Below are 69033 nucleotides of genomic sequence, written 5' to 3'. Positions count from 1 at the left end.
GGTATGCAGCAGGAAAGGAGCAGTAGGAATGAGCAAGGAACTGAGGTGTGGAAGTTCCTATGGGGTCTAAATATGAAAAATAAACTTAAACATTTCATATGGAAGGGACTGCAAAATATTTTGCCAGTCAATAAGGTGATTAAAAGAAGGGTTGGAAGAGGATCTGAGGTGTGTGCTTGTTGTGGGGAACAACCTGAAACTTTGGAACATATGTTTTTCTTTTGTAAGCACGCAGAGTTGATATGGAAAGCTTCACCAATTCAGTGGGATGGTTTACTGGAGTTCAGAAAGAGCTTTTGGTTATGGTGGAATGGTTTAATGGAGGCAAAAGCAAGGGATGAGGGGAAGGAACACATTTCTCTCACAGTAAACTTACTTTGGCAAATTTGGAAGTCTAGAAATAGAGTTCAATTTGAGAAAGAGGTTGGATGCCCAGGACGAGCAGGATTAAAGGCTATGCAGGAGTGGAATGAATATGAGGCAGCCCAGTATCAAGATGAGAGGGAGGTAGGGAAGGAAAGGGTTAAGTAGGAAGCTCCAATAGCATGGTTGCCTCCAGTAGAAGGGGTTGTTAAGTTGAATGTGGATGCAGCACTGAGCACAGTAAAGGGAGTAATAGGGTGGGGGTTGGTTGCGAGGCAAGAGAATGGGGAATTGCTGAAAGCTTGGGCTGGGAGGGGGGAAAGGCATACTGCCTGCTGTGTGGAGGAAGCTAATGCATTCGCTTAGCACTTGTCAAAGCTGGAGGGATGAGGTGGAGGAAAATTGAGGTCCAATCTGATTGCAAAGGAGTGGTGGAGAGTATCAGAACAGGCTGCAGAAATGATCCGAAGGTGGGAGCTATTGTAGGAGACATCCCTTAAGTTGAAGGATCAGTTTGAGACCTGTTTATTTTTCCTTTGTCAAAAGAGAAGGAAATGTGTGTGTCATCATTTTGGCAAAATTTGCCTTGCATGTGACAAATGATATTGAGTGGGAAGGGTCTTTCCCAATTTGGTTAGTTAGCCTAGCCAAGAAAGATGTACGAGCAGTTTGCTCATCCTTTGTAGTTTTGAGTATTAATGAAAGCTGTTACGTTTGAAAAAAAAAAAAATACATACAGATATAGATATAGATATAGATTATCCAACTTCTATGGTTGGCTCAATAATTAGGGAAAGAGTTTTAGGGTTTTTTTCGTTAGTAAGTTCAGGTTTGAATTTCAGGATTTGAATTTTGGATCTAATAGTTGGAGATAAAAAAAATGTGGCCAGCAATGACCAAAAAAAAAAGAAAAAAAAAAGAAGGATCCCCTCTTTCCTTTTTGGGCTCTAGTTTTTCTGGGTGCACGCTTCACTCTGGGCCACGGATCCTTCTCCCTTGTCATTGGATTATAGAGCGACGAGGCCCCGTAACCTTTTTACCCGGTACAATCCAACGGCCCAAATTCATTGAAACATTTTCTTTCACAATATCATAAAAAACGCCTCATCTCCTCCCAATTCCGTTCTGTACTCTGCTCTCTGCTCTAGTAAGGGACTGCAACTCATGGGGGCTTTAAGACTGCCCTCTCTTACATCACTTTTTGCTACCTCCGCCAGGTCACCGTCGTTATCTCGCCGGAGGCACCACCTCTGTCTTCCTCTACGGCCGCTCTCCGTGCAGAGCGGCACCCCCGAGAAGGAAATATCTCCGGAACTCGATGGCCTAAAAGCGAACCAGAATACTCGGATCGTGGACAAAGAAAAGGACCGGGTCATAACGCCACGCTCTCAGGACTTCAATGCTTGGTACTTAGACATCATTTCCAATGCGGAGCTCGCCGATTACGGCCCTGTTCGCGGCACCATGGTTATCCGCCCTTACGGTTACGCTATTTGGGAAGCTATTCAAGTAAGATTCTTATTTTGTTGTCGTTTTTATTTTTCTCCCTTTTTTGCTTTTCTCATGTGATATTATGTTAAATGCTGCAGGAATATTTGAATGTCAAGTTCAAGGAGACTGGTCATAGCAATATGTATTTTCCACAGGTGATCTTTCTTATAACCGAACAGTTACTACTATCTTACTATTTGGTTCAGTTGGGATATCATTTGCACGTGAGAAAGTTGATATTTCCGAATCTAGAAACATAGCGGACATAAAAGAATTACAGTTTGATTACCTCTTGTTATTTTATTATGCTACATGATACTTCCTGAATTAACACTGAATGAAGCTAGTGAGCTTATATCATGCCTCTGCCCCATGATTATTACGGCTATTTACGGTTATATTTCTTTCGATGTGGGCTTCGCAAGCATTGGTTTCTCTGGCTTGTATTCAAAGAATCAATAAGCAGCAATCGTGACTGTAATTGTCGGTTTCGCTGTCAGTTATACTCACCAGCGTTCTGATGATGTGGGCAGTTTATACCTTATTCATTCATAGAGAAAGAAGCTAGTCATGTTGAGGGGTTTAGTCCAGAATTGGCGCTTGTCACTATTGGAGGAGGAAAGGAGCTGGAGGAAAAGCTTGTGGTAAATACGTTATTGGTTGATTAATTTATCTTTGTGAATTCTTTTTTCCCCCCATATAGTGATTATGCGGAACCATCTAAATGTTTGCTTAAAGTTTAAAATACGACCCGAGCTTTGTCTTTGATTGTTGCACTCTGAGGTTATGGCAGGTCCGGCCAACAAGTGAAACAATTGTTAATCACATGTTCACTCAATGGATTCATAGTTATCGTGATCTTCCGCTCATGATCAACCAGGTTTCTTTTTTCTTGCATTATTTATTTGTTCCATTGCATAGTTTAGGTGTAGTTCATACTAATTCTTTGTTTTCTTCATGTGTTTTCAGTGGGCAAATGTCACAAGGTGGGAAATGCGTACTAAACCATTCATAAGAACACTTGAATTCCTCTGGCAAGAGGGCCACACTGCTCATACCACTCTAGAGGAGGCAGAGAAAGAGGTATCTTTCATATTACAGCAAAGCTTTATATAGTACTTAGGCTAAACATCTTTTTCATTAACATAGTGATGCTGTTGCTGAACTGCAGGCATTGCAGATGATTGATGTCTATACAAAATTTGCTTATGAGCAAGCTGCCATACCTGTAATTGCAGGTCGTAAATCAAGGGTGGAAACATTTGCTGGAGCTAATAGAACCTACACAATTGAGGCAATGATGGGTGATCGAAAGGCTTTGCAGGCTGGAACAAGCCACAACCTTGGACAGAATTTTTCCCAGGCCTTCGGGACTCAGGTTGGCTCTTGATCCAGTTAACAGCTTACGCATACTGTTTTTCTGCAGTTCAACTAAATATTCTCTATGTTCTGCTGTATGCTGTTGTTTATGAGATGAGATTGATGGATTGGCACATCTTGAAACTTGAAGTGCTGTATAAATGTACTTTAGCTTTGTTGATTACTTCCTGGAGCATATGGTTGCTTATTTTCTGTTTTGTAAGAAATTAGAATTCGTGGGGTTCTATGTGCTTGTTCAGTTGAACTAGTTTTGGAAGTTTAATTTATTCTCTGTGGCCAGCCCCAATCCATCCTTTCTTTCCCATGCTTCATAGTTTAGGTTGAACTACTAGTTTTAGGATGCTTGAAATGTTTGAGAAACACTGTGGAAATACACCATGGGGACCTCTGATTTTGGATAGTTAGATTCATATCAGAATTTGGAACTGATACAGTGGTCTTCAGGAAAAGAATAAGATCAATCCTGTCTCAGTCATATGGCCAATTATTGGTAGGAATGACAATAAGTTGATGATGGCTATCGCTTGGCCTGAACTAAAAACAGATACCATTCTATCAGGGTCAATGATCCCATTAAAAGCTTTATAACAGTTAAAACATAATAGTTTCTTTTGAACTACTCTTTCATAGGCCTGTTTAGAGGAGGATGATTCTGTCTTTTTTGGTTTCCTTGGTTTTAATTTCATGAGTAGAAGGTAAGTTTGAGGATGCTGATAGTAAAAAGCTCTAATGAAATTGTTGAAAGCACAGGAAAAAAATGTCTAGAATGACGAAACGATGAAGATTAAACTTATTTGGACTTAAGTGTAAGTTAAAGATCAAATCAGTACTCGTACACCTGTCAGATGGCTGCCAAACCATGTATTAATGAGCAGGAATCGTCGAGATATTTGTGTAAATAGATGTAATCCATGGAATCGTAGAAGCTATCAAACTAAAAGAAAAAAAAGTGACAATAATAACTATGGGTATACAAAAGAACCCTTTTTTTTTTGTCAGAAACAAATCAATTGAGATAGTTGTTTGTGGCTCTAATGGCGAGGAGACCAGTGCGTTATTGCTTCAAGAGAAATTCCCATTGAGGTCATGCTTTCATTAACTCAATCAAGCTGAACTATGGAAACTAATTCTAAACGTCACTTTGGCATTAAGTCCTGAAGAGACAGTTTTTTCTTCCATTTTTTTTGTTGGAGACTAATTCTACGCCGTTTATTAATTGATTCCTATTTGTTATGGCATTCTGCTATTGGTAAAGCCCCCTAAATAAAGGGATAACATTCTTGGTTTGTTATTGATGTTTTATCTGGTAGCTTACATCAATCTGTATGCTGTTTTAGACGAATGGATTCAAAATTTTGGGTCTTTCTGAGACAATGTGTCAGATATGGTATTTCCCTCTTGCATGTGGTGTGCCTTAGGGATATTGGTCCTTGCTGTCCCATTCTTTCTTGGTGCTACAGATACTAGGATGCAATTTGAGATCTTTTTCTTCTTTTTATATTTTGAAAACAGAAAGTTTCTGACCTTGTTGCTTCGTTTCTCCAGAGGATTGCTAGTATGCAAGTAAAAAAAGTTGACTGTCATCAGTTTGTACTGTGTATTGAGAAAATTTTTATTTTATCATTTTACCTTTTTCTGTGATTTTCTATAGGCTGTGCAATTGGTGTAATTGATGATGATGCTAAAATTTATTGAGCTCTTTTCATTGCTGAACACATTTGCAAAATATCCTACCATCTATAGTTGTTTTGCATCAATTTTCTGCTGTTCTATTTTTGGTATTTGAAATATGGAAGGTGCAATTCCCTAAACTATCTGTCTGCTTGTTTAGTTTACAGATGAAAATGGACAAAGGCAACATGTGTGGCAGACATCATGGGCTATTAGCACGCGATTTGTTGGAGGTATTATCATGACTCATGGGGATGACACGGGCTTAATGCTTCCACCTAAGCTGGCACCTGTACAGGTATTCAAAAAGGGCTTCTACTGGTTGTTAATTTTGTTTCTTTGATACCAATGTTTGCCTGTAATCTGCTTTACATTAGCCTTTGCTTGTTTTGCTTTTAGCATTAGCAGTTTATGTGACTTTGTACTGGTCTTGAGTGCTAACTGTTATTTATCAAATGCCTAAGTTGGCCTTGAACTTTCTTCAAATCTTTGTTGCACAAGAGCTTCTCTTTTTATTAATTTTTCGTATTCATTACATACATGGAGAGAAGAATCTTCTTCGGACAGAGATTGATTAATTGTTTCTGAGCCTATTGCACGCTTTTGGTTGTTTGACTGGCTGTATTTTGTGCCTGAAAGATAGAGTGAATGGGGGCTGGGGATGGATGCAGTGTTTTGAACTCAATGGGCTGATTAATTTGCAAAGCAGATATATTTTAATCCTTATTTGGTTTCCTAAACTCCAACATTTCTAGCATTTTACATTAGTTCTGCAACTTTGGTTTTGATTTTGGTCCAGAAATTGGACTTATCAGTGCAGTGAACCAACAGCTCTGTGCTTCAGTAGCCCTTCAATTTCCCTAGCTATGTGTGTTAAAAATTGTCTTCCTTGAGATGGAATAGCTCTTATTATTGACTGCTTTCAGGTTGTGATTGTCCCAATATGGAAGAAAGCAGATGAGAGAACTGGAGTTTTTAATGCTACATCATCAGTGAAAGACACACTGCAAGCAGCTGGAATAAAGGTTAAGGTTGATGACTCTGATCAGAGAACACCTGGATGGAAGTATAACTTTTGGGAGATGAAGGTTTGCATGCTTCTGTAAAGTTTTGTATCTTGCCTGGTATCTAGCTTGCCATTGGACTTCTCCCCCCAAAGAATGAACAAAATAAGAGAAATTCAGGAGAGGAAAATTCCAAATGCATGGCCACATAAACATTTCAAATGATTTTTTTCTTGGAATGTTAATGAGTGCGGGACTACATCTAAACAAACAAGCATAGGGCAAAAAGGAACTAACGTCTTTGGAGCTTTAAGATTTCTGATGGTTAATTCTGATATATCTCACCAAACTTGGTTACTTTTAAGACTTGTCATCTTACTTTGCTTGAGCATCTAGATGTATTGTTTAAAATTAGTTTGAAAAAAAAAAAATCAACTTGAGTGATTAGTTTCCAATTGTGATTTGCTCAACCAAAGCTTTTTGAAGACTGGCTTGAATAATTAACAAGTCAAGTGGGTATCTATTGAAGGCCCGCTCAACTAGAGCTATTCAAGTGATTGTTGGCTTTGTTTTCTGGAAGGGAATGAAGTTTCAATTTTGAAATGTCTACTGTTGCTAAAAACAATTCCATATTTGGAAGTTATGTGTGTGGATCTCAAGAAATACTATTTTACAGTTGAATGTGATACAATTGTGCTTTGAAATTACTTTGAAATTTACCTAGCTTTTCTGCAGGGAGTACCTTTAAGAATTGAGATTGGACCTCGTGATGTGTCTAGTGGGACTGTGGTCATTTCGAGAAGAGATATTCCTGGAAAACAAGGAAAAGTTTTCGGAATATCAATGGATTGTTCAATTTTGGTTGCTTATGTTAAAGGGTTGCTGGATGAGATTCAGAGTTGTCTACTGGAGAGGGCAACCTCCTTTCGAGATTGGTACGTGGCATCTACTTTATGAGCTTGTGTCACTCGTAATAACATATTCTGCTGCATGATGGTGGTACATGATGAACTGACTAAGATTCCTATATATTTGCGGTTATGGTATCTGCATGTGCTTGTGTAGCTGAATCTTGACTAAAGAGAAACCAACAATGATCTTGCCATCCTTCTTGCTTGTCAGTGTTTGGCTGAAGTCTTGTCAGCTAGCCCATTCAATTCTATTATTCGAGGTGTTACGTTGTGAAGTTAAGGGTGGTACTGCAATACACTTAATTGTGCATATCTATTTTGTGGCAATAGATGTCACCAGCAGTTGACTCTTGCACTCTTGGCAAATTCGAGTTACTTGTACCAAATACTCCTTTGTGTCCTTCGCCAGACTTCATTTGTTTTCTGTCCTCATGTCTTCCTCAGTATTCTTAGCTGACAGATATCTATATTTTTTAATAGTAATATTGTGGACGTTAGCTCTTATGATGAGCTTAAAGAAGCAATATCTCAAGGCAAATGGGCTAGGGGTCCTTGGTCAGCTAGGTAATCCTTTACTAATTCTTAAATTTTGAATTATGTGTTTAGCGTTCTGTCCTTAAATCTTTTGCAACGACTTCATCACTGGTTTGCATTTTGAATGCAACTCGAGAATGGTGTCTGAGATTGCTTTACATAATTGTTCAGGGACGAAGATGAGCTAAAGATCAAAGAAGAGACGGGGGCTACCATTAGATGCTTTCCTTTCGAACAGCCCCAGGGGACAAAATCATGCCTGATGACAGGCAGTCCGGCAGAAGAAGTGGCGATTTTCGCCAAATCTTACTAAAGAATTCGTGTTGCATTCTTCGGGAGTGCGGAGTTTGCCTTATTCCTTCATGTGGTACAGAGTTGTACTATTGTTTTGTGAATTGATGTATCCACTAATTAGTTAGTTGCCTAATGATTAATGTAGATTTACATCTATATGCCAAATGAATACTTCCCCTGCATTTGGGGAAGTAGGATTGGGTACTGTTGTGTCGACGGATTGAAGGGTCGGCGCAAATCAGCATGTCTGGTGATTGGGCCGGCTCAGTTCACGATCTGCAATGGAGGCCTGGATTTTATCATAATGGTCGCCCTTGAAGTCATCATGCTCATGCTTTTCAATGATTGTCCACCAGATCCCTCCTTTGCTTGTAAATGTTTATTATTGCGACTACCGTGAAATTTGTTCCACCAATAACCTCTGATGTGGCACCCACAATTATGTGATGCTCCATTCAGGCCAAAGTGGAGATTCTTTTTTCGCTCCCTTGTTCGCAAGTTAGTAACGATACGTCCGATAAAACTAAAATCTAAAATATAAATTCGCTGAGCTATTACATTATTAGGTATGAAATTTAATATATATGAGTGTATATCACATTAAGTGATGAATTGAATATTTTATTATTTATTTTTTAGAGTAAATTTTGTATAAAAAATTTAATATTATTTAATTCAAATGCTCTATATTTAGTTATTAAGCGCATTTGTATATATTAAGATTTAAATGCATTAAATGTAAGTATTAAATTGGATTATCTAACAGAACTGAAGTCTCCAAATCTATCTAGGACTGCACCGGCACGCTCTCCTCCTTCTTCTTGTTATATGGGCCGAAATAACTTTGTCGATGGTATTGGGACCTGAAAAGCCCAGCCCACTATAATATTTGGATTTCGATGGCAGGGAAGCAAACTGATACAAGGGGAAGCGGGAAGGCAGGAGAGGACGACAGAGTCCCTTCTCATGAGAAAAGGCCAAAAAAAAAAAAGAAAGAAGGCAGGACGGAGTTGGAACTTGGAAGTGACGAGTCATCGAAATTGGCATCTTTGACTTTTGGGTGGGTGTGGGGTCCCGTCGCCTCCAAGGGAAGGTCTGATTAGAGAGGGTTTCGTTTTATTGTTTTGGTGGTTTCTGCAGTTCTCACTCGTTGTGTGGGGTCCGTGGTGGCGTCAATCGTAATTATAGGACTCTATATTTTATTTGGGTTCCCTCCGTGGAACTAAAGCAACGCGGAAGAATGACTATTGACTAATAATGAGCCAAGAAGGAAGGAAAGGTAGAAAACCAGCACCCAAAAGCAAACGCCTTTATTCCTTTCTGCCTTCTGAGTCTTCTCTTCTCACTTGATGCCGTCAAAAGCATCCATCAGAGAGGCTTCGCTCACGCCTCTACGCTAGTTGTCATGTAATGGGTCTAAAACCCTCCTACCAAACCGAGAGAAAAAAAAAAAAGAGGAGAGGCTTTGCTTCAATATTTTAGAAATTGCCCAGAAAACAAGAGAGAGAGAGAGAGAGATACTTTCATGTTCGACTTCCAAAAAAATAAAAATAAAATCAATAGTTCAATGAATGAATCGAGTTCAAGCACAGTGTTAGATTTAGTAGGGGTGTGCAAAATCGAAAAATTTCGATTTACCGACCGAATTCATCGGAATTTTCGAAATCAGTAATTTGGAATTCGGCACTGAAATCGGAATTTTCGATTTCGAATTATGAGAATTTGGTTCAAATTCGGTAATGGAGTTTTTGAAATCGGAAATCGAAATCGAAATTTTCGATTTCAATTTCATTTTATAATATATATATTAATATATATTAATTTATTATATAATAATATATTTTATTTCAATTTCATTTTATAATATGTATATTAATATATATTTATGTATATAATAATATTTTAATAATATATTTATATATAATAATATTTTTTATAATATATGTAATATAAAAGTTATATTATATAACAATACATCTAACAAAAAAGAGAAAAAAAGGAAAAAAGTTACCGAAATCGGTGAATTCGGAATTTACCGAATTCCGAATTGAATTTGGAATCGAAATTGAAATCGAAATTGGTGAATTCGAAATCGAAATCGGTCGGTAATTCCTATACCAAAATTCCGAAAAATTCCGAATTCAAACTTCCGAATTCGAATTCGATGCACGCCCCTAAGATTTAGTATTTTTTTTTTTAAACCAAGAAATATGATTAAACTTATTCTAAATAATGTATTGTTTATTAAAAATATAATTAAATCATCTTCAAAGTCAAATTCGAGCTCATTTAGTTGAATGAGCTGAGGTTGAATTCGAATATTTATACAAATAAACTAAGCATTTCTTGTAGCTCGTTTAACATTTAACCAGAACTCAAATTTTGTTCATATAATATACGAATGGAACTTAAACCCCAAGTATTCGACTCAGTTTAAAAGCTCGACCTATCTTCTTTCTTTTCCTTTCTTAAATTCTAAAAGATTCCCATACTTCCTATACAATTTCCCTGTATATTACTTCTAGAAAATCTTTTGTTTCTTCAAAAGTTTAGCTTAACCTAAACTACATTTCTACTATGGATGATCAATTTACTTGCTTAAAATTGTTGTGCATCCACGTCCGGTCAACACACCATTTTATGTTATTTCTAACTTAGAAGAATGCTGTTGATAATTGTGTCTTTAATCTAAATTTGCTAGTATTAGGCACCAATAGATTTTCTGAATCGAGCTTCAAAAATCATTCTTCAGGGGTACACCGTTGAGTTGAATGGTAAATTGGTACGTTTACTACTACTAAATATTCTACAATTCATTGAGATGAATAAGTCTGGAAAAAAAAGACAAAGACGCAGGAAAGGTATCTGGGGTAAGTGAGTTTTTCTTTAAGACCTAGTAGAGGCTTCCCTACTAACTTTCCCGTAATCCCACATCGTTTCTCTGGGGTTGGGGGTTGGGTAGTTAAGTCCCCAAGTTTGCCTCAAGAGTTGTCGACTTTTAAGGTTAAATTTGGGATTAGATTTACCTAACTAATTTCAAAAGTCTGGGAAAAAAAAATTGAGATGAATACGTTGGCATTTTATTTTATTTTTTGGGCGCAATGGAAATTGAAATGACGGAACCAAAATTTACACGATTTATCGGCTTCAATCGATGGCCACACATGCCCAATCTATAGTACAGCAGTTCCTATCCCTCCCTTTACTTCGTGCATCTGTTTTGATCTTTATATTCTTCTTCTTTTGCTTAAATTGTTATTGACTTCTCAACGATTATCCATTTCCCTTCCGATGCTACATGTTGGCCTTTTCCCTACTATAAGCTTTAGCAATTAGTAAGTATTTAACATTTCTTTGGCGGAAAATTCATAACCATTGGACAATTTTTTTGGATAGACCTTCTTCTCTTTTTTTTTTTTTTTTTTTTGAAATACTATGAAATATCCTCTAAATACTTTCTTTTAAACTACCGTATTATATTTCTAAATTATTTTAAAATCTTGTTTTCACCACATTCCAAAACATTTACTATAGTATATCACTATTTTGAAAACATCTTCTAAAAACTGCAATTGAAGTAGCCAAATCATTATGGTTTTCTTGTATTAACTACGACGAAGTCGATCGCATGATATTGTTCGTCATGAAGGCCACGCCAAAAAATAAAAAATAAAAAATGAAGGCCATGCAAAAAAATTCAAAAAGAATTAAAAATCCTTTGATTAACTATATTTATTGCACGTAACAACAATTAATCTCTTTGAAATCCATGAAAAATTTATGAGACGAAGGAATTATAGTTACGCAGCTTTAGCAGACTTGAAACAAGAGCTCAGTGACCACCACCAAAGTTGGTGGGGTGGGAGGTCAGGGGATCAAATCCTGCCTCCCACCATTGGCTACAAAATGTGGCAAGCCACTTCAAGTGGCTTACTAGTTTGGATCGGTAGGTCGTTCAGTCTCCTCCAGTTTTCCCCGACCTCTTCAGGTCCTCTTATCCCGTAGTGTAGAATAATTGTAGGTCTATCATGTTGATAAAAAAAAAAAAAACTTTAGCGGACTTGATAGGACAACAATCAATATATTTTGTTTAGTTATTATTAAGGGTTTTCTTATACTCTAATTCATCTAATATACATATTTCTCGCTCAAACTAGTTTCAAACATCATATCATTTTGAATATTATTAAATGTAATCCCTGGTTTTCGAGGATGCTTTGTATGTGTATTTTGTTTCCCCTATCCCGGTCCGTTTGCTTAGCATAATTTGCTTGTAAAAAAAAAAAAAAGATTAGCATAATTTGAATACAAATTTTTTTAAATATTATTTAATTTGTATCATAAACACAAATTTAATTATTTTTAAAATAATTTTTTCTCATATATAATTTTTTCAAATTATTATTATTTTTTAAATAATCTCCCATCCAAAAACAGGATAGATCCATTATCAAAGGCAAAAAAGAAGAAAACAAAATTAGTTACGGATCAACTGACGGTCGTTGGATCAACGTAGAACTCACCAAAAAGTTTTGAAAAAGAGAAAAACCTAATCAACATCGGATCTATGGGCAAAGAACGCCGCTACTCGGGGGTGTTGACCGCGAGTAAATGTCAGTCCCAATGGGGGATTAGGGCATCGAAGGGCATAATCGAAAAATAAATCAAATTTAGAGGGGCAGTTTGGGGACACGATCGACCATAAATACGTGGTTGATCGCACACTTCAGAGCTCATCATCTACAACACACAGAGAAACGGGTAAATACACACAGAAGACCTCATCGGGAAGAACAGGCTGGGAAAAGCCTTGCGGGAGCGGAAAGAAAACAAAGCATCTACCGGGCGTTGAAAAAGAAAAAAAGGAAGAACAAGAAAGAGAAAGTGACATACGGAAGCCGGAATCCTACTGCTCTCTTCTTCTCTACCGCCAAGATCTGGCCGTTACCACCCTTCCTTCATCGTCGGCGAGGAATTGGACAGTCGGAAAGATCTCGTATTTGGAGTTCTATCTTTGTACAAAGTCTCGGCGGCGATTTTTATTTTCTGTTCTTTGGTTTTTTGTGGAAAGAAGCGCGACGAGAGGAGTTTGTTGATGATTGATACAATTATTATTTAATCTCTGCCTTTTGGTACATCGGTGCATCGGCTGAGGACTAGGCGATTTTGCGGCGATTTATGTGAAGAAGAAGATTAAAGAAGAAGCAGGTATTGAATACCCTAGCTATTGATTGATTTTACACTCGTTTTTGTTTTTGTGCTCGATGTTTTGCTGTATTACTTCGTCAGAGAAGAAATTGGTTTTACATGGACGTGGATTGCGGCGACAACTGCTAGATCTGTTGTTTCTGGAGAGAAATGTGTGTAGGGTTTACCTAGCTGCTCCGAGATTGAAGATCGGGACAAGAACAGCAACCTGACAAAAGAACCAAGGCCTGTTTACCTTTATAGATGCGCATTCTATCTGCCTAAGGACCCGCAACTCTATGGAAACACGCAATTTGATTCGATTGGGACCTTAGTGTTGCACCGCAGTCTGCAACGATTTGTTTGTTGGCGTCGCTGGGGCTTTGTATCAACTTGTTTTATTGTGATTTTGAGATTTTTAACCAGGAAAAATGCTGCGGAGGTAGTTAGGTTTTTTTTTTCAAAGATCCCCTTTGATTTTTGGGCTAATAATTTGGCTTTTGGTGGATTCTTTTGCTAGAGATATACGCAAGCACCTGTAGAAGTTCTGGTAGAACTAAGTTCCCTGCGTGAAAATAGAGTTGAGTCTAAGGTTGGTCAGGACAAATGATGATGCTGAATTGATAACTGCCAGATTTTAGTTTGACCTGCCCGATCGGATCTTTCTATCTTCTTCTAATAGAAGAAGAATGGCATTTTTGGGGGGTTTTTAATCTATTTAGGTTGGATGTTTGGTGGATCTAAAATATGTGCACATGCTGATATACAGACAGATCCAATGCATTGTTTGCTGTAAGGGCAATCAGGCTTATGCTGTCCAAGTCTATCGAGTCCAGGCATATTCTCGAAGTCAGTTCTGTTTGAAGGAATGTAGACTTGAATAAATGCAGAGAAACTACAATTAGATAGAGTTGGTGAGATTAAGGCCTTGTCATGTCGTGGTGTTGACTTGCTGCTCTTGTCCCTATGGTTTTGTAGTTCTTTTGATCACTCTAAGATTGATAAATTGCTGCTTTTAATTTGGGATCTTTATCAAGTTAGTTCTATTTATCAAGTTGTTAGCAGTTTTGTTGGGTTTCCTTGCAAGCAGTGGATTGCTGCCTTGGGGATTGGAATGATGATGAAAGTGCTTTTTTCTCCCCTGGCATTACATGAGATAACGGATAAGTGTTCTTCTTAAGTTGGCAAGAAGCAGCGTGTTCTTCCAAAGCTGGCAAGAAGCAGCGGTTTTCTGATTTCTATCAAACTGAAATATGTGTTTTTAATGATTGTCGATGTTATTGAATAAAATCTTCTCGTATTTATGTGCCTCGAATTAAACAAACTGTGACTCCAAAGATTAGCACAAGTTGCCTTGAAAATATTAAATTAATTTTATGGAATTTTGTTGCAAGTCTCCTACTTATTGTGACTGCTGCTCCCATTGGTGGTTCCTTGTTGAGGCGCATGAGCTTTCTGGTCTTTCAGCAATTATTCATATATTTTGTATTGGTGGCTTTCTATACTTGCAGTGTTCTATTTTTTGAATTCTGATGTATTTGTTTAAACTCAACAGGAGTCCAATATATTGATATTTTAGAAGTTGGGTTCTGCTGGAGAAGTTTGATATCTGGATGAGACCAATGTTGGATGGTAACTGATGGTGAGTTTTCAGTTCCACCATGCCATTATATCTTGTCCATTTTGAGCTTTTACTGGGAGCTCTTCCCATTGCCTTGGGAAAGTTTGTTGGACATAATGTGATGCATCGTGCTGTTACAAAGGCATATATGATGTAACTTTGGTCGAGGTGTTGGATCAATTACTTGACCTAAATGGAACTGGGAACCTTTAAGCTGTTAAGAGGTTGGAGGTGCAATGTGAAATGTTGGCTTTTTATTGCCTAATACTAATTTTTATTATGTTAAAAGATTTTTTTTTTTAAAGATTTAAACTTAGTTTGACGTTGAATTCTTGGCCTATAGATAAGTTGACAGAACCACTAATTGTAATTGTGCGTTTTGATTCTTACTTGGTTCTCTCAGCAAATGAAATGTTCTCTTGTCAAATGCAGACACGCATTTGTACTTGCCCAGGAAGTTTAGCCTCTTCATTGGAATCTAGTATAAAAAGAAACCAGCTAGCAGGGGCTTCCTGCAAGTCTTGTGGTGGTAGATTCTTAGTTGATGGAATAGGACCCTTGTCTAGAAGCATGCTTGGAACTGTGGGTCTGGAAGTTACAAATTCAATCAATTGTGAGTTGAGTTGGAAAACTGTGAAGGGGAAGCGCTCTAGAAAGTCTGTGGCACGAAACAATGGGCGTGTAGCCTTGGGCAATAAGAGTCCTAAAAGGGTTGGAGATTTTTCTGGATCTGACTCTGACAAAGTATGTAATTTTCTATCCTAATATTGTCTGTTCAAAGATAGAGCATGTGATCTCATGTTTTATTTCATAATGACATGTTTTTTTATGCAGTTTGGTGAACCTGGTACTGGGCAATGCTTTCCTGACAAAGCAGAGTACGTGCCGATTAAGAAAAGGAGATACTATCTACGATCTCCATCTCCATCATTGCGGACCTCTTTATACAGTGGTCAGTCAGTATCACCTCAATTGCGCACTCCATCTTCACATTCAGATGACCTTGAACATCTTTCAGACCACAATGGTTCGTCAGGCTCTTATACAAACAGGCGAGGGTTTGTTGCAGCTCGAGTTGGTAATGGGGTTAATGAAGGAGTTGTGAGTGATAAAGTTTCTGAGGAGACAAGTGGAGAGCTTTATAATTCAGATAACTTCTCTGGTATTGCTCTTCTTGCAGCTGCTGCCTGCATTAACAACATAGATGACGATCCTTATGAAGGTAAGGGGGATGCAGTTGATATTTCCTCACTTCCACAGAGATCTGATGCTTCTACTTCCTCTTTGCCAGTGAGAGAATGTATCCCTTGTTCAGAGTCGGGGAAACAAATGGACAAAGATGCTTCACTATTGGATAATAAGGAGGGATGCTCATTAGTTGTGGAAAGTTCTCATGGTGCTCCTTCTAGTTCAGAGGAAACTGAAGAAGGCAAATCTGCTAGTTCGAAGATTGATAGACGGCATTGGGACCTCAATACTTTGATGGATGCATGGGAGCAACCTAACGAGGATACTTCCGCTCAGTACAAGTGTGATGATACTTGTATTGATGGTATGCCCATGGAGAAACTTGACAAAGAAGGTTCTGTAATTCAAAGGGACTGTATAAGTAATGGAAGTGGCTCTGAAAGTTGTCTGCCTCTGGACCACATTGAAAGTGCTACTCAGTCTTCTACTGCAAAAATGAAGGAAAATGGGTCAGAAGAATTTTGTCAAACTAGTCATAGTAGCCTCAGTGGACATTCAATGGAACCCGTAAAGTATTCTCTTGCTGATGAAAAGGTTTCTAGTCATGTTCTCGGTAGCAACGGATCTTTTACTAATTGTCCACTGTCTGAATCATGTCATTCATCAGAAGTTTCTGGTGGAAACTTAGACATAAAATCTCGTCCTGTGTCTACTATGATTCCAGGTGCTGACAGCTGTAGAGATGCATCTTCATTAGCGACTACTTCTGAACAAAATGTAGTTTTACCTGATGCTTCGGATTTGGAAAAGTTTGGGGGTGAGAATGATGGTCAACTGAGAGATCCGGAAGACTCTGAAAAGAAAACTGAATTGCCTGATAACAGGATTGCCCTCGGGCTGGAAAAGTGTATAGGCACCTGTAAAACTTTGGATGCTGAAAATTTGGAAAGTATTTCCGGGGAGAACACACATCCATCATCCAAGTGTGAAGGTTTATCTATCTCAGACATCTCTGTTGGAGGTCATTCCACTGTAATTTCTGATGCCAAGGGTCAAGATGGGAAAATTCTGGCCGCTAATGATTTGGGAACTGATGCTGCACGGTGCCTGGGTTTCAAGCAGCTCCCTTCCAAGGATGATGATCCTCATGTTCGTGATGAAGAAGGTGAGGGGAGATCCATTTTGCAAGACTCGGGTAAAGGTTTTGTTCTCGATGATTGCCACAATTCAGATGTTTCACAGGATGATCCTGGTTGCATAAATGGTAGAGATAAAATTGATGAGCTTCAAGTTGGTTATGATTCTCCTTATGAGGATGGAGAATTGAGGGGGTCTGTATTGTACTCATGGGAGGAAAATGAACTTGAGGATGGGGAGAATGAATGTCTTGACTATGAATCTGATGGTAGAGTTGGTGAGGGTTCTGATATTGGTGATAGTCCCAGCTCAAAAGTAGTTGAAGCTGGTTCTGAAGGTTCTCAAGGCAAAGAAAAGAAAGGTTTATTGGGTGTACAGTCTCAAGAAACTGATTCCAGGAGGAGTACTTCAGTGAAAAGTTCTTCAAGGGGAGAATCAAAGGAGATTAGAGAGAAGATTGAGACTGCAGGCAAAAAAGTGTCCAATCAAGGATCTGGAACTACAGAAGAACTTTCTACAGATGTGATTGTGGAAAGAAATTATGGTAGTAGACGGGGTCGCACTTCTGATCACATGGATGGGCTTGACGTCAAAGGATCATATGCAGGAGTTGGGTCAAAGACAACCAGGGGGAAGTTGCAATCACGTATTGAAGGGCCTTCAACATTGGATGCAGTGGAGAGGGACAATGTTTATACACTGCAGGGCAGGTATGGTTCTGCATCACATTTCTTTTTCCATTTTTTTTTTCTGGCTGAGTGGTGTTTTGGAAAATTTTTGGTATACTTTTCTGTGTGGGTTGGTGATTGAGTTGCTTGGTCATATTCCTTTCACTTAATTTTCCTGCTTTATTGTGTATTGATTGTCTGACTGTTCTCATGCCTTAGATCCCGGAACAGTGGAAGTTCATATTCACGAGAAAACAGGGATGGCTGTCCTGATAGATATGTGACAAGGTACAGACCTGCTGTTCAGGAACGTGAACGAAATGGAGGGAATAATCAGTTGGTCTACTGGGACTCAAGAAGCCGTTATCCGTCTAGTTATCGTGGTCCTGAAGGTCAGGTACCAAACAGGCAGAGGAGTTCTATGAATGATCCTGTTGATAAGTTTGGTGGAGTGAATTCCCATGATCACAAGCAATCTATGAATTATTCTTCACGAACTGAGAGGGATAGCAGTCCTGATAGATTTGCAACGAGGTACAGATCAGCTGTTCACGAGCGTGAAAGAATTGGAGGGGATGGTCATTGGTTTTACTGGGAGTCCAGAAACCGTTATCCATCTAGTTATCGTGGACCTGAGGGTCAAGGGCAGCCCAGGCCAAGAAGTGTGATTGCTGACTCTGTTGACAAATTTGGTGGATTAGATCCCCACGATCACAAGCAGTCTGTGAACTATTCTTCAAAAAGCATGCAGAGGCCGCTTGGTTGGAGGAGATCACCAGTTGACAGGGATGAATACCCTGGTAGCCAGAGGAGAATGGCAGCATTCAGCAGCAACAGAAACAGGGGAGGTTCCAGAAATTTCACTGACGGTGTTGGTAGAGGCCCACGGGGGGAATATCACCAGCCCATGGATGATGATGCTGCATCTTCAGTTCGCATGCCACATTATTTATCCTGGAAAGAGCGGGGCTTTTTTGCCCCATCCACTAAAGGTGCTCATGCATCTGTACCCCGCAGGGATTCACGATCAAGATCCAGAACACGCTCTCCCCGTGCATGGCACCCACAGAGGGAGCGTAACCTGGGTGCAAGACGTCATAGTAGATCACCAGATTTCAGGTCTGAAGCTAGAATGGATAGAATGAGGGCTCCATTTCAGAAGCCCAATTTTGCAGCTGATTATGGGGAGAGTTTCATGTCCCCGCCTAGAGGCCGCTTTTCACCGCAGCGTAATTTTAGGGGTCTTGATGATCGGAATTTTGTAGATAGCCATTTGAGGCATCGTAGATCACCATTGAATGTGTTTAGACAGAGCCAAAGATTGGAATCTATTGGTTTATCTGGACGCTTGAAGTCAGATGATTCATTTAGACCCATGATGCGGCCTGGACGATTTCCTCATACGGCTGGTCTTGGTAGGGGATGTAAGTTGGAGGAGAATGATGATGATAAGAGACACGATGACAGATCTGGGATGATGCATTGAGGGTACAACTCTGACTCTATTGGCATTTTGAGGAGTTAAGTTAACATGTGCTACAACAGATAATTTGGACGCTGGAAACTCTAATAATGAGCATAATGTCCGAAGTACTGACCGAAGGTAATGTACCTAGGCGTGTTAAAGGGGGATGTCGTTAAGTTATAACAATGCTCAGGTTTATGTTTACGGCCTGTCTCCAGGCTGGTATATTTGCCATCACCGGGAAGAGAATGAACATGGCGTGTCGCGAACTGCCTTGTTCCTCTTTGGGTGAAGGCTGCTAGTTAGAAATTCAATTCCTTTGAATGCGTTTTTTTTCCTTTTCCCCCCTTCTTTTTTCCCCTCTTTCTAGGAGGAAATTTGAAAAATCTGATTTCGCTGATGGGTTGAAGTGTTCGGCTCTCCTTGTTTGATTAATGCGCTAGGGCCTTGGTATTTTTTGCTTGTCATGGCCCACCAACTCTCTCTCGCTCGAGATTGTAATGGGAGGTAGGATATGAATGTTTGATTTTTTTTATTTATTTTTTTTATATTAAGCCTGTGGAAGTTTCTAAGGGCGGCTGCCTTTAGCGGTACAATAATGCATACCTTAGTGTAAAATATAAAAGTGCAATCTGCAGTGAAGCTGCCAAAAAAGTGCAAGTCGACTCTCCCTGCGGTAAGACTTGGCATCTGATTTTAATGCGCAACTTACAAGAGCAGAAGCTTTTTGTCATCACATTTGAAACTACAGAGTAACATAGGGATGCGCTTAGGTACCATAGAAAACAATTAATATAAAGGCCGCAGAGAAAACAAGTGTTTCAAAAACAAGTGTTTCAAGTAGAATTCCAAACGCAAGTCCTAAAAATGTTGCAATCGATATTCCCTCTGGAACAGCCAAAGAGTCCCATGCTTTGTTTGGCCTTGGCCATGAAAAAACAAGTTACAAGTGTTTAAGAACTAGAATTCCAAACCCAATTCCTAAAAATGTTGCAATGGATACTCCAAATATTCCTGCTAGAATCCCAGGAACAACCAAAGAGTCCCATGCTTTGGCCTTGGCCATGCCACATGCTGTTGTAGGACCTCCAATATTAGCATTTGATGCCAGAAGCAACAGCTTTAGATCGACGCAAAATAGTTTTCCTAGTCCGAGTATCACTATAAGATGGATGGTTACTTGAACAAATGCAAACATAAAAATGCTTGGAGCAGTAGTGATGACATTCCATATGCTCCCTCCAGCGCCCACAACAGCAAAAAATACCTGTTCACAGTTTAACCCCAATTGGGAAAAAATTAAAATTAAAAGAAAGAAAAAGGAGTCTTTGATTAAACAACTAGGCAGAAGCAGTGGACTAATTATCCACAACATGGAACTAAATAAATCTGACCCTACTCACAAAATGAAGCAATTCATTGAGCTTATGACTTGGATGGGGCTTTTGAGTTTTCACATTTGATGGCCTTAAACTGAGCCCTCGATAAAGTACATTGGAAGTTGGAACAAGTGACCGAGGAAGAACGTATCTCAATAAAAAGTAATGACTTTGCAATAATATGTCGTTCAAAGGCAAGATGACAAAAACACTTGTAGGACTGCTTGTTTCCCCTTCTTTCAATATTGTGGAGCTCAAGAACACTTGTTGCTCATATTAGAAGTTACATCTCCTTCCAGAGAACCAAAAGCATTTCTCAATGGAGTATTGACATTCATAGGTTGGTTTATGTTACAAGCAATAATCCAAAGAGGTATGCAAGAAAAAGGAGACTACTTAGAGCACCTTTATGTTTACCTGCATTAAGACCACAGCAATAGCATCAGCAGTAGGTGCGATGGGGCGAAAATAACCAGGGAAAGAAGTTGCTAAAATCACAACAATTGTGGTGATTACAGGAAGATCACAATTTTGAATTCCAAAAAATCTGGTAAGAGAAGTGGAAGCCTTGCATATAGCGAAGGAAACAGCCAGTGATGTACCCATCTGCAGCACTGGTAATTTGCTGGCAGAATCGGACGGCAAATCTGTAGTAACATCTGCCACAAATGTAGCAGTGACAAAAAGAATCATTCTAGCATTGATGTTAGGGACATCATATTGGGTTAGAGAAAATATGAAATGAATAGAAAATGACGAGGTTCCACTTCATATGATGATGATAAATCCAGAGGAATGTAGCAACAGTCAGCATACAGAAGTTTTTTTTTGTAAAAAGAACTACTCATTCACTTTAAGATCAAACTATACGTAAGTATAAGGTCTTCCAGTCTCAAGCCTCATCACATAAATCACCATGTAATACAATCTGTTTTGATAAAGAATGTTATGAATCAAGACAAAAGGAAAGTTTAAAAAAATAAAAAATAAAAAAATCACAGTAGAGCAAATTGATTGACAGTTAAACAAATACAATTACTATTACTAGCAATACAGAGCCCAAGACTACTTACTATTACTAAAAAATGAAGTCTCTGAAGGTATTTTGGAGGCCAACCCAAACAATACAATAAAGTATACTGCACAAATTACATTATCAGCAGCAACACCAGCAGCTACAATTGAGGAAGAAGTGCCAAGTGCCTCTGAGATTGCAACATAGTTGATGGCTACAGGAATGACAATAAGACATTATTGTTGAAGATGAAGAAAGAAATGCATAGGAAATTGATTAAGAACACAGAGATCCAAGATGTAAACACAGAGGCGCTTCCTTTGACTGCATTACATACTTCACGCCAATCATTAATTCCTTTTCTTTCTTTATTCTTTTTCTTGTTTTAGTTGATGACTGAATTGATTGTATGTTACCATAGGAACAGCCAGAAGTTGAGATTCTGGCATTGCACACAAATAATTTTAGACAACCTGTACTCTTCAATTACCATTGCAGAAAAGGAATGTGGATTTTTCAGAAAAGATGCCTCCCATTCATTTAAACATTAGGAATGTTAATCTTAAAAAGCGTTAGACCTGGAACCAGTAGTATTAAAACTCTCCTTGACCATCCGCAAATGCTCCTACTACAATACTAAACGTGATGATCCATTTTGTGCACATATACATGCCCTTTTGATGCTTTGCTAACAGTACATCTCAATTTACAAGAAAATCCTACTTGTTTCAAAGCATAGCTTAAGATACTATTTGAGCAAAGTAAGTAACACTGAACAGTTTCATATTTCATAAATTGCATTTCACAGCTGCAGATATATTTGGCTTCAAATTCTTTTGGCAGGGAAAATTGCGCACTACTTGAGAGTTGAGACTTAAGTCACCAAAAGGTTAGTCATCTTTGGTAGATTAGCGTTAACCATTTCTCCGCCGCAATTGACATGTAACAAATCAAGTCGATAGTCATGTTCAAAACCACAGAGAAATCAGTGCAGTTTCAAGACAACTTGCCTCCACCAATATAACTGCCCATAAGAGCAGCAGCTATTTTCCAGTTATCTGGACCAAGGGAGCGCATGGGCACCAACAGGAATGCCACTAAAGTCCCAGCAATTGTTGCCACTGCCACATCCAAAAAGGAAATGGAAAAAGAAAAGAAAGATGCTCTGCTTTTAAGATAATGAATTCATATTATATGCTGTATATCTATTGCATGATCCAAACAACAGGCAGAAGTGCGCAAGAGAAAGAGACCTGATCCGAGCAAGAAAACGAGAAGCAGAGTCCCAGTTGAGCGAATTAGTTGTTGCATATCTGCTCTGAATAGAAGCAATGGCACTGTCAATGGGAGCAGAAATTTGATGACAACCGAATAAGCGGGGGCTTCATAAGGAATAATTCCCGCATTGCTGGCTGCCAGCCCAATCAAGATGCTGACCAATGCTGCGCTCACCGTGCTACCAACCTTGGTCTTCTCCGACCTTCATTCCCACAGCAAGCAACATCTCAACTGTCCTTAAGCACATTTAATAATACTACCATTTGCCTATGTGGGGAGTTAAAAAAAAAAAAAAAAAAAGAGGACTCTCGCAAAAGATTGCTTAAAAACAAAAAGTAGTCCCATGAAAGAGAGAAAAATCGATGCAATGTTCTTACCAGAGACCAAGAGCGCCGGTTGCAAGAAGAGCAGTCCAGATGCCCCAATTGTCGTGGGGAGATATTAAGGGGGAATTCGACAGAGATTTAACCGTCGCATGGTTCCAGCTGCGCGTAGTAAGAATACCATTGTTCCTTACGAACCCGTATGAATAAGATGATGCTGGCTTGGAGTTCAACTGGGATTTCCTTCCAACCGAGAATGTTGACAAAAAGGGTGGTCTCTGAACTGTTGATGGCACCGATGATGATGATGATGAGAGAGTGGGGACTCGTAACAGCTGCATTGCCGCCAAAGACGCCATTTCTTTCGAAGTTTAGACAGTCTTGTCGCCTCCTTCATTGGCAGCAGCAGGAGGAGGTTTATGGGATTCTTGTTGGAGATGGATGCCGGCTGATAATGGATGGAAAATGGAGACACGTGGCAAATTGTTACTTGAGGAAGAGCACCATCCTCCAATTAGCACGCGTCGAGTGAAGCCTTCCAAGTTGGGCCGACAGACTTTCAAGCCCAAGATGGATTTCCTATAGCGTTCTTCTGTGGCCCCACCCCATCTATGAGAAGTCTGTCGCTGTGCATTTCTGACATCGGAAAAAAAAAATTATTTTTGGAAAAAAAAAAGGGCGCGCTAATTCTGCATGAGCACCTTGATAATGGTAGCGTAGCTCCCATTCCTCCCTAGACACCCAAATAATAATTTTGCGACAATACTACTGAGTACTAGGAGTAATAATACATGGATGGAAACCACTGATCTTTGGCTCAATGGCCACAAAAACTCTTTGAATTGTAAGTCGAGATTCGAAATCCACCTGCAATGAAAAAAATTCAAAGGAGGTGCCAATACATCCTTTTGATTTATTCAGATGTTTATACTTACTAGTTCAAAGAGGCTCCATTTTCTTTAGATTAGGATAGATTTTTATACCTACTAACCTAAAGAGGCTTCCCACCTGTAATGAAAAAAATCCAAAGGAGGTGCTTCAAGAATGACCCTGCTGCTTCAAAAATCAAAATGGAGAATCCCAGATTCAATGCAGGAAGAACACCCTCTCTGGCACTAGCAGCCACCACCTCTGCAACTTTAGTTATGACAAAACATAATGAATATTCACACCATCTATAACAGCATGGAATGGAATTACTTAATTTCTTGCGACTAATTCGCTTTAAACAGTTTGTAAAGATTACAGGCACCTTTTTTTTTCTGTATATTTCAAGGTTTGTGTTTGAAGTTAAAAGAGTTTATTGAAGGACGCAGGAAAATCAAGCAAATCTTAATTTATACTCATGGCGTAAGTACTACCACATATCTCTTGAAAATGAATGATGGGGTTGTAGGAAAAGTTGCAGAGTAGATATGACGCATTTTTGGCATGTTTATACTTGGATGTTATTAGAGCTTAATATAAGGGTGGAAGACCCAATGCAATCCAAAATGCTACTGCTACTACATTAGAAGAAACTCCCCAGATAATGCAGTCCAGGCGTAACCTGTTATTATTGATTCTTCTTCAGATGATGCATCTAAAAGTTCGGTTGTGCTCATGTCTAGTTGCAATGATCAATCAAGCAGCCTTCTGTCTCGTTATAACCAGGACGATCATACGTTGAACAGAAGGGTGCAAAAGGTAAAATAAAATGGAACCCCAAAAGCAAAAAAAAAAGTTCAAATTACAAGCCAGACTGATCCGCCAGTCAGGTAACTACATAAATCTGAGCACAGTCACCCCAAAAGCAATACCAACGAAAGTGGCAATGGCAATGCCAAAAATGCCAGCAAGAATACCGGGAACAACCAAAGAGCTCCATCCTTTGGCAGTGGCCATTCCACAAGCGGTTGTGGGGCCACCTACGTTCGCATTAGATGCCAAAAGCAGCAACTTGAGGTCAAAGCGGAAGAGCTTTCCCAGACCAAGAATCACAGCAAGATGAACAGCTATCTGAACTAGGGCAAACAACAAAATACTTGGTGCTGTATTGATCACATTCCATATGCTACCACTTGCTCCCACCACTGTGAAAAATACCTGTTATCTCCAACAAGAAAACGAACGTAAACAAGTCATTCTACCCACAGTAAGCTCACAGATATAGTAATTTCTACTCAAAAAACTTCAGCGGTTTGAGTTAACCAGGGAATTGAAACACAAGCTGAAGCTGCAAAGCAGAAAATTAATATAGCGACCACAACGTTTTTCAATGGTGGCTTGTGCCTAAGGATGGCCAAGTGTCATTAGCATTTTCTCTTATGGAGTTTCAACCTATCACAAAACATCTTCCTACATGTCTAAGGAGCTTATCCCCGACCCTAGTCATTCGAAATTTTAGCACAACTGGTCCTTTTTTGGCATAATATACATCTTGTCTATTCTCATCCCAGGTATCCAAAAAACTACAGGTTGAACGCTACCAAAAACTGCTTAGTTGATCTAGCTTCTCTACTGTGACCAGTAAGAGTCTTAACAGTCTTAATAGAAGTTTGGGCAATGCAACAACGCTACGTGAACTATGTTGCAAGCTCAAGAGAGCATGAACGATGAATTAATAGTATCAAAAACCAAAGATACTCTTATATGGCAGAGGCCCAAAAAAAGTGTCATTAATAAAATTTATGTTTAAGGAACTTGATCCAAGTACAAATTTAGGTTCAGTACAAGAAGAACATAGGAAGCAGCGATTATAATCTGTAACAGAAGGACCCACGTGCATATGAAAAAAAAAAATCACCTGCATGAGAATCAGTGCCATAGCCTCGCCAGATGGTGCTAGATGAGCAAATAACCTTGGAAATACAGTTGCCAGAATTACAACTATTGCAGTAATGGCTGGAAGGCTACCTCCTGAGATTCCAAAATACTTTGCAAAAGAACTGCCAGCTTTGCAAATGGCAAAGGATACAGCTAGGGCTGTAGCAGTTGGCAGTACAGGCAGTTTATTTCCAGATTCTGATATATCATATCCAGCATCAGCATCTATAAAAGTTCAGTGTGGTCAGATGCAGCGCAGTTGCAATAGCCTTACTTAACATGGTTGATGCCTTTATGTCGCACAGACTCACAAAATTTTCTACTGATAAATAAATAGAGGTAAAATTGAAGAACAAATGACTGGCTTGACCTTTTGTCAAACAAAAAAAAAAAATAACAATAATAATAAAAAGTTGAAAACTCCGATGTACAAGATTTCTTTTCAAAGAATCTCGATCAGCAATCACAATTTAATTAGAATGAAAAAACTAAAATTAACCATATGATGACTCGAGAAATTGGACCGAACCAGTAGTTGCTGTTGAAGCCTCAGGAGGTATTCCAGATGCCAATGCAAACAATGTTGTAAAATATATGGCACAAATAACATTATCTGCAGCTAGTCCAGCAGCTAAGACAGAAGGCGTGACTTCTAAGGCTTCAGAAATCGCCACATAGTTGACAGCTAAATAAAAGGGAAAAAAAAAAAAGCTCTATCAATATGGTTATAAGAAGAGCAAACCAATTCATCTTGCAAACACAGCTGAATGGGAACATAAACAATCCACAGCGTCAATTAAAAGAGGAAGCACCACTGAGACTCTTATTGACCTGAAATCTTACACCATTCAAATTAAAATTTCTCATTCAATGCAAATGAAGCCAGAAAAGCTTCATACAGTAGAAGAAAGCTAGTTCACCATCTTTTTTAGCATTAGAAAATCCATAAAATACTTCACAATTGAGTGAAAATAAAAGAAGATCCCTTTTGCATTCCAATATCCTGATTTGACGTCAAACTTAGCACCAAATGGAAAATAACCCATTGCATAATTAAGATAGTATGGAGTGACAGAAATTTGTCTAGAGGAAAGCTAGTATAAAGGAAGCAAGCATTTGTTGGCACCCTCTTTCTTAGCATAAGAAAAGCAAATAAAATACTTAACAATTGAGTGAAAATAAAAGAAGATCCCTTTTGCATTCCAATAGCCTGATTTGACGTCAAACCTAGCATCAAACTGAAAATAACCCATTGCATGATTAAGGGAATGTGGAGTGACAGAAATATGTCTAGTAAAAATCTAATGTGGTCATCAGAATGACTATGCAGTGAAGTTTCAAAGAAAGGTAAAAACATGACGCGGTCAATGTCGTCTTAGGTTACCTCCACCAATATGTCTTCCCATTAGTGCAGCAGCTATCTTCCAACCATCTTGACCCAATGATCGCATTGGCACCAAAAGGAATGCCACAGCAGTTCCAAGAGTCGTTGCAACTGCGATACAACCACATAAGAAAGCAAAAACTATTGAGGGTCTTGAAAATTTAAAAGATGCCACATAAGCTCAGGTTTTAACATGGTAAGTGGTGACCACAAATTTTTTAGAAAGGGTAAAAAGTATCAAAAATTTTATCCCAAGTTGCTCTGAGATGGATTGCCCCTACTGCAAAGACTTAGAAAATTCTAAGGCCAACCAAAGACTCTATTCAATTTTTTCATAAATTCTTTACAGTCCAGTGCTGTTTATAAGTATCTATTAGGATGAACTTGAACTGAATGCACAGCATGTTGCAGTACTACATGGTTATCTAAGTAGATACGTAAAGTTGAGAGCATGATGATTACATTTCAGTTCTGTATCACTTATCAACCCTCCAGCAAACTTGGATTTAAATCTACCATTTTTTTTTTTTTGGGATAAACACATTCTAAAAAATTTTCAACTCACATAGTGCCAACACAAGATTGAAGCTTTAAGGGAATTCCGGGATCGTTTTCTACCTGATCCAAGCAAGAAAGCCAGAAGCAGTGTCCCAGTGGACTGTATTACCCGACGCAAATCCGCTCTGAACAACAGCAAGGGAACTGCCATTGGCAGCAAGATTTGCAAAACGATTTTATATGCGGGCGCATCGCAAGGTATGATTCCCAAATTGCTGGCGGCTAAACCAACTAATATACTCACCAGCGCACCACTCAATGTACTTCCAATCTTGGTCCTCTCTGACCTTGACTCAGTATTACAAATAATGATCATTCCCTCAACTGAGACCAAAAATAACGGTAATTTTTTGATGGGAAAATGCGGATAGATTATTATGACTTACCAGATACCGAAAGCGCCGGTGGCCAAAAGAGCAGTCCAAGTGCCCCAGTGATCTTGTGGAGAAATGATGGGATAACTCAACTGCGGTCTGATAGAATTAGGTGCTACATGACGATTCAATCCGGGTGAATAGAGGGGGAAGAACAAGGATTTCTGATGATTTCCCGGGAAGCGTGAGTGGGACTTGGGTAGCTGAGGTGCTGGGTTAGCAATTCCTGAGTAGGCAGAGGAAATGGTGGAAATGTTTTGGCGGGAACCGAGACATGACCACCGTTGAAGAACCGGAGTTGACAGCAGCAACCCCTGTTGCGACGCCATTTACGGCAGATCCCAGTATCTTGGCAGCCTCAACCAAGATTCTTGGGTTCAGCCCTTTTTTTTTTTTCCGAAAGGGCAGTGGGGGCTTGGTAAGAAATCCACAGGTGGTTTTGTTAAAGAAGCAGAAATACGAAGGAATCTCCCCTAGTGAAGGGATTCGCCGCAATGCCACTGGCCCAGTGGTCATTCCAAGCCTAAGAGGTGCACAAAAATTGTCACAATATGTGACGGTCTTCATTGACCAATTTCGATGGAGTTTATACTCACATTGAGTCCCCTCTTCCTCTCCCTAGAATAGACTAATTTAGGTTCTAAGAATTCTATCGTATCGACAAAAAAAGAAGAAGAAGGGATTCGCCGCAATCGTAAGAGCAATAAACAGTGATATATAGTACATAGTACTTTAATTGCAGACACGTCTTACTATTTGTTACCATATAATTAATGGTCAAAATGAGGTGAATTTAAAATTTTTTTAGTAAATGGGATTTTTTTGGTAGAATTTAGTAAATGAGATTGATGTGTGACACACGAATAAAAAGAAAATAAGTTACTGATTGTGAGACACACGAGTAAAAATTTTTGTTGTAATTTTTGCATCCAGTTATTAATATGTCTATATTGTGTTAGATGCTAATTTCTACGCTACTCAGTCATGTATTTGGGACAACTACATCTGTGTTGACATCTACTACTATTCTACCATGACTTAAGATTTAAAAGAGTTCACTCGTCAATAGTCAACAAGTTCACAGGATGCACATGTGTTCCGGTCCACCGTAAAACTGTGTTGGCATCTACTACTATTCTACCATGACTTAAGATTTAAAAGAGTTCACTCGTCAATAGTCAATAAGTCACAGGATGCACATGTGTTCCGGGCCACCGTAAAATAGTCAACGCTAGGCAATGTTTTGAAAATCGGATCGGACCGATCGGTTGAACCGCAACCGGCCATGACACCGGTCGGTTCTATGCCATTGTTGATTTTGTCAGAAAATCGGTCAAAATCCGGTTGAACCGTAAAAACCGCCGAACCGGATTGAACCGGTTTTTCGATTTTCAACTTTCCCCCTTTTTTTTTAAGTTTTGCAAAATGCACTATCAAGATTCGAACTCAAAACCTTTGTAATAGAAGACCAATGTATCAACCGTTGCACCATCACATCTTATTAGTTTTTTTAATAACTTATTTATATAAAACAAACACTCATATTTCTTTTTTCTATTTTTCTTACAAAATCTCATTCTCTCATGGCTCTTTCTTTTTAATTTCAACTCTCTCTCTCTCTCTCTCTTTCTCTCTATCCTCTTTTCTTTTATCACTCTCTTTTTAATCAAACTCTTTATTTTTAATTTATTGATGTTTTCTTCCATCTTTTAATTTTGTTTTTGTCCATTAAATTGAAAAAAGTTAAAAAAGAATTATTTTTCTTTAACCCAAATTATTTAATGCCACAACCACTCACTTTTATCTCATTTTTTGTTTCTTATCAAGTTTACATTTCTATTTTCGATTTTCTTGACTTCCTTCGAATTCCAAACTTCCTTTTTTAAATTGCAATCTCGAAATCCCAAAACGTAAATTAAAATTTAAGTTCACAATGTCTAAATTCTCATAGACGTGAATTTTGTATAATTTCAAAATATTGTGATATTTTTGGGTTGGATTTAGATATAATTGAAATTGAGATGAAATTTATTGTTTTAACTTATAATTTAAAATTTTTATTTTTAAAAATCCAATTTATTAAAAAATAGTAAACTTTTCATCATATAAAGTATTAAATTAGTCCATTACATGTCTTATTTTGTGCATATATATATTTATATAACTTATTTTTTTAAAAATTCATTGAACCGGGGTTGAACCCGTCCGACCAGTTGAACCTCGACCCTTTCACTTTACCGATTCAATTAACGGTCCGATTTTTAAAACATTGATCCCCAGTTGGACACTTGGGAGTCGGAGCTTTCCATGAGCATAGAACCAGACTTCCAAATTCCAACCACAAAGTTGTCAGGCAAGAGCTCCTGAGCGAGGTACGGTCAGTAGCAGAGTTGGGGAAGAAGAGAGAATTGAGAGAAAATGAAAGAGGACGAGAGAGAATAACTGAGAAGAGAGAGAAAATATTTCTGGTATTATGCTTCAATGAATCTGTAACAGAAAGGGAATGGAATCTTATACAATTCTATTGTCTTCCCTAACTAACTAATCGCAACTTCTAACTAACTGAATTAGTCTAACTACGTCGTTTAAGCCATTATGCCATTGAGTCACCAAAATGCACAACAATCATCATTAAACGACATCCCTTATTCCTTGGGGCCTGACATTCCTTCCCTGATAAGGACTAAGCTTGTCCTCAAGCTGAAAAATCAGAAAACTGCTTATCAATGATCGTTTTGTCCTCCCAAGATGCTTCAGTTTCTGGCAAATGATTCCATTTGACCAAGTACTGAATGACGGGTTGAGAGTTACGTAGAACAACCCTCCTCTTCACTACCTTCTTCGGCTGTAAAATGCACTGGTCAGAAGCATCAAACTCAGGAAGGGTAGATTCAGTGCCTTGGCCTACCCCAATCCTCCTCTTCATTAGAGAAATGTGAAAAACTGGATAAACCCTGGCCCTCTCAAGAAGCTGTAGCTTGTAAGCTGCTGCGCCAATTCTTTCAATAATCTGGAAGGGTCTATAGTACTTAGGAGACAATTTTAAACTCTTTCTGATGGCCACTGTTTGCTGCCCATAAGGTTGCAGTTTCAGGAAGACCCAATCGCCTATTTGGAATGACCTCTCTGTCCTATTTTGATCAGCAAAGTGTTTCATTCGATTCTGAGCCTTGGCCAGATTTTCCTTGATGTTTGCTAGAACCTGGAGTCTCTCCTGTATCATATCAGCGGCTGCAGGAATGACACTATCATGGAAGGGTCCTAAAGACAGATGCAATGGTTTACACCCATATAGGGCTTCAAAAGGTGTCAGTTGCAGATTTGTGTGAAAATTAGTATTATACCACAGCTCAGCTGCAGACAACCAAATACTCAAATGGGATGGATGTTCACTACACATGCACCTTAAGTAGCTTTCAAGGCACTAGTTGACCCTCTCACTTTGACCATTTGTTTGAGAGTGATAAGATGAACTATAATGCAACCCAACTCCCATGGCACGAAACAGCTCCTGCCAGAATTTGCTAATGAAGACTTTGTCCCTGTCAGAGGTAAGGGACTCAGGTAGACCATGCAACTTATACACCTGATCAAGAAACAACTGAGCTACCTGGTGTGCGGAATAAGGTGAGACAGCTTCATGAAGTGACTATACTTAGTAAAGCGATCCACCACTACTAGAATGGTATCATACCCATTAGATAGAGGCAGCTGCTCGATAAAGTCCATAGTCAGATGTGTCCATGCCTGTTGAGGAACTGGAAGTGGTTGCAGAAGTCCTGGATAAGGGACATTTTCATGCTTGTTCCTCTAACAAGTATTACAAGCTTGAACAAATTGTATAACATCCCCTTTTATGCTTGACCAGTAGAATAGAGATTGTACCCGTTGTAGACATGCTCTCTAACCAGAATGGCCCCCCACAGCTAAATCATGTAGAGCCTTGATCAAACTGTGCCTAATTCCATTAGCTACTCCTACATACAGTTTTCTCTTGAATTTGAGCAATCCCTTCTCCAGCTGATACCCTGAGCAAGCATTAGGGTCTAGCAGCAATTTAGACATGATATCCAGAGCCACAATATCACCATCATAACTCTCAACTAGCTCCTTCATCCACACTGGTTGCACAGCTGAGAGGACACAAAGGTGTTTCCCTTCTTCTGGCTCCCCATTTTCTTCATCCCTCCTTCTCCTGGACAAGGCATCAGCTACCCCATTTTCAGTCCCTTTTTTATACTGGATCTCATAGTCCATGCCAAGTAACTTGGTAAGCCACTTGTGCTGTAAATGGTGGGTAAGTTTTTGCTCTAACAGATACTTAAGAGCCCGATGATCAGTCTTGACGATAAAGTGGTGCCCAACAAGGTAATACTTCAATTTAGTCACTGCTAACACTAAGGCCATCAGCTCTTTCTCAAAAATAGACATCCTTAAGTTCTGAGGAGAGAAGGCTTTGTTAAGAAAAGCTAGAGGGTGTCCCTGCTACATTAACACTGCCCCAATACCCACACCACATGCATTAGTTTCTATCACAAAGAGAAGCTCAAAATTTGGCATTTTAAGAACTGGTGCAGTAGTCATAGCCCTTTTGAGATCTTCAAATGCTATCTGAGCATTATGACTCCACACAAAGCCATCATTCTTCAACAACTGAGTTAATGGTTTGCAGATGATCCCATATCCCTTAATAAACCTTCTATAGTATCCAGTCAACCCCAAAAATCTCCTCAAGTCCCTAACTGTGCCAGGGGTAGGCCATGACTGGATACATTCCACCTTGCTCATGTCCATACTCACTCCCGTCTCAGAAAATAATATATCCTAGATACTCCACTGAAGTCTGAGCAAACGAGCATTTGGACTTTTTGCAGTAAAGCTGATTGTTAGCTAAGATACCCAACACAATCTTCAAGTGTTGTGCATGTGCTTCTAGTGTAGGGCTGTAAACCAGAATGTCATCAAAGAAAATCAATACGAACTTCCTCATGTAAGGTTGAAATATTCTGTTCATCAAAGATTGGAAGGTAGCTGGTGCATTAGTGAGGCCAAATGGCATTACAAAAAACTTAAAATGGCCATGATGTGTCTGGAAAGCAGTCTTATATATGTCTGCTGTCTTGACTCTCAACTAATGATATCCAGCTCTGAGGTCTAGTTTAGACATGTACTTTATCCCATGTAGTTCATTCAACAGCTTATCAATGTTTGGGATAGGGAACCTGTCCTTGACAGTAAACTTATTTAGCTTCATATAATCCACACATACCCTCCAAGTATTGTCCTTTTTCTTAACCAATAGCACAGGAGAAGCAAAAGGACTATAACTGTACTTAACAATCCCATTTGTAAGCATTTCAGCAACCTGTTTTTCAATCTCAGATTTGTGTGCGTGGGGGTACCTGTAAGGTTTGAGTTTGAATGGCTCTGCTCCTGGTTTCAAGGTAATCTGATGATCTAGTTCCCTCTCAGGGGACAGTCCTTGAGGAGTTGCAAACACCTGAGGGTACTGCTGCAAAACTGAAGCCACTTGTTCTGGAATATCCTTCTCTTGATCACCCTGGAAGTCCACTTGCAGAAAGGCACAGCTCCTTTGCTTCTCTTGTATAAATGTTCTAAGATCCTTACCCCTTACTAGTTCCATCACAGGCTGGTTAATGAAGCCTTGGAGATGTAATAAGTCACCCCTACTGCTAAGAGCAATACTGAGTGCATGGAAATCAAAAGTGATGGGACTGAATTGACACATCCAGTCAACTCCTAAGATGATATCCCAGTTCCCTAACTCCATTATCTTCAGATCGAATTGAAACTGATAGTTTGTATTAACCATCTAACACCTGGACAGATTGTTCCACTAGTGATGTCAGTGCCATCTACCAAGGTTACAGTAAAAGGTTTGACTGTCTGATAAGGAAGTTGAAGAGATTTAGCCAATCGATAGTGTATGAAGCTGTCAGAACTTCCAGTATCTACAAGGATCTTGACAGATATTCCCCCTAAGTTGCCTAGTAGCATAATAGATTTCCTCTGTATTGCTACTGCTAGAGCATTCAGTGATACCTCAGCCATTTCACCTACCCTCCCAGTAAGCTCATCTTGTTCTCATTCTGCATCTTCGAATTCAGCTTCATCCTCTTCCTCCATATCTATACAGTTCAATCCCTCAGATTTACACCGGTGACCTATTTCAAATTTATCCCCACATCTATAACATAAGTTGTGCTTACGCCTATACTGCATTTCTTCAGCTGAGATCTTACTCACTTCTTTGGATCTAGTGTCACCCTTCCTGATATTAGGATCAATAGCTGGCAACTTATAGGAGCTGGAATTGTTTTGGCTATTACTGTGGTTTCTATGCATTCCATACTTAGGTTCAATCGTAGTCCTTCCTGAGGTTTTAGGCTGCTTGGACAAGGTTTCCAGTGAGCACTCCTGCGGTTCAGCAACCTTAAAAGCCTTGGATAGAGTTTGTGGCTTGAACATTTTGACCATTGGTTTAATCTCATCATTTAACCCACTAATGAAACTGGATATAAAGTATCCTTCGTCCAGTCTAGGATTTCTGATCAACATGAGCGTCATCAATTCCTCAAACTTCTCTTCATACTCCTCTACTGTCCCTTTTTGTTGTAATTTGTTGAATTCCTTAACCACATCATGTGACCACTTCCCCGCAAACCTTTCACATAATAGTTCACAAAATTCTGACCAAGTCAACCTAGGTTTTTCCAGTCTCACTCCCTGGAACCAATTGTCAGCTCTTCCCTCTAAGAACATTTCTACCATATCTACCCCTTTGGTTCTCAGGTATTCGATAATTCAGAAAGTATTTATGACATTTCCTTAACCATTCCCTAGGATTACCAGATGCGAACATAGGCATTTCAAGTCTTGGCAGGTTGGGGGTAAAAGTCTTACCTCTAACCTCAGGTTGAGCTCCATGCTCTTTTGCGGAAGTCATGAGCTTAAAATGTGGTGGAGGAATCGGTAGGAGTGGTTCCGATGAGCCTGCTTCTGTTTCCGGCATGCCTTTTTCTTTCATCATCACTTTTAGTAGCGCATTGAGTTTCATCTCCATCTTACTGAACTTCTGGTCCAAGTTGCCTACCATAACCTCTACCCTCGCGTTATTCTGCCCCAGCTCCTCCTGGAACTTCTGCTGCAAGCTGTTCTGGCAAGAGGTCTGAGCTGCGGCCATGGTCTCCATTACTTCCTGAAGTCGAGTTTCTTGTTTCTTGAGTTGCTCTTCCAGAGAACGATACCTGGTGTTTTCAGCCATGGGTGGTGCCTCAAGCAGCCAAGGATCGACTGCTCTGATACCAATTGTCAGGCAAGAGCTCCTGAGTGAGGCACGGTCAGTAGCAGAGTTGGGGAAGAATTTGGGAAAGAAGAGAAAATTGAGAGAAAGGGGAAGAGGACGAGAGAGAATAACCGAGAAGAGAGAGAAAATATTTCTGGTATGCTTCAATGAATCTGTAACAGAAAGGGAATGGAATCTTATACAATTCTATTGTCTTTCCTAACTAACTAATCGCAACTCCTAACTAACTGAATTAGTCTAACTACGTCGTTTAAACCATTATGCCATTGAGTCACCAAAACGCACAGCAATCATCATTAAACGACATCCCTTATTCCTTGGAGCCTGACACTTGGGAGTCGGAGCTTTCCATGAGCATAGAACCAGACTTCCAAATTCCAACCACAAAGCTGCAAAGAATTTTTAAGTTTCCTTTGGCTTTGGGTAGAAATATTGAGACAGTGCTTCACAAATGACAAAGGAATGTAAAAAGTGTCAGCAACCGGATGACAATTGTCAGTTGTTAGTTGTTACTTGGCATAGTCTCTGAATTGCGTAAAACAAAGGGGATTCCAATACTGAGTTACATTCCTGTCAGTACTAAAAGTTAATACATACAAACCATATAATGTTGACTATATTGTCTACCTTTCCGAAGAACTTAACCCACAAAACGAAATTTCTACCTGTCTCCAGAAAACTATATTGTCATCATCTCCTACAATTGTTGACTCCAAAAGGAACCCAAAGAGCTTAAACATTAATTAGCCAGAATTATCAGATTTCTCTGTCCATTATCTTTTAACAGATGAAGGATTCTCCATCTACTCCATGCAAGATATGCTATCGGCTTGTTTCTGTTTCTTTGGGTTCCCGCCCTCCTCTTCCATGGCCTTCAATTTGTTCTTTATTGCAGCTATTTTTGCACTTCGATTCACTTGTCCTGAACTGCTACCAGCAAGGCTTGATTTGCTTGAGTCCCCAATTGCATTAGGTGAATTACTTGCTGCATCCATCAAGTATTTCTCACTAGCAAGGCGAACAACCAAAGGCCGACCACAAACCAACTTCCCGTGCATCTTCTCTTTGGCCAATTTAGCTTCCTGCATGCTCACTTTAAAAGCAAAAATTAGGAATTGTACTGAGAGAGAACATACTGACCGTGCTGAACTGAGAAACAGAAATAGAGTATTTCTATTAAAAACACACGAGAATGATCAATCTTACCTCTTTCGTGTTGAACTGAACGAAAGCATATCCACGTGGCTCTCCACGTTTAGGGCCTCTTGTGTGCCACAGAAAGTCTTCAGATACTATCTTTCCAAATGGAGAGAACATCTTAATAAGAGCTGCCCTGAAAAACAAGAGGTTGTAAGCAAAATTCTATCCTGAGTATGGAAATCTAAGAAAGGAGATAGGTGCAAAAATATTTCATTACTCAGTTATCCTTAAGTCGAGATTGCCAATGTAAAGTCTGCTTTCACACTTGTCATCAAAACTATGCCCAAGGTCCTGCAATTCACAAGCATAGCAATTCTGTAAGGAGCAAAATGCTGCATGAACCAATAAGCCAATCTTCAGCATTGATTAGTCATATACCCCGAAGAGTTCCCAAATCAATAGCAGAAATTGAATCAGTACTTCTCAATTTTATAGCAGACAGAAGCAATTTAAAGTTCGTCAAGTTTAGATGATAAATGCATCAAAGTAACAACCAGCAGAGAATGTTAAACAAAATAGCAGAAATCAAGATCAAAACAGACCACTTTAGAAAATAGCACATTAGAAACTTAGATACCCAGACTACTAAAACATTTATGTATGCCTGAAAAAGAAAAAGTATAGATAGCCGAGTCCTCAAAGGAACCATTTTTAGGAAGCTCCAACTTTGATCCTTTAATGGATTGTTCATGTAAAAAACGACTAACAAAAAATTTTCCCAAGTTAAATGGATGTATGAAGGAATCCTGATTCAGCAGTTGCACCGAGAATCCACAACCCAGATAAAACTACACCCTTTTTATGTAGTTGAAAGAGGAACTAAGGGCCCTTAGATATACACATAGTCAGCCACATGACAATGGAAGTACCATGAAACTGCTGGCGGGAAACTGACGGCAAAATTGATGATTCAGTCCAGTTACTCCTGTGTATTGCAGTCAACAGTAGCCTGCATACACCAGATAAATGAAGTTACAATCAACACATAAACTAGAAGAGTTGCTCCTTGTAGAAGCAAGGTATGTTGTCAAAGCAGTCTGCTTATTTTCTCCACCAGACAACGATGCAGAAAAAATGATAAAGAAGCAGAAAACAAGCACATGCTCCCAGCAAGTTGCCAAAGAAAAGTGTGTAGTCTCTCTACACAGAAAAATTATAAAGAATTTTTAAAAAAAAACATGCACCAATTATCACATGTTTGCAAGACAAAAACGTGTCCACTACATAACAGAGGAAAAAGGAAGGTTAATCACAGGTGAAGTCAAGAAACTTATAAACTGCTCTATGCACCGGAAGACACCAGATCAAGATTCCAGTAAAATCAGTACATACCGTACCTTTCATGTTTCTGTGTCATTTAATCTAGTAACTCAGAAGCCAACGTCAAAATAGCATCTCCTGTTTTCACTAGTAATGGGTCCGAAAGCCCCAACTTCTCACGACACCTACATTGCTCATAAATCAAGGATCTACGATTCACAAAATCTGCCACTCTTTGAACCCACTTGTGTAAGAATGGAAATCTTTCCTTTCTTCACTCTAGGATATAATATTGGTAGACCCCATAGAATTCATCCATCAAAAGAATTTGGGATTTTTACAAGTAAGTGAGCAACTATAACACAATCAAATATAACGTTCAACAATAATTTTAAATCACGGCCAAAAACGAAAATTAAAAGAAGAGGCAAAACAAGAATTTTCAATAAGAAGGCACGTTAGACACGGAGTCCGAATTCGAAACCCTAAAGATAGAAGTAATTCGGGACAATAAACATGAACCCAGAGAGAGTTTTAAGACAAAGAAATTCACCTGGATAAATTTAATACTAGTTCGAGGTTCTAGGTTAGAACCGGAGGGGATAAAGATCTAGCTACGCTTCTGCTGGTTCCCAAACAGTAGGAGAGGAGAGCGGCTGCAAGACCTCCCGCCGGAAACAAATAAATAACTGTACAAGGCAAAGACAACATATAAATATATATATATATATATATATATATTTCTTTATTTTTTCCCCCTTTCCTATTTGTTGGGTCATTCAACTGACTTGGATTTTGGGTCGACGAGGACATGTTGGATTGTACACAGCTACGCATGTGCGAAGCAATCCACTGACAGAAGCTCTTACCCAACAATTTTTTACTCGGGTGTGAGCCCACTATATGCTTCCCGACTTGTAAAATGAAAGCCTAGGCCATTAGTTCGGTATTGCAGCACTGAACGGGCCTAACTTGAGAGCGCATTCAATGTTCTGTATTACACTACAGCATTGAACTGGCCAGCCCATTAAAAGTAACTGCTCGTCTCGTAAAATGCAACCCAGCCCATATTATTTCACTCTGTTTGGCTATTCTCCTTGTGCAAGGACCCACATACATCAAAAGTACACCGACTGGGGATGAAAATTCTACCACCACGTAATCGTTACAACTAATACTCGTCCACGGCTTTGATTAAAAGAAAATTAATATTAACTTTTCCATTCCAAAGAATCATCAGGTTGTCAATCTAAAAGTTTAGCACGATTCCACAAAGAAATAAAATTTATTGGACGTATACTTGGAGAAGGTAAGTAGATACAATGAATTTGAATGCCTGCCGCCGCCGCGGCGTACAATTGATTTTGACACGATCATCCAATATACATACTATTCAATTCGTTCCATTTTGATAGATTTATTTTTCTTTTTCATCCATCTCATATTACAGTTCACTTATCAATTGAAAAATATAGCTAAATTGTGACTTTTCTATAATGCTATTATTTAATGTAAATTGTTAAACCTATCAGAATGAGACGGATGGAGTACTAGTTTAATCATAACATCTTTTGCTAACTTAGCACAAGATTTAACTCCTGCCAAAGTACCAACTGTAACACTCAAAACTTCGATCAAAAACTGCAATTCTTCCCCACCCCCACCAAAAAAAAAATTTTTTTTTACCGATCTTTTTGCTTTGGTTCTTGTCGGACGGAGAGGCTAAGCAAGATTATCGACCTTTTACTAACTTCCAGTGCCCTTTTACCGAACAAGAAGAAGAGTTTTGAGTAGAGTTAAGTGGTCAAATGAACCTATGGGAGGAGTCCGTCGCCTAAAAATGAAACCATAGGCATACATACGAGTACGACGCGAGTGTACAGTGCATTGTTGGATTAAGCATGTTTCCTCACAAAACGAGATCAATATGTTACTACTAAGTTGATTGCTGGTTTGCTGGCAAGCACTAATGCCACTTTGGATTCATTTAACTTTCTGGTGGTGGAGACTGGAGAGGACCATTGTGATACATGCGCATACCAGCACGAACCCAAAAGGTCCCACAACTGCTACTTGCCTTTTTATTTATTACCATTATTGCCGACTATATTCGGTGTTTCATTGAGTCGCCAAGAAATTTCTTTAATAATAATGATGATGATGGTGATACATAAGAGTGTCGGGTTTACGGCAATGATCCTCTGTACGTTCCATGTTCACAGGAGGACTGAGTAGCGTTGCATCGTTGAGGACTGGATGGAGAAGAACCATCATAATTTGGCAGAGTCTGGGATTTTATTATTGGACCAAACCGCTTCAATATAACTTGAAACGTCATCTCTGAACTAAAACTTGCGTACATCTCACTTGCGTAACTCGATAATCTCTAAAGAGTTCCCTAGTGTCAACAATGGCAGGAGGGGATTCAGTTGTGTTGTAACCCCCGGTTCAACTCTCACCAACTTTCCAATTGCGCTAGAGAATACCACCCTGGCCTGGACTTGGAGTTGGAGTTGGCCTAATGACTAGGAGGAGCAATTTTTCTTTAGAGACCTCATGTATAGTACTAATCTCTCAGTTCAACTTGCTCCGAGTTTCCAAATGCATACTCGAGTAGCAAGAAGCATAAGATTTCTACTCCATTACTGTTGGTGGTACTGTTGTTGGTACCGGTAAGGCGAACATTTTACCAGTACCACCAACATAAACAGCTAGATGGATAGCAACTGATTGACTAAAATGCAGAAGAAACGCGATAAGATGACTAGAAAAGTTTGGCGCATCTTTATTCCAAGTCTATTTGTTACTGAGAATTAAGCGTGTAGTCGCAGTATTAATGATTGGCTGTGTGTGCTGTGATTGTGTTGGCTGGTTGGTTGTTCCTTGAATCAAATGCCAATCCATGGGGACATTAAGGTCCCACTTAATGCGTTCATCCTGATTCCCAACCCATACCAAAGACCAGAAATTGGAGCCCCGTTGCCGTTGCCATCCAAGTAAATAGAAAATTTTAAGTGGTAGGAGCAGTAATTAACAACAAAACTGCAGCTGCAGCAGTGGCAATTACTAGTAGCAGTAACTTCCTTATAGTAAAATTTTTCGACGGCCATCTTCAATGCCCGTCTCTTCGATCGTCACATGCAGTGCAGTAGTGCTAAATTTTGGTGCTGCTTCTGCTAGCTTACAAGTCAAAGCTAGCTGCTGTTGCCCATCTTTTTTGCTTCCTTTGTCTTTCTTTATTAAAGCTTCTCAGAAAATCAGAAACCTTTCTTGTGTGTTAGCGTACTCTCCATATATGATATATCCCTATCCCATAAGGAAACAAAAATTAAGCTTGGAACTTGCGAGCTCCTCCAGAACCCACCAAGGTTTCAACTTTCTTTTCCCATAGTCCGATTCTTGAGCATCACCCTCCACCCCTCTGTAAAAGTATAAAACCCAGGAATTGGATTTCTTCTAGAGTTTCACATCTTGTGTCTCTTTCCTGGAGAACACATAATTCTTGTTCAGCAATGTGCTTCCCTTTCTGCGTTTAATTCTCCCGTAAATTCTTGAATTCCACTTCAGGTACTCCAACTGTTACCATCCATGGCAAGGAGAGTCCTTGTCCTGCTTTCTTTTGCTCTCTGTGTCATCCGACTTTCCGCGGCTTTTACGCCTCCAGACAACTACTTGATTGACTGTGGTTCAAGCACAAACACCACAATTGATAACAGAGTCTTCATTGGCGATTTATCGATGCCCGGATCAGCTCTACTTTCTGAAGGTAAATCCATTTCCCTGACAAATCCAACCCATCCCTCGAACTCATCTCCTCTCTACAGTACAGCTAGAGCCTTCACCACTGCTTCAAGCTATAAGTTCAACATCAACAAAATTGGGACCCACTTGGTACGTCTCCATTTCTCCCCATTCACTTCTCAGAAGTATGATCTTAGAGTCTCGAATTTCAGCGTTTCTGCTAATGGTGTTTCATTGTTGAGCAATTTTGCTACTGGGTTCTCTGTGCTTAAGGAATTCATTTTGATGGTAGATAAAGTTGAGCTGGAAATTTCCTTTGTCCCAACCCACGACTCGAATTTAGCATTTGTTAGTGCCATTGAAGTGTTTTCTGCCCCTAAAAATTTCTTTGTTGATGGCCCGACTAAGTTTATTGTCCCTAATGGAGTTGAAGAGTTTACTCAGAATATTTCCTCACAAGTCCTAGAAACTGTCCATAGGATTAACGTTGGGGGCCAAGAGCTGACACCTTTCAATGATACACTCTGGAGAACCTGGCTCCCGGATGAGGATTTTCTCGTCTTGAAATCTGCTGCTAAAATTGCTTCTACTACTCATTTACCAAATTACCAAGAGGGGGGCGCAACCCGAGAGATTGCTCCTGACAATGTATACATGACAGCCCAGGAGATGAATCTCGATAATGTGACCTCAATTTTTGAATTTAACATAACATGGAACTTTCCTGTGGGACGTGAGGATGCCCTACAATTTGTTCGCTTGCATTTTTGTGACTTCGTCAGCCTTTCGCTCAACCAATTGTATTTCAACGTATATGCCAACGAACTCATTGCATACAAAGATCTAGACTTGTCTTCACTTACATTCCATGTCCTTGCTTCGCCATACTACCTTGATTTTGTTGTGGATTCCGGGAGGTCAGGTGTCATTCAGATTAGTGTTGGTCCGTCTGATTTGAGTACTTCTTTGAAGAAAAATGCTATCTTAAATGGAGTAGAAATTATGAGTATAAAGAATTTTATGGCTTCGCATACTGGAACCAAGACTAAAAGCCGGTGGATTTTGTTGGGTTCAGTCATCGGAGGCTTTGTTGTGCTGTGCTTCCTGGTACTAGCTGGTTTAGTTGTGTACAGGCAACAAAAGAGAGAAGCAAAGTCAAAACGTGTGGGGAGTACAGGTACTGATTGGACTCCCTTACGTGTTTATGGAGGCAGCTCCCTTGGTGTATTATCTGAAAGGACTGCCCTTGCTTCTCCTTGTCCAAATGGATATCTTGGCTTGAAGATTCCCTTCGCTGATATACAACTGGCAACCAATAATTTTGACAAGACTCTAATAATTGGGTCTGGTGGATTTGGCCTGGTTTATAAAGGAATTCTCGGAGACAACAAAAAGGTTGCAGTGAAGCGAGGAGTACCCGGTTCCAGGCAAGGACTTCCCGAGTTCCAGACCGAAATCACGGTTCTGTCCAAAATTCGCCATCTCCATCTTGTTTCTCTTGTGGGCTATTGCGAAGAACAGTCCGAGATGATCCTTGTTTATGAGTACGTGGAGAAGGGGACACTGAAGAGCCATTTGTATGGTCCACGGTTTACACCTTTATCTTGGAGGCAGAGGCTTGAAATATGCATTGGAGCAGCAAGAGGCATCCACTATCTTCATACAGGTTCGGCACAAGGGATCATTCATCGTGACATCAAATCAACAAACATTCTGCTTGATGAGAGTTATGTTGCTAAGGTTGCAGATTTTGGACTGTCAAGGTCTGGCCCATGTCTGGATGAGACCCATGTAAGCACAGGTGTAAAAGGAAGTTTTGGCTACCTTGATCCAGAGTATTTTCGCAGGCAGCAGCTTACAGACAAGTCAGATGTTTACTCATTCGGGGTCGTGCTATTTGAGGTTCTCTGTGCTAGGCCTGCCGTGGATCCATTGTTATCCCGGGAGCAAGTAAATTTAGGTGAATGGGCACTGGAATGGCAGAAGAAGGGGCTGCTTGAGCAGATTATAGATCCTCGTCTCAGAGGTCAGATAAGACCGGCCTCTTTGAAAAAATTTGGGGAGACAGCGGAGAAATGCTTGGCAGACTACGGGGTAGATAGGCCTACCATGGGGGATGTGTTGTGGAATTTGGAACAAGTGTTGCAGCTTCAAGAAAATGAAACTGTAGAGTCTCTTGAGACCGTAGATGTTGCTGCGGTGGAGCACCCGGCACCTGGTCAAGTTCCCTCCGGCGGCACTTGGATTGAGAGGGATGGTTGTGATGGTGCTTCAAACATATCAACCAGCAGAGTCTTTTCCCAGCTGATGACTAATGAAGGTAGATAGATAGCTTTTGCAATGTAGTCTTTGTAGGGTATACCAAGTATATATACGTATACATATATATATATGTATATATATATATATATGGAGGGATCTCTTAGCATAAAGATGGAGAACTGTCTCTTCAGAAAGTTCATTTTGCAGTCTTTTTTTGGCTGGCATACATACTGATTGTCCTATCTGACAGTAGTTTATTAGTTTTACTGCAATTGTTTTACTCAAGAGCGTATCCTGTTGTAGCCACAGGGCCTTTGGTCCGGTGGTGGTGCGGAAGATCAAGGGTTCAATCTTATCTCTCATAAAAAATTGTCACATTATATGATGGCTTTAATTGGCCATTTTCGACGAAGTTTCTACTCATATCGAGTTTTTCTTCTCCTTCTCCCTGGACTAAACTATATTAAATTATAGAAATTTTATCGTTACGATAAAAAAAAAAAAAAGAGCATATGCAGTTGTATGGTTGCACTATCGCTTTTAATTTTATGATTAGACGTCCGTGCAAAACTTAACTTCTCATCTATTCTGGGGCCTGTTTGGAAGGTGAGTTTTTTGGGTGTTAGTATAAAACTTTACTGTAGATCACTGTAAAAGTTGTAGAAAAACTTTTGTAAAAATTTGGGTGTTTGTAAGATGAAATTTTTTTTCCTTTTCATTTTCTTTCTTTCTTTTTCTTTTTTCTTTTTTTTTCTTTCTTTCTTTTTTCTTTTCCTTCCTTCCTTTCTTCCCCTTCTCCCTCCCCCTCCCCTCCCCTCCCTCTCCCCCTTTGCGATCTGGTCGCGCGACCAGATCCGTCAAAGGGGGAGGGGGAGGGTGGCGGGGGAGGCAGAGGGAAAGAGGGGATGGGGGAGGGAGACAGAAAAAAAAAAAAGGAAAAGAGCATCAGAGACCAGTTTGGGCAAAGGGAAACGGGGAGGGGGAGGGTGGCGGAGGAGGCAGAGTCGAAGAGAGGAGGGGGGAGGGGGAGAAAAAAAAAGAAAAAAAAGAGGACCGCCGGAACTGGTAGCCGGAATAGTGACCGGCCCCGGAAGTGGTGGTAGAAATGGTCGCCGGTGCCGGAGGACGTGGTGGGTTGGGTGGGGGAGGAAAAAGAAGAAAAATTGAAGGGAAAATTTTTTGTATATTTTTGAAGTGTGTAGGTTAAAAACTTTGATAAGTTTTTTGGGTTCCTGTAGCAAAAATTGTTAAAAAACTAGTTTTATACAAACTTGGTAAAAAACCAAGCTTCCAAACAGGGCCCTGGTTTACTCGTGTGTATTATTACATATTTGTTGTCTTAAAATAAACGTGGCTTTCTCTCGTTCTCAGAATTTGAATTTTGGCCTTGCTAGTCAATTTTAGATGAGTAAGCCGTTTGGACGGTTGTCGGGCGGGCCTTACCCAAAAATATGTGTGTGTGTACACGATCGATTAAAGCCCGGAAAAGTCCAACGAATAAATGGCTGAGGATCATTTATCTAATTACTCCACCTAAGAACTTTGCCCGTTAATTGGGTCAAATATGATTGACAATTAATTAATCCTTCCTGATCCTGAAGGCGTGTCTGTGGGGGTGTGAATCGAAATCGAAATCGGTAATTCGAAACTTTGAAATCGAAATTTTTCGAAATTTTGGTATTAGAATTTTCGATTGATTTCGATTTCGAATTCACCAATTTCGAATTCGAATTCGTTCCGAATTCAATTCGGAATTCTGTAAATTATTTCACCGAATTCATTAATATAAAAATTATTATTATAATATAAATGTTATATTATATATATTATATATATATATGAAAAACAGATTTGAAATCGAAATAGTAATTCCGAAATCCGATTTCGATTTCGATTTCGAATTGTGAATTCGAAATCGGAATTTCTGATTTGAAAAATCACATTATCGAATTTGACACGAATTCAACCAATTCGAAATCGGATATTTTGATTTCTATTCCGAATTATCGAATTTGAAATTCCAATTGAATTCGATCAGTAAATCGAAATTTTTCGATTTTGCACACCCTACGTGTCTGTATAGTGATGATCCTCCGCTTTTGTCTTTTTGACGATTCTGTGGACCGTTTCTTTGGTCAAGATTTTGAGTTCAAATCTGAGTTTTTAACTTCATATGAAATTAGTTTTTGTTTTTCCATTTCTAGGTTATTGGTATCATGAATTAGTTATAATTTTATAAGGGAAAAGATTCTTGCAGAATAATTTTTTTTTTAGGCAAATTTTTCTCAATCATCATTTAAGTTTGTGTCAAATTGTTACTTGAGGGAAGGTGAACATGAATAATTTTAAAAGATAGCAATGCCTGCACCAGCTTTGGTGTGTGATTCTAAAACTCACTCTTCACAAATCATTAATTAATTTCAATTGTTGAATGAAAATGAAGGCCGAATACCATCATTAGTTTCTTTATAACAAAGTCAAATTAGATTTTCCTATAATTTTTATTTATAAGGAATTTTTACATCTTCGAAATTTTTTTAATTGAAAAAAGTCGCCACCATTATGGTAACCGCCAAACACAAACGGGTGGTATACGTAGTTTGCAGGCAGGAATCGGGCCTCGACTGCAACGCGAAGAGAATTAATCACATTTGGACCCTTCTGACTATCATCAATCAAAATGACAACCCTTATCGTCACTAAAATAACCCAAATATACTTTAATAGAATTATCATTAACAAATCCATATCCAAAACACGAGTTAACAACTTGAGAAGAATGGAAAATTACTAACAAAAAGAAACACACACTGACACTACTCTTTCAGATTCCACTGATGGATCCGTGTCACTACTCACCTTCTTTAATTGCATCATTATTGTCATCTTTGATATGTTAAAATAGAGAAATGTATTCCCTTTATACAACAATTCTAGTATTCTTTATTGTCCAACATATTAAAATTGAAGATTAATTAAGTCAAGTGTTACTTAACTATTTTTCCTTTTTTCTTTTGATTGGTGAATTGAATACACAAAAAATTTCATTTAATGTATGTGAGATAAAAAATAATTTAAAAAATGTATTAAGATAATTTTTTTAAATGAAAACTCGCAATCCAAACAGACTCTTAATTTTATTATTTTTTAATAAAACATGTTACATGTGACTTGTGATGGGTGAAGGATTATTGAGTTTTTATAAAACTCACAATCTATTTTTTTTTTCTGCTTGTAATTTACATGTTAACATATGGAAGTACATTTGTCAGTATATTTTGATGCAATGTGATGGGTGAATTGAGTTTTAAGTGAGTTCTAGTTAGGGTCTGTTTGATAACATAAAAAAGTGCTGAATCTGAACTTTTTCAGACATTGAGATGTTTTGAGTGTTTGATAAATGAAAATCCATTTGCTGAACTTGTTAAGTAGTGCTGAACTTGTGTGTATTTTTTTCAGCACAAGAATCCTAACTGAATGTTTAATTCTGATAAGAATCAATAGAATTACTTCAACTACCTTATCTCATCTACCAAATCTATCATTGTTTATTAATTATGTTCAAAATTCTTGTATAATTAAACAACTTAATATTCTCTATCTAATGATTTTCTATTTCTCATTTCTCCGTTTTGAATGACTTTCACTTCTTCTCCATACTCCTCATATAATATAATTCATCTTTTATATTAATTTGATTTAAAAATAAAATATTGTCATTTTCATACATAAGATTTTTAGTTAATTAAATCATAGGTTCTATTTCTTTTTTGGATAAAAAGATTTAAGGGCAAAATTGTCAAATTCAACGTATTAAGCATTCAATTATAAATATTTATCAAACAGTATAAATAGGTTTAGCATTAAAATTCAGACATTCATATATTTCTTTTCAGTTCCTTAAACTTCAGCAAATTAATTGTTTTAGTATTCAAATTTCAGAATTCAAACTTCAGAATTCAGATTCAATTTTATCAAACGGAACCTTAATTAGATTAAAATAATAAGAGCGGATGAATAGCCGCCCTTTTCGTATATTATACATTCCTTTAAACTTATCTAGCTTTCCATATATTATATACTTTTTCTAAACTTACTAGGATGTTGGGGAATGATTATATTAAGTGGTAACAAGGAAAGAATAAATAAAAGATTTTGGTTTTAAAATTTCTTACTCACAAAAAAAAAAAATTTTATTAGGATGTACATTATAAACTCCGAAAGACTGGTCGAACATAAAAGTTTACCCTTGATGCGGTCTAATTGTATAATTTATCTAAATTCAAGAGTCTTGAACTTAACGTGCCCTTCATCCACAACCGAATAAAAATCTACTGACTATCGTTTAAAAATTTGATCGTGATCATCACTATTTACAGGAAAAAAACCTACTGGGTACTATACACGAAGCAAGCCCAGTGCAGAAATTTTTAGCATGTCGAGACAAAACGCACAAATTCAGGATAACTATAAACACTGTCAAAGCCGAGCAGCAGCAGCAGGAGGAGGAGGAGGACGAGAAGCAAAACATAAAAAAACGAAACAAGGGAAAAACCAGCCCGCCTGCCTACCAGAGGCAAAGAGAGAGGTAGCGTGAAAAAGGAAACGAGGAAGGAAGCTCTTTCAAAGTTCAAATTTCAATTTTCAGGCCATTGCTGGTGTCAATAATCATTGCTGTCTTTTCTCGATTGTCAAATTTAATCATCACCCTGTCTTTTTGGTTTCAGTATAGTAATAAATTGATTCTTAAGCCGAGAGAGAGAGAGAGAGAGAGGAGGGGGGCGCGGAGTTAGGGTTTTATAATAGGTAGACAAATTGAAGATTGCCTCGCAAGAAGAAGATGACGGAGGTGATCCTCCACATATATGACGTGACGAATAGCGGATCAGATAAGACTAATAACACCATTGTTCAGATCAACAAGATCTTCAAAGACGGCATCGGTCTCGGTGGTATTTTCCACAGCGCCGTCCAGGTAACATTACTCCACTGATTTATTCTTCTAATTGGATTAAATATCCATTAGACATTCTTATACACTAGATCATTTGCCTGCTCTTTACTTGTTTTGTTGAACTAGGTATATACTTTGTTTCAGCTTGAATGTAGATCTAGGGTTTTAGTGACGGTTCTGAAATTCGGTTTGTCTTTCGGAATACGTGATTCTTCTTTTTCATCATTTCCTCTTCTTCTTCTTCTCGTTTTCTGGTGTTGTTACTCCCAGACTATTATACTACTTAACTACTGTTGACTTTCTGGGAAGGAGATTAAAGGAAGTTTGTAAATTATCAAACAAGTTTTAGACAAGAAGTGGAATTAACACACACAAATACAGACATGTAAAGGGAAACTATAAACTTGCTATTCTTTGCCAACCAAATGAGAGAAGATTGTTTGATTTTTCTCTGATTTCTAAACAGAAGGTTGAAAGCAACAGGCGTCCTTGAACGCTTAAAATGTCCCGTGTGAACGTTTAAAACACTCAACTTTCAAGACCTCTTTGGATTCTAAGTCTTGCACTTGAATCAAGCGAGTCAACATAGTTTTACCTGACAGCCGACGAAGACTAAAAAAGCTTCTAAAAGACAAGATATTAAGTAACCCTTGTAGAAGCCGAAAGTCTTTCGAGTGCATACTCATTTTAGACAGAGTAAATTGTTAGCACTGTAGACTTGACTGATAACCGCTTGCCTGTATAACGCTATCAAGTAGGATGTTTGATCTTGTCTGACTTTGTTCCTCATCTTATGAAGTTTAAATATTTCTACCTCATTGTTCACAGGACGCACAAATATGTAAAGTTTAGGAGTAGAACCATCATCTTTCATTTTGTTATTTGATCAACTTTCCATCTGGAATTTAACTTATGGAATCTGCAATTTTTTTTCTGATTGTGATTCCTAGTTTTTTATCGGAAAAATATGACATTAGCTGTTATGGCTTACTTGCAACAGGATCGTTGTTTAGATATTTGATAACCTTCGGAAATGCATGACAGATTTTCTGCTGCACAATCAAGTATTCTGCATAACTTTGATGAAGAGTTTTATTCGATTACGTGCTTTATTTTGTTGTGTAATCTTTGCTTGAAAGTCTTAGTTCTATGAGACAATACTGGATATGAACTACTAATCCAAGTGCACTCTATGCTATGTGTTCTGCTCTCTGGCATTTTATTATCCTTTTTTCTCTAGATAATCTTATGCACTTCTACTTTAATGTCCTCTGCCTCATTCTAGAATAATAATGTGACTTAATCTATTTATTTCTGTATCAGTTATCAATTTTCTAGATGGTCCATTTGAATTTTTTTTGTGCCTCTGTAATGAATAGTGTAATTGAGAGTTATTATGTGATGGTACAGATTTATGGAGATGAAGAGTGGTCATTTGGTTTCTGTGAACAAGGCACTGGAGTTTTTAGTTGTCCTGCTGCAAAAAATCCAATGTATACATACCGTGAACCAATTATCCTTGGGACTACTAACTCTTCAATCTTCAAGGTTAATCAGATCCTGAGGGAACTTAGTAGAGAGTGGCCAGGACACTCGTACGATTTGTTATCAAAGAATTGCAATCATTTCTGTGATGAATTATGCGAAAGGCTTGGGGTGCCAAAGCTGCCCGGTAAATTGCTTCATTCTTGCTTGCTGCTTTTGCGCACTTGAGAATGTTCTTATATGTTGAGTTCATCCACTAATTGCCTTATCCTCCTTTATTCCATCAAATATGTCGGTAGTGTTCTGTTCCCGTGCACGTACTCCAGTTGATAAATAAAACATATGCTAGATGAGGCATGAAATTCTTTTTTTTAGTCCATTTGGGTTTAATGAACTCATACGTAATGAATTTCTGATTGGATCACTTGGAAGGGTAGTCTTTTAAGAAGGCAGCATTTTTATTCTTGGGATTTGCTAGTTTGGCTGAGCTTGGGATTTGAAATTCTTGTCTTTGAATCATCCTCATATACCATTGTTTGTTATTGGAGTGAGGATTGATGACGTTATTGGAATCATTTTAGAACTGTTACTGAAGTTGCATGAAACTTATGAATGTTTGGATCCTTAGTTCTATGATTCAATGACCTTTTCTCTATATTTTTAACATTCTGTACTGGGAGATTCAATTTGACTTACATTAGATGTTTTGTAATCATCAGACAGAAATTGTACAGTTTCAAGAACCAAGCGAGTACTCATTCTAGTCTGTTAAACATGGTGGTAATCGACATGTCTTGGCCAAGCAGCCTGCTTTATGGCATTGACGTTATATACCACCTTACATGTATACAAGATTATAATATACCTGTGATTTTGGATCAGGCTTCCTATGTATGGGATAAGAAATTCATCTACTCACGCGCATGCAAGCATTCCCTTTTTATTGTGAACCAACAGTTTCTTGCTTTGCCTGTGCATTTATTTGTGAAAACAAAAAAAAAAAAGGAAAAAGTTTCTTGTTTCTGGCAATCAGCTGTTTGGACAACATACTTACACACTTCTCATGCAGGGTGGGTGAACAGATTTGCCCATGCTGGTGATGCAGCTGTGGAAATAGCAGGAACAACAGCATTAAAGGTGAGAATTGCTTTCTTTTAGGAGTCCTTCGTGAGATAGCTTTCTACAACTAACCTAGGGTTCCAACGGAGGAATGGAGCAGTGACCTTCCAATATCATCAGATCTGTATACTTTGATGATTGCATTCACGAGTTTCAGGGACCAAGTCTTCCCACTCATGTTTTCCTGGACCATATTTTTGCCTTTTGCCACTTCTTTGGGTTTTATTTATTTATTTTAAGGTTGAATTGTTGCTAACCTACTTGTTCTTGTGTTTGTCATTTATTTTTTGATTTTGATGGCTTTTGCAGTTTAGACAAGCGAAAACTGAGATAGTAACAGCTAGCAAAGTGGCATATCGATTTCTTTTGGGTGTTGCTTCCAATAGTCCGGACTCTGCTGCAAATTCTGCCAGAGGAACTCCATCCAGATTCCAAGGTACTTGGTTCAAGAATCTTGTTTCTCCTGGGGCAAAACCATCAAGTAGTTCTGATGTCGAAAATCTGGACGAGGACACAACTCCGCTGCAGCGGCAACAAGATGCAGAAGCACCTCTTAGGCTGAACTCTCGGCATGATTTATAGGAGTCACTCTCCCCAACATTGTTGTGTGTATTAAAGCTCATGTGAAACAATCTAGCGAATTACTTGTTCCTTTATTCTATGATTACAGTTGCTTCAAAATTTGTGAATTTGTTTACACCAACTTGACTGAAAGTCACATTAAGAAGCTAGTACGCCAACAACCAAATTTCTCTTCGATGTGAGCAAGACTGAGATGTATGAAACATTTTACTGGTTGGTTAGAGCTCCAATTAAGCTTCGGTATTAACTGTTCTGAAGAGATTCAATCAAGTTATACGAAGCGAATCTGGATAGAAGTTCCGATTCCAGCGAGTAGCTGTTTGCATTAAAATAGTTCGTCCTTTCTTGGGAAATGTTTCATTATCAGCAAGTTAGGCAAATGTGTATTTCGTGTTTGCATTACATTAGCAATGGTCAAGTACTGAGTCATAGCCGGGCCGGAAGTCAATTTGCATTGTGAAGACCATCTTGGTGAAAGTGTCTCGAAATTTTGGCGACTGGGTTTTTTGTGCCTCATCATAAGATGTACCCGTGAGATACAGCAAGGCACCTCACCTGCCCGTAGCATTATGTCAGCGATAACCTGTGACTTGTGTGTCACATTTAGTGCAGGAAAGGCTTTTGGTGATGCTATTAGGACATGTATTATATGAACATCGTGCCAACGATAATCCACAATTTTTTTATTACACATATTAATTTGTGTAAAAATATTCGTGGTCATAAATCCATACTGTCTCATCTTTTGAATCGACTGGCGGATGGGTGGTGAATTTTACTTGTAATTGGCAGGCTTATAAGTGTGGCTACCGACATCACTCAAAGTTAGACCAAACTATCTAGGTAGTCCCTAAACTATTTCTATTATTAATTTTGGCCTCTCATTTATTTTAAATCTCAAATTAACCCTTCCATAATAAAAAAAATGCCAAATTTTGATCCTTCAATTTATTGAGAGATCAATTTAAAACTTTAAATAAATAAAGGGTCAGTTTAAGGACTCCTTGAATAATTTACCCCTCATAGTTATGTGTATAGCCACTCTTTCCATCAAGAGATGGGTGGAGTTGCCTTGGATTAGGTATGCAGCTAAATTATTTTATGACCATTGATGACAAATGCTAAAAGAATTTGAAATTGAATAGAGGCAGAGAGATTGAAAGAACTTGACATTGAATAGAAAGAGAATGAAGCACACTAAGAACAAAGTATTATTTGAAATATAGAATAATTTTAGAAACCTCCCCTAAACTTTTAAATATCGTCTAACTCTCCTAATTCTAACTTTTGTGTAACATTTCAACTTGTGTCATAGAAAGTAAAATTAAAAAACTAGTTTCAAGAGAGAGAAGATTTTCATGCTACAAGTGTCTCTCTATAGTCCTACTTGTTTAATTATAACAATTTTGTATAGAAATAAAAGGCTGGGAAAGAAAGACAAGATGCAAATAATATTCTCTAAAACATATTAGTGTCAAAATATTAACTTATTCAATAAGAATACTGCTTATTGCTTTATCAAGATGCAAAAGCATTTTTTTTTCAAGGTTTGTAAGTACATATTTACCGCCAAAAGAAAAGGAAAAAAATTTACAATTTTTACTTCTAATATTATGCACAAAATCACTAATTTAGAGACGCAAAACGGTTTTAAAGCGTTTTTGACTTTTGTATTAACTACTACATCTATTCTTTTTAATGTATAAAAAAGAAAACTTTCGAAAGCTCTAAATGATAGCTCACAATACCATTAGGAGATATATAAATTCGGGATAATTTCATAAACCTCCCTTGAGGTTTCTAACAATTTCACTTGGCTCCTCTAAGGTTTAAGAAATTACACTTATATCCCTTGACATAGTAAAATACCTATAATGCCCTCCATTTAGTAGACAATTTTAAATTTAAGGTAATAAATTTACAAAACCTAAACAAATCTATTTTTCTGTCTCTTGTCTATTTTTCAATTAATATAACCTTTTTTTATTATCTTCTCAATTTTGTAAATATTAGCAAATTGAAATTATAAAATCTGCAAAAGGAGTAGATTATGTGTCAAACTAGAAGAAAATGAAGAGACTCGCAGTGATAGAGAAATAAATAATGAAATTGATGATTGAGATAGGAAGAAGAACTAAAGATATGGAATTTATCATGTTTTGTTTGTTGTCAAAATTTTTTTTTATAAATGTCAATAATTACATAAGTATTTCTTTCATTGGATTAGAAATTTTTTATTATAAATTTATTGTGGAGGTAGAATTTATTCTCTACTTTTGAGATATTAATATTTTTAAGACCATAGGAGAGTTGTAATTGTGGTTCTAGGTCAGATTAGATTATATTGAAAAGGTATTTGAGTATTGATATTTAATTTGGAGGTATAAAATTGGTTGTCAATGGGGTTTTATGTGCTTTTTTTTTTATCATAGCAAGTATTGATAATGTATATGTAATTTGGGATCTTTTGGACGGCTACTTGACTTTAGAACTTATACTTGGATGGTTGTTAAGAATTAGACTTGTTGATTTATGCAAAGTGTGGAAGAAAATGATTGAATATACTATTATATTTTTCTTTCTTAGTTTTGTACAAAGGGCAATTTAGGAGTTTTGAAAGAAAATTTAACTTGTTGGACCTATATTGTTACTGAATAATAAAAGTAGAGGAGGTATATGTAATTTTTAAAACTTGAGGGGAGCTCTTTGTAATTATTAGAAACCTCAGGGGAGGTTTGTGAAATTATCCCTATAAATTCCATACTCTTACATAAATCACAATTAGAAGATCATGCCTTTAAAGGTGCCTAAAATTGGGGCCAAATCTTATGAAAGCAATTTTATTTTCTTTTTGTTTTTGGACTTTAAAAACAATGATCAAATTTAAGTTTTGTCGAAGTACATTGCTAATAATCGACACTTAAATTGGCACCAAATGTTGATGACCCATGTTTGTTGATAAGGATATCTAATTTCTTTTTATTATTTTGATTGCAAAAATAGAGGAAGGGCCAATATATATATATTTTTTTGTTTGTCAAGGTATGTTCATAGTAACCATAAGAAATGAGGATAGCAAAGTCAATAAGCCACTAGTACGCCATCAATCATTGGGTCTCATATGGCTAATAGGGACCTCGTAGGGGGTTTTTGAAATTATTCATTGAATAATTACAATAACACTTTTTTATGGTGTGTTGCGTGTTAAATAAAAAGATGGTTAAAAAAAATAAAAAGCTATTAAAAAATATGTTCAAAATGTAATTATTTCAAATATTCATATATACATGCATTTTTTTTTTTTTTCTAAGTGAGAGATTTCAAATTTGAAACCTCTGATTTATACTCCCACTCCCCCAACCACCAAACCCTCCCCTAGGCTTTATTTGGTTAATCACTCTTTGATCTCAATAACAAGCATTTGTTATTTGCCCTAAATGAGTGGCCCGATGAACCGGTGATGTCTTCCATACTTGAATGGATGCTCAATACTCTGTGACATCATCATGACACATTTTGTGTTACATTTATTACCGCCATATTACACATGCTCTAGTCTTCCTAAAGTGAGCAAACAGCTCAATGGCTTGAACCATGCCAGGTTGGGACCAAAAGAATTCCGCAATTATAAACGCTTTTCAATCAATAAATTCCGAAAGGGGAAAAAAATGAGGATTTTCTTTTGCAGCAACTTCCCCTCAGGTCTCGTCATTCTCGTTAACAAGGGGAGCAGCAGACCAACAGAGGAAGAAAAGAGTTCCGGCAAAGAGGAAGATTGTATAGATCCAATTGGCTGTCAGCGAAATATAATATAGCACCGGAAAATCCACAACTGCATCACGAGACGAGAACAATAATATTAGGCAAGCAGAAAAGGAAATCAAAACATCCCGTTTTGCAGATTTTTTTTCTTTTCCCTGTAAAGGCTAGCTATCAGTTTTCCATGCCCACAGCTAATTCAACTGGAAAAATACTGAGCTACAAACTATGCAAAATGATAAAAATTCCAATTTTGTCGCTTGCCAAGTTAACAAAGTACAAACCAGGATCTCCACCATACTAGGTGACGCCAAAGCCAGAATCACTTTCCAGAACTCACATAGTATTTTGTGTTACTAGTAAGGATTCCATGGAACTCACAGATGAACTCCAGCCCAACTTTATCAAAGGTACAAGCAGATGAATCCTAACCCACGGTAACAACCATTCTTGGCCAGTGATTATCTTCAAATCATTAACAGAAAGAAATTCCTACTTCTATGCTAAAAAAGTAAGCATGCATGGAAAGCATAAGCCATTGCAAGTAAACAATAAAAACCAATTGCAAGGAGCTTTGCTCCAGATGCAGCGAATTAAAATTATTCCATAATTCATCTTGGCAATCACTTCAAGGAAATTCCAACAAATCACAATACCTGCGCTAATAATAAGAACCTCGAGGATTGACAAATCTCAGAAAACACAAGCATCACATCCGATAAATAAGATGGCTGGGTACACTTTAAATATATACAGGTCATTATTCAAAACCACAAAATCAAGTACAACACGCCAATGACTGGATCACTCTACTGAAGACCTTTTATCTTCAACCTCTTAACATTCTGTTGTAGACATACTTGTCCACCTGTGCATCTTCTGCGATTTTAAGTGATGAAACAGCTTGTGCAGCAACAAGACCTGCAGAGATTCCAGCAGTATCCCAACCTCCCTCCACCAGGTATTGTGGATAGAGCTCCCTTCCCATAGGTTCAGATGAAACCATCCATCCCGTGTTCCCCCAGTCACTCCACCCGTATCCATATCTCTGGGTATCAGAAACCCACTCCATATTCTTAAAGGAATAGTTTGATAGGTCTTCATGAGGGACCACAGCTTCCCTACCACCCATAAGGATATCAAAATTGTCACAGCAATCCCACCGGTTCAGCTCTTCATCCTTCTTCATTATAACTTTACATGAGTCATCCGAGTCTTCACCAAGCAGGACATGCAGAGCAACTGCTTCAGCAATTGCAGCGCCTTCTTCATCAAGCCTCTGCTGTTCTTCTTTCTTTTTCTGTTTCTTCTTTTCCAATTCAGAACGAATGGCTGCAGAAGTAGCCAGAGCCTTCTCCAGTCGTCTTTTTTTCTTTTCAGCCTGCTTGATACGATCCAGCTCATCCTTAACTTGCTTCTTCTTCACTTTTCTGACACCAGATGGCAATTTAGCACCTTCCATCTTATCCAAAGAAAACTAAAAACTGTAATTACTGAGCCTACTCGATATTATCTTCTCACTTTGTTTCTCCGTCAAGAAAACTCCCTACAATGTATAAATCATCTCTATAACTACTACCGGTCTATGCCTTCTGTTCTGTATCCTATAAAACTTGAAATCCAAACCAAAGTGATTCCAACCACTAGTATACCTTCACAGTTCTGATAGTCACTACTATACCTACACATACTCAGGTCTGAAAGAATACCTCATTTTGCGCACAGCACAATCCCAAACGGAAACAATAGGAGATAGCATAAGAGAAAATTGGTAAGAACTTGCAGACCTATCCCTTGCCATTCTTCCCAATTTCCCACAGCCTTTGCACTTACCCATCCTGTAAGCAAGGAAGAAATAAAGTGTGCAATCGAACAAACCCACTGCTCCTGTTTGAAGCTAACAAGTTACATGGCCTTCCCTCCTGCAGCATAATTAACAGAGTCAATATACAAGTTGCTTAGCCCTCAATTTCACATTAAGTAGGATGGAAAAAGAACATTAAAACTCCAAGCGCTCACCCCAACCAACTATAGTACATAAAATGTGTGGCCCCTGACTATTCACTTAAAATAGCCAAGGATGATTAATCAAGTTTCACAACAGGCTTTTCTATAAGCCTTGGAGGGGGTCAGATCTACCAATACAATCAATAACAACAAAATCTACAGATCACAAATCAACTAAAGGAATAGCACGTATGAAGATTTGTAAGTCCTAAACCTTTGAGGCCGGAGATAAAACTTGTAACCAGACTGATAACATCAAGAACTTTGGATAAAAATCCATAACCTTTTTACTGCATTTAACGGGTTTTAGGCACAGAAATATAAATATTAAAACACAAAGTCAATCACTCTCCAACTCCATCTCAGTCCGAGCAACGATAAGAACAAGATTTTATTTCATTACCACAAATCTCCAATCAAAATATATCCAGTCCCAAACTTACCCTCCATGAGAAACAATTTATCAGTTCAAGACGGTGCCAACGGATTAACCAATATAAACAGAGTTTTATTTCGATTATGTTGATCGATTAAAAATAATATGCGCAAAAACAGAATCTCACAGCAACTGCAGATCCCAAATTGTTTCAATCCCAATCATTATTTCATAGTAAAACCCCAGATCGGTTGATAATAAATCTACAGAACTGTAGGTAAATCAATTCTACCACATCCTCCCCAAATCCAACAAACACACAGAGTGGAGAAAATAACACACGAAAGAGGAATTAGTCGATTGAGCGAACAAAACCCGCCAATTATACAAACTGAATCACGCTTATGCATTTATAAGCATCAGATCGAAAAAACCCACAAAGGAAAATACCAAAGGAAAAAAAATGCAAACCTGATATTGACGAGGAAAGATGAGAAGGCCCCAGAAGCAATTATCTTAGGCAATCAAGTCGAAATTGCTATTGAAGGAAGTGAAAGTTTCAGGGGTTCACCATTTTTCTTGGGTTGGTTGATTGGATCCGTGGGAACAATTTACTCCTAAAAACTTCTCTATTTCTAAATTCCTATAGCAGTAGTAGAGAGGAGGAGGAGGAGGACTAGACCCCCAGGAGGGATGATTTAATAAAAAGAAAGAAAGATAAAGAAACAGATTGAGAGTACTAAAAACTGATCACATGAGATGAGAATGCCGGTTGGAGGAGGAGACGGGGAAGAGTAGGAGAAGGAAGGGTAGAATCGTCTCAAAGATAATTGGTGGGGACACGTGGCAAAAGGATGAGGGGTGGATCTAGAATTTCCGACCTTTCTTGTGAGGACTCCTCATTACTTCGCTGGTCTATCCATGACACTTGGAACTCCGAAGATGGATAGATGGATAGAATTGAGAAGAAAGAGTGGGGTTGTCTGGGGGCCCATCAGAAGAGACTCACAGCCGTCGGATGATGTTGAAATTTGTTTGACGGTCAAGATGAGAAATCGAATGCGGGGTTGGTTGTGATTTGGATCCATATCTACGTCAGCGACTCGGCATTAACCGCGTCATCCATGGACTTAGGTGATGAGGAGAAATCCCGTTAGGCAACGGAAAATAACTGGGCCAACTCGTCCATCATAAGAACTGTTGGGCTGAAGACTCACCACCCAAAGCTATTTGAACACCCGCATGAAAGGGTAAGACAGGCATCGAGCCCATTTAGATGAGCTTCAATTCAAGGGCTAACCATTAAATCAAGGGTTAGTTATATCTACCTCCCTTGTGGTTTGGCTAAATTACCAGTAGACCTCTCAATGTTTGAAAAATAAATAACAGTTATCCCCTTTAACTAACCACCAGTTTTTGGGCTTGTGACCACCACCAATGCCTTAAGGCTTGGTGGGGTGGGAGGCAAGGTTTGCGTAGTGCACCCGTCTGATCCGATTGTGGTGGTTCAGTCCCCTTCGAATTACCCCAAGACCTCTTCAACCGTACTGAAGTTAAGGATGATTGATGTGAAATTTAAAAATAGTTGATCGAAGAAAGATAATCAAGAAAGACAAAACAAGAGAGAGAGACCAGGAAATAAAAAAAGCTTCACAATAAAAAAAATAGAAGGAAAAAGAAATGGCCTTGAATGGTAGTCCCCAAGCTCCAACAACATGCAAGGTTATTTCAAGTAAAAGCCCTAGCTTCCAACCAATTTATTGTTTTTTTTTTTTTGGCAATTCAAGATCAATCTTATGTAACTCTTCCTAACAGTGCCTCCAATCACAGGCATTTTTTCCTTCAAAAAAAAAAAATCACAGGCATTTTGTCGATACGAAGTATAAGCCATAAAAATAATTGCATATATATATATATATATATATATATATATAGCAATCATGATGTCAAGATCGAGTCTGGGTCTTCAAATCTGGGGCGTCTAAAAAGATGAATTTCTCTGTATTGCATTTGCCAATTGAAAAAAAATCCAATGGAATTATTTGTCAAAATTCATTTGTTTGCGTCATCAACATATTTTTTAATTATTTTTTTATTTCATATACATTACACTAAAAAAAATACTATAATTTTTTCATCATCGAATGAGATATAAGATTTGAACTTTTGACCTTCCACCTATCAAATTTTAAGGAGTTGGTGGTGGCCTCAGTAGCAAATGATTCAAACCTTAACGAACCAACTGCTACCTTTTTAGAGGGAACAAAATAAATGCAGTAAATTTCAGTTTCCGATCGCAGCCCTTCTGGCCTTTGTGCAGTTTCCCACCATGTAACATGTTCTTCTTCTTCTTCTTCTACCTCTATTCATTTCTGGCCCTTAAAACTCACTCTCTCTCTCTCTCTCTCTCTCTCTCTCTCAGAAGCAACCGTCAAAACCAAAATGGTATCTCTACAGCCGCCGCTAACAAACTCCAACACTCTATTCTACTCCACTCTGACCCCTCCCAACCCATTTCATTATTTTCCCAACCTCTACCCTAAAACCCTAAATCCCCCTCCCCCGCCACTAAAGCCACCCTACTCCCTCCCAAAAATCCAATCCATCCTCCAATATAACCGCAAGCCCCAGCTCGCCGGCGACACCCCACGAGTCGTCGTCATCACCTCTGGTAAAGGAGGAGTCGGCAAGACCACCACTACCGCCAATGTCGGCCTTTCACTAGCCCGCCTCGGCTTCTCTGTTGTGGCCATTGACGCCGACGTCGGCCTCCGCAACCTCGACCTCCTCCTCGGCCTCGAAAACCGCGTTAATTACACCGTCGTCGAGGTCCTCAACGGCGATTGCCGCCTCGACCAAGCCTTGGTGAGAGACAAGCGCTGGTCCAACTTTGAACTCCTCTGCATTTCCAAACCCAGATCCAAATTGCCCCTTGGCTTCGGCGGCAAAGCCCTCACTTGGCTGGTCGAAGCCTTGAAGGATCGCGAGGAAGGCGTCCCGGATTTTATCCTCATCGACTGCCCAGCTGGCATTGATGCCGGGTTCATTACGGCCATTACCCCTGCGAACGAGGCAGTTTTAGTGACCACCCCCGATATTACTAGCCTTCGGGATGCCGATAGGGTGACTGGGCTGCTGGAATGCGACGGAATAAGGGATATTAAGATGATTGTGAACCGGGTTCGAACGGATATGATCAAGGGGGAGGATATGATGTCGGTATTGGATGTGCAGGAGATGCTGGGATTGGCATTATTAGGGGTGATTCCGGAGGACTCGGAGGTGATTAGAAGCACTAATAGAGGGTACCCGTTGGTGCTGAACAAGCCGCCCACGTTGGCTGGGCTGGCTTTTGAGCAGGCGGCGTGGAGGTTGGTCGAGCAGGATAGCATGAAAGCTGTTATGGTGGAGGAGGAGCCCAAGAAACGCGGTTGGTTCTCATTTTTCGGAGGCTAGAAACTGCAAAAACTTTTGCCATTTGTGAGTAGAAATGAGTTAGGGGTGGTTCTTTTGGGAAGACAACACGAGGTTGATTTTTGTACTTTGTTAGCAGATTTTGACAGGGAGATGAATTTTCTCATAATGTGTATAGTTCTTTTAGGGAAAGCTTCTGCAGTTGTTTTCACGACGAAAATTGGAATTTGGGTGATCAGTCCAAATGCATTTGTATTGCAATAACCTCCAGAAATGCTTACAAGTTTTTTGTGCATCAGGCCATAAATCAGGCTGGAATTCAAGACTTGTAGATCATGAAAGGAAAAAAAAAAAAAAGGAAGTAATCTTGAGTCGATTAACGAGGTTGCTTATTTCTTACTGTTATCAAGCCTGTCGTGGACATTTTTAAGCCGGTCCTCATCATGATGGCGGTCGAGATGTTTCTGCAAGCACTGTCAGAGTGTTAAACCATAAATTCGTGTACTTTGCAATCAAAACTAGAGAACCTCTGAAATTGAGCCCAATCACAAATTTACCTTAGAAGTACTAATTACACACAAGCGTCAAGTAATAGCGTGAATTATTGTACATCTACATAAGTTATCCTAGCACTTGTGGCTATAAACATGTAAATGCCTGTTTTTGGCCCCTTCTATCTGGTTCACAGCCTGGGCAAAGAATGCAGATGTTTTTTGGACCCTTCTATCTTTTTTGCGGCCAATGTGCACTTAACTTGGGCAAACAAGGCAGATAAACCTGTAGTCTCGATGAGCTGGAAAACTGGAAACCATAAAGTTCCATGGCTTTCCTTTATCCTTAAATTAATTTCTGCTTGAAAAGCTTTTCTTTTCAACTGCAGAATCGTTCCCAGTGATTTTGCACTTGGTTCTGTTGATGCTATCATCCGGCCTCTCCACCTAGGAAACTGACTTCCTTGCGAACTCATCCGCTTGCCATAGGTGACATATTGCGCTGCCGTATCTTGCAATTGCAGTTGCCAAGAACGACTTTTTTTGGCCCACTGCAGTAACATCTCCTATCCATATAAACAACTTCCTCAATAATGGCAGATTGACAGAAGTTGAAATTTTCTCTGATTTTGTCCCTAAAACTATAACTCCTCACACAAATTTTGCAGACCTGCTCCTAATGTCAGGATAACTACATCACGATCAGGATCAGCGTTTATTGCGACCAGCAACCTCCTGACCACATCTGTCTGGCAAAGAACCATAGAGATGTAAAAGATATCAAGCGGAAACTTGAGAAGAAGACAAAGCATATATGTACATCCCTTAGTGAGCCTAAAATTTAGAGTTTGTAAATACTGATGATAATATTTGGCACTTGACTGTCAATAGATAGAGGGTCAATTTAGAGAGAGAACCCTAGCAGAAGCTTTTATTAGATATTAAAGTTTTTGGCAACAATGCTTACATGACAATATGGCCTTACAAGGTTCCACCAATTTTTCCCTGGTTTCCTGTACTGGTTTGTGGAAGGTATTGTCATGAAAGAATAAATTTCATCTCACCAGGGAAAGGATGAATTCAGCTGATAAACCAACAATTGATGCTGCCAGATCTCTACCAGTAACATTCCAAAGATTGGACCTTGGTTTCTCAGGCTGCATATATCTTGGTATCATAGGTAAAGGAATTAATGGCCTTCAAAGTTGGGAGCTTGAAAAGATAATTTGCACCGTCAAATTCATACCTTGACATATGTAAAATAATATCACCAAACTCGAACCAAGCAACTAAATGTACGGAAACAAATTTGGCCGCAATAGAAGAGTATGAACACCCCACCATAACAAGTCTAGTAACCTTCCAACACACACCATGACATTGATATCAATCACTCAGCGTAGTTTTGCAGTGATTTTTCCTTTGAGAATACAGATACCGATTGTTGGCCATCTAAAGATCTCATGTTGCCATTGGACATGATTAAATATGCATGCACTTAATATATGAAGATATATATTCTTTACTTGATGCGTTTAAATGTTTTGACTCACCGCAAATGAATTAAGAACATTGTGAACTCCTGGTACTTTGTAGGCTGATGTCTGCAACAGGACGCCCTCTATAACACTGCAACAGGACGCCCTCTGCAACAGGTCAGATTATAGTTTCTTAAGCCCTTGGAAAAGCCATCTCGCTGTAGAATTGGGTCAAATCATTTAGCAATCAAATTTGAACTTGAGAAAGTAAGATACTATCTGGAAGTGCACATTCCTAAGACAATGGCTTGTATACTCATGGCCCATATATTGCTTGTCATGTGGTAAGTTATCAATTCATTTGCTTCCATTGTGCAAGTGCAAGTATACATCACATAAATCCATGTGATTACAGTTTTACATGAAGAAAATAAAGTAAACATACTTCACAATTCAACAAAGATTCCTGAAACTCAAATCAGATGTGTTTTAACTTGAGTTACATTCCTACTTTGTAAGCAAGACGTAAATCACATAAATCCATGCGATTACCAGTTTTACATGAAGAAAATAAAGTAAATGTGCTTTACAATTCAACAAAGATTCCTGAAACTCAAAATCAGACGTGTTTTAACTTGAGTTACATTCCTACTGCATCAGACGAAGTCTTGTAAGCAAGACATTAACCTACCAGTTTATAATCACTTCCCCCATGTGCATTTGAACATACAGATGATGCATGCCACTCATTTAACTTTGAAATACCATAAGTTGTAGTACTGTAGCTCTCGCTGAATAGCTCTAAATTACGGCAAAGTTTGACTTCATCTGAAGCATTCAGTATTCTGGCTCCCTGTTTGTCGCTAAGCAAGGAATATGCACCTGCACTGTTATTATTGGAGTTCATTGCAAATCCTTGTCAAATTTGTAACAAAAGTGATCATGTGAGCATAAAAATAGCAAATCTGTCACCTCATAGAAATTTGTCTTGACCAAGAAAGGAACACAACATAGCAGGATTTAAACATAGGATTTAGCATGTTTCAGCATGTTTCTACCAAATTATGATTTTTGCATAGGATTTAAACAGCTCTTGAAGTATATAATATAGAAATTAGAACTTCAAGACATAGCAGGATCTTCACCAAGAAAAGAAATTTGTGAGAAGAAAAGTTGCATATTTGCATAACATTACTGATCAAGCAAAGGCCATTGCAGATGGGATCATATTTGATGCATTAAGAAAAATTAAAAGACAGCAAAATTTACCTATCTCCACATAAAATGAGATGCCCGCCGCTCCTTATTTACTTAGGAATCTCCTAAAAATTGTCCTGACCAACTTCTGATCGAAAACAATAAGTACTTTTATCAGATCAAAGATGAGCAAGAAAATCCAATAGTATGCATTTGTGCAAGAATTAAACCTCATCAGGGAATATATCAACATGCTTCCAGTCAACATTTGTTACTACAGCGATATGACGAGCTAATCCCAGGAAGCAACCATTATATTCATCAGCCTGTACAATGATCAGCACTGAGATTCAGTAGCTCAGCAATAAGGGGAGTATAAAAGAAGAAAAGCCCTAAAAGCCATAAGAAATTCCCTAAATGAGATCAACATAGATAAGATGATATCTTTTTGGTTTCTTTCCAAAAACCACAGTGTTATTACACCTAAAAAAAGTGAGAAAGTTTCTTCAAACAAAAGACATGACTTCACTATTGCAACTTTTTCAGTAATTACCAGACATATCCTTTGTTGATCTAGTTTAGTAAAATGTGCAGTACCTCTAAGACGAAATTCAGACCGCTCCCATGAATCACATTCTCTCCAGCGAACTGTAAAATGTAATATCAATTTTTCTAAGATCAGGAATTTAATTAGATTGATATAAATTATGCTACCACTTTGTTAGTAATTCCCTGCAAACATTAGCATGAGCCAAAATAGAGAAAAATGAATGGAGATTGCTTATGAAGTAGGAAGCTTATGAATAGTAAAGCAAAGCTCACAATAATTCAAATGATATAAATTTATACAAGAAAGTAATACCCGTGGCACCTGGGCACCAATGACAGCGGTAAGATCATCTCCCATCGCTTTTAAAACGTAAGCAATCATGCTTGTTGTTGTACTGGGAGCAAACATAGAGTAAACTCTAGTAGCAGCCTATCTTGTTAAGCCAATAAATGCAAGGAAAAGGGTAGGAAGATCAAGAAAACGTTACTATCACCAAGGTCTCAAAACCATCAAAATAAGCAATCAACTGGATTATTATTACCTAGTACATCAGTCCCAGCTTACTACACAAGGCACAGTTACATTCTTGGACTTGATATGGCATTTGTAACTTATCACATGCATTATCCTCCATATTTGACATCAATGCATAAGTTGCTGTGCTGCATCCTTTATGTTTGTCATCATGTGCATTATCCTTTGTATTATTTGCAATTAGAAGTTTTTGAATACGAGGCATGCTACTGTATGAAATAATGCAAATCAAATAACGCATTAACTATATGTACTTCATGGGAAACCCAAAAAAAAAATGTGATCAACATCTGAAATCTTAACCACAGCATTATTCACCATGACTCCCAGAGACAGCTATGAGATTGTACCCCTCTGTTAGCTTTCCCAACCAATCACCTCGCTTAAGTCTGCAAAACATGAAAAGTTTCTCACCTACCTTAAGATGAGTGTGAATACCAAACCCGAATCCAGTTTGATGGAAATATCAACAATAATGTACTCACACTGGAATGCCAGCTGACTTGGCATGTACAATCTCTACGTTGTCTGGAGGAATGGCACTCGACACAACAACAGCATCAGGCAAGGTACTCTTTTTTTTTTTTTTCTGGAAACGTTAAGATTTTATATTCATTAACCAAAGTAACTTTACAAATAAGCTATACATCGTGTACAAAGACACTAACAAAACCACTGTTCCTCATCCAATGGAATGCTTACAGCATGCAAACTAATCTGTCTACTTCTATCTATTTGTTCATCTGGGAGCAGATAAAATGAGCATTGCATAAACATTGAGCTTAGGCTATTGATCTCCTCCACCTGAGCAAACTATCTGATATTTTTAGCTCTTCCTGACTTTAGTTTTCTTAGCAACTGTTGATCAGTGATTCCAACTCTTATGTGGGACCAATGTTGTGCTCTTGCTTTCGCCATTGCAAGTTTCATTGCTTCTGCATAATCAAGTAGGCAATGTCCAGCACTCCTCTCTCATGGCCCATACAGCTTTCTCCTGACAGTTGATATCAGTTGCAACCACTCCAATCCCTACTACCCGCCCTTCCTCCTCGTTAGCCATTGCTACTTCTACATTGATGCACTCCCCTTCCTGTCTACATCTTGCTGCTACTAAAGCACTCCACCACCTCTTAAAACTGCCTCTTTAATCAGCTATCCCATCCCATTGCACTGGTGATATATTCCACGCTTCTTCTGCTTTCTTGCAGTGGAACAAAAGGTGTTCCACAGTTTCTACTTCTTCTCCACAGCCTGTACATATGGGATCTCCAACCTTTGTTCTGTCAAAGATTAGCTCTTTAACTGGTATTGCATTATTCATGCATTTCCAGATAAAGAACTTTAGTTTTTGTTGGACATTCAATTTCCATATCTGCTTCCACAACTGCTATCAGGCAAGGTACTCAAGCTACCAGAATTTCCAAAATTTAGTTCAGAATGACCCACAAATAAATGAGCACCGGCTTCCTGTAGTGCACCCATGTAGCTATTCCATACAATATCCGAACCACTGACCTCATAACCCTGTAAAGGTTGCAACTTTGTTTATACATTCTACCCACAAACTCAAAAACTCCAGCTTTAAATGACAAGAAGAATGGTCAACCTAAATAAGGAGAAGCGGAAACCTTCATGAATTAATTAAAAGATGAGCTTGTGAGAAAAGATAAAATACAGGTTTATGTCATGCTTGCAAGTAGCGTTTTTGGGGGGAGGGGGGGTTAGGACTTGAGGAGAGGAGCATGTAGTAGTTACTTGCTTGAGGGCAAGCAATGCAAGACCAGACATCCCACAACCTCCCACACCCGCGAAGTGAATCCAACCCTTGTCTTCTTTAGCATTGAATTTTCCAGGATGATTACAGCTCGATTGAGCTGCCGTTGCAGAGACAAACACTCCATTGGGCTTAACGGTAGTATAGCTAGTCGAGGGCGAGGTAGGTGTCCAACTGTTGTTTTTGGTCTCTGGGAATCGCTCAAGATTGGCTTTCCCGCCAGATGTTGGGAGAAAGTGGTGTTTGAGGTTCCGGGGATGGTTTGTCGGAGAAACGAACCGCGAATCGCACCGCCACCGCCGCTGATTTCATTTCTCTGCGGACTTTGGTTCTATTCTTTGACCGACGACGACCATCTCCATTCGGTCGGCTTTGTTTTGTTTGAGTTTTGACTCAATTTCTAAAGCCCATTTTAGCAAATTAGATGCGGATTGAGGCCTCAGAATTTACGGGCCGTGGTTCAAATCCCTTTCCCCTCTCCGCCTTTTCTCCCTCCCTATTTCTTAGCGGCCTCAGAATTTACAGGCCATAGTTCAAATCCCTTTTCTCCTCTTCGCTTTTTCTCTCCACCTATTTCTTAAATCTAATCCCCCTCTTGAATTTTTTTTTTTTTTTTTTGAGAAAAAGGATTGCAGGTTGTCTTTGCAAACGATTAAAAAAAATTTTTTGCGGGCTTAAAAACAGGTGGTCTCGAGTTGTTGAGGACCTTCGTTACGGCTCGTTGGTGAGGATAATTCTTTCGGGCTTTTATAGAGGCCCAGTAACCTATAAAAAGGTAGGCCTGGTTCTGGAGTGAACCCAACTTTAAGCATAGGTGCCGACTCCAATCGTACTTGAGAGGCCAATTCTCTCTAGGAATCCTATTTTTGTTATGTTAAACGCTCCTACTCCTATTCCATCATAGGTTTGTCATCCAAAATCTAGATGTAGTTCAAGTATTAAATTTTTTAAAAAGTAAAATTATTGTGAAAAGTGTACAAATGTAAAAAAAGGATAATAATTATTTGTATGTGTATCACCCTATTTTTGCTATGTTACACTCTTACTTCCATTTCATCATAAGTCTGTCATTCAGATGTAGATGCAATTCAGGTATTAAATTTTTTATAAAGTAAAATTATTTTAAAAAGTATAATAATTATTTGTATGTACATTCATATAATAGATTGAATATGACGACTTAAAAATGTGTTAACAAGTATTGCTGAGCATTCGTCAGGAAAAAGCCCTCCTATTAGTTTTGAGGATTTATTTGACTCAATACTCTCGTATTGCTACGTATTGTATACTACATATAAAGAGAGGAGAACGTTGGCGTAAACTTTTTGTATCGCTTTTTTCTATTTCATATTTTACCCTCCAAATAAAGGTAAAATGATACCACCATCCCAACAAAAAAACAAGGGCACACAAACACAAAACACATACACGCGCCCTTATTTTTTGACCCCGATAGAACTTCTAATAAGACAATAATAACCATTAACAACTTC

At 38.6% G+C, this 69033-nt stretch overlaps 9 protein-coding genes and 1 pseudogene across 17 annotated transcripts; 5 read left to right on the top strand and 5 right to left on the bottom strand.

The window, feature by feature from the left end:
- Nucleotides 1–1470: 1470 nt before the first annotated feature.
- Nucleotides 1471–7975, top strand: LOC113762785 (proline--tRNA ligase, chloroplastic/mitochondrial). Of its 2 annotated transcripts, XM_027306376.1 has the most exons (11): nt 1471–1872; nt 1953–2009; nt 2388–2498; nt 2648–2734; nt 2824–2937; nt 3026–3232; nt 5066–5203; nt 5832–5993; nt 6645–6844; nt 7301–7384; nt 7526–7975. In XM_027306376.1, exons 1-11 carry the CDS (start codon nt 1528–1530, stop codon nt 7665–7667), a joined length of 1647 nt encoding a protein of 548 aa, XP_027162177.1. In that variant the 5' UTR covers nt 1471–1527; the 3' UTR covers nt 7668–7975. The 2 variants fall into 2 exon arrangements, with proteins under 2 accessions (XP_027162177.1, XP_027162179.1); XM_027306378.1 differs by lacking the exon at nt 7301–7384.
- A 4430-nt stretch (nt 7976–12405) lies between these two features.
- On the top strand, nt 12406–19453 carry LOC113762035. Its single transcript, XM_027305276.1, has 5 exons — nt 12406–12856; nt 14391–14477; nt 14889–15200; nt 15291–17491; nt 17669–19453. The coding sequence occupies exons 2-5, from the start codon at nt 14475–14477 to the stop codon at nt 18933–18935; spliced, it is 3783 nt and encodes a 1260-aa protein (XP_027161077.1). The 5' UTR covers nt 12406–12856; nt 14391–14474; the 3' UTR covers nt 18936–19453.
- A 320-nt stretch (nt 19454–19773) lies between these two features.
- LOC113762961 (uncharacterized membrane protein YjcL-like) lies at nt 19774–23356 on the bottom strand. Of its 5 annotated transcripts, none has more exons than XM_027306620.1 (6): nt 22964–23356; nt 22562–22788; nt 22319–22429; nt 21367–21522; nt 20711–20952; nt 19774–20181 (listed from the first exon to the last, which is right to left on the bottom strand). In XM_027306620.1, exons 1-6 carry the CDS (start codon nt 23266–23268, stop codon nt 19858–19860), a joined length of 1365 nt encoding a protein of 454 aa, XP_027162421.1. In that variant the 5' UTR covers nt 23269–23356; the 3' UTR covers nt 19774–19857. The 5 variants fall into 5 exon arrangements, with proteins under 5 accessions (XP_027162421.1, XP_027162422.1, XP_027162424.1 ...); XM_027306623.1 differs by having other exon boundaries at nt 19946–20060; XM_027306624.1 differs by lacking the exon at nt 19774–20181 and adding an exon at nt 20494–20710 and having other exon boundaries at nt 20810–20952.
- A 1069-nt stretch (nt 23357–24425) lies between these two features.
- LOC113761040 (uncharacterized membrane protein YjcL) lies at nt 24426–28472 on the bottom strand. 2 transcript variants are annotated; one of them, XM_027303846.1, is made up of 7 exons: nt 28439–28472; nt 28043–28380; nt 27717–27943; nt 27099–27209; nt 26244–26399; nt 25695–25939; nt 24426–24994 (listed from the first exon to the last, which is right to left on the bottom strand). In XM_027303846.1, the coding sequence occupies exons 2-7, from the start codon at nt 28357–28359 to the stop codon at nt 24671–24673; spliced, it is 1380 nt and encodes a 459-aa protein (XP_027159647.1). In that variant the 5' UTR covers nt 28360–28380; nt 28439–28472; the 3' UTR covers nt 24426–24670. The 2 variants fall into 2 exon arrangements, with proteins under 2 accessions (XP_027159647.1, XP_027159646.1); XM_027303845.1 differs by lacking the exon at nt 28439–28472 and having other exon boundaries at nt 28043–28430.
- A 7348-nt stretch (nt 28473–35820) lies between these two features.
- Nucleotides 35821–38490, bottom strand: LOC113762351 (probable RNA-binding protein 18). Of its 3 annotated transcripts, XM_027305758.1 has the most exons (5): nt 38371–38490; nt 37427–37506; nt 36775–36848; nt 36564–36690; nt 35821–36439 (listed from the first exon to the last, which is right to left on the bottom strand). In XM_027305758.1, exons 2-5 carry the CDS (start codon nt 37427–37429, stop codon nt 36161–36163), a joined length of 483 nt encoding a protein of 160 aa, XP_027161559.1. In that variant the 5' UTR covers nt 37430–37506; nt 38371–38490; the 3' UTR covers nt 35821–36160. The 3 variants fall into 3 exon arrangements, with proteins under 3 accessions (XP_027161559.1, XP_027161560.1, XP_027161561.1); XM_027305759.1 differs by lacking the exons at nt 37427–37506; nt 38371–38490 and having other exon boundaries at nt 36564–36685; nt 36775–36849; XM_027305760.1 differs by lacking the exons at nt 36775–36848; nt 37427–37506; nt 38371–38490 and having other exon boundaries at nt 35821–36450; nt 36564–36655.
- Nucleotides 38491–41048: 2558 nt separating this feature from the next.
- On the top strand, nt 41049–44186 carry LOC113760391 (probable receptor-like protein kinase At5g24010). Its single transcript, XM_027302948.1, has one exon. The coding sequence runs from the start codon at nt 41406–41408 to the stop codon at nt 43884–43886; it is 2481 nt and encodes an 826-aa protein (XP_027158749.1). The 5' UTR covers nt 41049–41405; the 3' UTR covers nt 43887–44186.
- A 4033-nt stretch (nt 44187–48219) lies between these two features.
- LOC113763584 (deubiquitinase DESI2-like) lies at nt 48220–52226 on the top strand. The gene is made up of 4 exons (XM_027307427.1): nt 48220–48795; nt 50185–50446; nt 51329–51396; nt 51688–52226. The coding sequence occupies exons 1-4, from the start codon at nt 48661–48663 to the stop codon at nt 51958–51960; spliced, it is 738 nt and encodes a 245-aa protein (XP_027163228.1). The 5' UTR covers nt 48220–48660; the 3' UTR covers nt 51961–52226.
- Nucleotides 52227–56303: 4077 nt separating this feature from the next.
- On the bottom strand, nt 56304–58983 carry LOC113760715. The gene is made up of 2 exons (XM_027303396.1): nt 58574–58983; nt 56304–57641 (listed from the first exon to the last, which is right to left on the bottom strand). Exon 2 carries the CDS (start codon nt 57179–57181, stop codon nt 56549–56551), a length of 633 nt encoding a protein of 210 aa, XP_027159197.1. The 5' UTR covers nt 57182–57641; nt 58574–58983; the 3' UTR covers nt 56304–56548.
- A 1425-nt stretch (nt 58984–60408) lies between these two features.
- LOC113762450 (putative septum site-determining protein minD homolog, chloroplastic) lies at nt 60409–61780 on the top strand. The gene has a single exon (XM_027305905.1). It carries the CDS (start codon nt 60545–60547, stop codon nt 61556–61558), a length of 1014 nt encoding a protein of 337 aa, XP_027161706.1. The 5' UTR covers nt 60409–60544; the 3' UTR covers nt 61559–61780.
- A 140-nt stretch (nt 61781–61920) lies between these two features.
- LOC113762565 lies at nt 61921–67848 on the bottom strand (annotated as a pseudogene).
- Between the last annotated feature and the right edge of the window lie 1185 nt (nt 67849–69033).

The sequence above is a fragment of the Coffea eugenioides genome, chromosome 2 (assembly GCF_003713205.1).
Source record: "Coffea eugenioides isolate CCC68of chromosome 2, Ceug_1.0, whole genome shotgun sequence".
Classification (NCBI taxonomy): domain Eukaryota; kingdom Viridiplantae; phylum Streptophyta; class Magnoliopsida; order Gentianales; family Rubiaceae; genus Coffea; species Coffea eugenioides.
This window is presented reverse-complemented; position numbering and strand designations above follow the sequence as displayed.

Excerpts from the sequence above, each read along its gene's own strand:
- LOC113762785 (XM_027306376.1), top strand. The coding sequence starts at position 1,528 with ATGGGGGCTTTAAGACTGCCCTCTCTTACATCACTTTTTGCTACCTCC. Across the intron at positions 1,873-1,952 it reads CTATTTGGGAAGCTATTCAA|GAATATTTGAATGTCAAGTT; the intron begins GTAAGATTCTTA and ends TAAATGCTGCAG. Across the intron at positions 2,938-3,025 it reads TAGAGGAGGCAGAGAAAGAG|GCATTGCAGATGATTGATGT; the intron begins GTATCTTTCATA and ends GCTGAACTGCAG.
- LOC113762035 (XM_027305276.1), top strand. Across the intron at positions 15,201-15,290 it reads CTGGATCTGACTCTGACAAA|TTTGGTGAACCTGGTACTGG; the intron begins GTATGTAATTTT and ends TTTTTTATGCAG. Across the intron at positions 17,492-17,668 it reads GTTTATACACTGCAGGGCAG|ATCCCGGAACAGTGGAAGTT; the intron begins GTATGGTTCTGC and ends CTCATGCCTTAG.
- LOC113762961 (XM_027306620.1), bottom strand. The coding sequence starts at position 23,268 with ATGGCGTCTTTGGCGGCAATGCAGCTGTTACGAGTCCCCACTCTCTCA. Across the intron at positions 21,523-22,318 it reads GGGCAGTTATATTGGTGGAG|CCATCAACTATGTTGCAATC; the intron begins GCAAGTTGTCTT and ends TCATTCCTGTAG. Across the intron at positions 20,182-20,710 it reads TTGCTGTGGTCTTAATGCAG|GTATTTTTTGCTGTTGTGGG; the intron begins GTAAACATAAAG and ends AACTGTGAACAG.
- LOC113761040 (XM_027303846.1), bottom strand. The coding sequence starts at position 28,359 with ATGGCGTCGCAACAGGGGTTGCTGCTGTCAACTCCGGTTCTTCAACGG. Across the intron at positions 27,944-28,042 it reads ACCGGCGCTTTCGGTATCTG|GTCAGAGAGGACCAAGATTG; the intron begins GTAAGTCATAAT and ends TACTGAGTCAAG. Across the intron at positions 26,400-27,098 it reads GGGAAGACATATTGGTGGAG|CTGTCAACTATGTGGCGATT; the intron begins GTAACCTAAGAC and ends CCTTTTATTTAG.
- LOC113762351 (XM_027305758.1), bottom strand. Across the intron at positions 36,691-36,774 it reads CTCGACTTAAGGATAACTGA|GGCAGCTCTTATTAAGATGT; the intron begins GTAATGAAATAT and ends CTTGTTTTTCAG. Across the intron at positions 36,440-36,563 it reads TTCAGTTCAACACGAAAGAG|GAAGCTAAATTGGCCAAAGA; the intron begins GTAAGATTGATC and ends GTGAGCATGCAG.
- LOC113760391 (XM_027302948.1), top strand. The coding sequence starts at position 41,406 with ATGGCAAGGAGAGTCCTTGTCCTGCTTTCTTTTGCTCTCTGTGTCATC.
- LOC113763584 (XM_027307427.1), top strand. The coding sequence starts at position 48,661 with ATGACGGAGGTGATCCTCCACATATATGACGTGACGAATAGCGGATCA. Across the intron at positions 50,447-51,328 it reads TGGGGTGCCAAAGCTGCCCG|GGTGGGTGAACAGATTTGCC; the intron begins GTAAATTGCTTC and ends CTTCTCATGCAG. Across the intron at positions 51,397-51,687 it reads CAGGAACAACAGCATTAAAG|TTTAGACAAGCGAAAACTGA; the intron begins GTGAGAATTGCT and ends TGGCTTTTGCAG.
- LOC113760715 (XM_027303396.1), bottom strand. The coding sequence starts at position 57,181 with ATGGAAGGTGCTAAATTGCCATCTGGTGTCAGAAAAGTGAAGAAGAAG.
- LOC113762450 (XM_027305905.1), top strand. The coding sequence starts at position 60,545 with ATGGTATCTCTACAGCCGCCGCTAACAAACTCCAACACTCTATTCTAC.